This window comes from Botryllus schlosseri, chromosome 13 (genome assembly GCF_051294905.1).
Source record: "Botryllus schlosseri isolate E-star chromosome 13, Bs_hap1, whole genome shotgun sequence".
NCBI lineage: Eukaryota > Metazoa > Chordata > Ascidiacea > Stolidobranchia > Styelidae > Botryllus > Botryllus schlosseri.
This window is the reverse complement of record NC_137248.1, coordinates 7,864,095-7,925,256: the sequence shown is the minus strand read 5'-3', so window position 1 is coordinate 7,925,256 and position 61,162 is coordinate 7,864,095. Positions and strand designations below refer to the sequence as shown.

At 41.0% G+C, this 61,162-nt stretch overlaps 7 protein-coding genes and 2 long non-coding RNA genes across 10 annotated transcripts; 7 read left to right on the top strand and 2 right to left on the bottom strand.

The window, feature by feature from the left end:
• Nucleotides 1–732: 732 nt before the first annotated feature.
• On the top strand, nucleotides 733–2,755 carry LOC145454796 (uncharacterized). The gene is made up of 2 exons (XR_013920232.1): nucleotides 733–1,330; nucleotides 2,476–2,755. It is a non-coding gene; the product is annotated as an uncharacterized LOC145454796 (long non-coding RNA).
• A 3,445-nt stretch (nucleotides 2,756–6,200) lies between these two features.
• On the top strand, nucleotides 6,201–9,692 carry LOC145454268 (uncharacterized). Its single transcript, XM_080332267.1, has 3 exons — nucleotides 6,201–6,456; nucleotides 7,001–7,096; nucleotides 8,516–9,692. The coding sequence occupies exons 1-3, from the start codon at nucleotides 6,299–6,301 to the stop codon at nucleotides 9,426–9,428; spliced, it is 1,167 nt and encodes a 388-aa protein (XP_080188393.1). The 5' UTR covers nucleotides 6,201–6,298; the 3' UTR covers nucleotides 9,429–9,692.
• A 147-nt stretch (nucleotides 9,693–9,839) lies between these two features.
• LOC145454273 (uncharacterized) lies at nucleotides 9,840–10,109 on the top strand. Its single transcript, XR_013920085.1, has 2 exons — nucleotides 9,840–9,926; nucleotides 9,965–10,109. It is a non-coding gene; the product is annotated as an uncharacterized LOC145454273 (long non-coding RNA).
• A 1,187-nt stretch (nucleotides 10,110–11,296) lies between these two features.
• LOC145454266 (N-acetylglucosamine-1-phosphotransferase subunits alpha/beta-like) lies at nucleotides 11,297–25,646 on the bottom strand. Its single transcript, XM_080332265.1, has 19 exons — nucleotides 25,425–25,646; nucleotides 23,867–24,282; nucleotides 23,220–23,482; nucleotides 22,868–23,039; nucleotides 21,527–21,638; nucleotides 20,690–20,830; nucleotides 20,468–20,633; nucleotides 20,103–20,218; nucleotides 19,890–20,039; nucleotides 18,667–19,472; nucleotides 17,576–17,661; nucleotides 16,762–16,951; nucleotides 16,161–16,307; nucleotides 16,027–16,105; nucleotides 15,294–15,418; nucleotides 14,978–15,083; nucleotides 14,346–14,546; nucleotides 14,150–14,286; nucleotides 11,297–12,283 (listed from the first exon to the last, which is right to left on the bottom strand). Exons 1-19 carry the CDS (start codon nucleotides 25,551–25,553, stop codon nucleotides 11,965–11,967), a joined length of 3,861 nt encoding a protein of 1,286 aa, XP_080188391.1. The 5' UTR covers nucleotides 25,554–25,646; the 3' UTR covers nucleotides 11,297–11,964.
• A 200-nt stretch (nucleotides 25,647–25,846) lies between these two features.
• On the top strand, nucleotides 25,847–27,530 carry LOC145454271 (zinc finger HIT domain-containing protein 1-like). Its single transcript, XM_080332270.1, has 4 exons — nucleotides 25,847–26,093; nucleotides 26,980–27,069; nucleotides 27,185–27,336; nucleotides 27,395–27,530. The coding sequence occupies exons 1-4, from the start codon at nucleotides 25,953–25,955 to the stop codon at nucleotides 27,528–27,530; spliced, it is 519 nt and encodes a 172-aa protein (XP_080188396.1). The 5' UTR covers nucleotides 25,847–25,952.
• Nucleotides 27,531–27,539: 9 nt separating this feature from the next.
• Nucleotides 27,540–28,826, top strand: LOC145454267 (uncharacterized). The gene has a single exon (XM_080332266.1). The coding sequence runs from the start codon at nucleotides 27,540–27,542 to the stop codon at nucleotides 28,797–28,799; it is 1,260 nt and encodes a 419-aa protein (XP_080188392.1). The 3' UTR covers nucleotides 28,800–28,826.
• A 2,524-nt stretch (nucleotides 28,827–31,350) lies between these two features.
• LOC145454242 (riboflavin kinase-like) lies at nucleotides 31,351–31,860 on the top strand. The gene has a single exon (XM_080332241.1). It carries the CDS (start codon nucleotides 31,351–31,353, stop codon nucleotides 31,858–31,860), a length of 510 nt encoding a protein of 169 aa, XP_080188367.1.
• Nucleotides 31,861–31,880: 20 nt separating this feature from the next.
• LOC145454270 (glucosamine 6-phosphate N-acetyltransferase-like) lies at nucleotides 31,881–35,547 on the top strand. Its single transcript, XM_080332269.1, has 5 exons — nucleotides 31,881–33,026; nucleotides 33,177–33,239; nucleotides 33,910–34,049; nucleotides 34,567–34,628; nucleotides 34,691–35,547. The coding sequence occupies exons 1-5, from the start codon at nucleotides 32,744–32,746 to the stop codon at nucleotides 34,836–34,838; spliced, it is 696 nt and encodes a 231-aa protein (XP_080188395.1). The 5' UTR covers nucleotides 31,881–32,743; the 3' UTR covers nucleotides 34,839–35,547.
• LOC145454264 (uncharacterized) lies at nucleotides 34,691–55,620 on the bottom strand. Of its 2 annotated transcripts, XM_080332263.1 has the most exons (24): nucleotides 55,365–55,620; nucleotides 55,232–55,303; nucleotides 54,365–54,452; nucleotides 54,073–54,302; nucleotides 53,907–54,001; nucleotides 53,047–53,214; nucleotides 52,630–52,705; nucleotides 52,440–52,573; nucleotides 52,153–52,380; nucleotides 51,885–52,088; nucleotides 51,137–51,470; nucleotides 47,657–48,009; nucleotides 45,440–45,597; nucleotides 45,071–45,376; nucleotides 44,335–44,485; nucleotides 43,120–44,277; nucleotides 41,266–41,714; nucleotides 40,180–40,330; nucleotides 39,155–39,582; nucleotides 38,880–39,085; nucleotides 37,031–37,076; nucleotides 36,838–36,974; nucleotides 36,496–36,754; nucleotides 34,691–36,393 (listed from the first exon to the last, which is right to left on the bottom strand). In XM_080332263.1, the coding sequence occupies exons 1-24, from the start codon at nucleotides 55,573–55,575 to the stop codon at nucleotides 35,913–35,915; spliced, it is 6,123 nt and encodes a 2,040-aa protein (XP_080188389.1). In that variant the 5' UTR covers nucleotides 55,576–55,620; the 3' UTR covers nucleotides 34,691–35,912. The 2 variants fall into 2 exon arrangements, with proteins under 2 accessions (XP_080188389.1, XP_080188390.1); XM_080332264.1 differs by lacking the exons at nucleotides 54,365–54,452; nucleotides 55,232–55,303; nucleotides 55,365–55,620 and having other exon boundaries at nucleotides 53,907–54,006; nucleotides 54,073–54,211.
• Between the last annotated feature and the right edge of the window lie 5,542 nt (nucleotides 55,621–61,162).

Genomic DNA, 61,162 nt, shown 5'->3' with positions numbered 1-61,162 from the left:
TTACGTGACCTTTGACACGGACCAATCAGGTTGCAGCAGGATGTCAACAAAGATCAAGCCCGGGCAAACTTACAATGAGCTCTTATGGAGAAAGGGTGAAAAATGAAGATTTTTAGCAAAATGACATTGAATTGGGGATAGCTGGCTTTGATGAATGGTAATAACGCATAGCTAGTATGTTTTTACAGTGTTCTAACCTAGAATAAACTTGAATGGTGGCAAGCACGCATCAGCATGGTGTGTCCAAATGCATGGAGTTTTGACAATTTTTCGGATTATAAGCAACGATTGTTGTATACTATACTACAAGATTGTGGTAATGCGTATTTTGACGATTTCATAGGCTCAAGTCACGAGCAAAATTTTCAAGCTTATCTCGTGTTCAGAAATATATGGTAGAAAAATATAGCTGCTGCCACACAGCACAATTTTGGCGTATATTGATGATATGATGATGATATTGATTGAAAGCTACATGGAGAATCTATCGGATTTTTGGATTTGAGTGGAACAGTATTTTATTTTACCTCCGCGGAGAAATCTACGAAGTATTTGATGGAAGGCTACGTACACGAGGGATAAAGATTGAGGAGACAATCCTCTCTTATTGTGGAAGCAATATTCTATTGTGAACAGCCAATGTTATCACAATTTGCAGAAAAGTGAGATACCACACCCAATGGAAATATCTCAGAAAATGTAGTATTGATTCACCTTGTACTTGGTAGTCAGGGTAAGTAAGGAAACAGACATTTCCTCAGAGACTGCGATGATGCAGTAGATATTGTAACCATGATTTATTTTCAGATTATAGGTTCTGATATATTATGGTTACCATACGACATACGTCCTCTTTTAAGAGGATTTGTCCTCTTTTGACTTTTTTGAAAGTGTCCTCGGAGGACGCCCTTTTGTCCTCTTCTTTTGAGATTTTGTCCCCGTTTTTGAGAATTTTGGTCATATTCATAGCAAATTCGACTGAGATGCCATGCACCTGCTCAAGTGAAGGAAAAAACAGTATTTTGGTCGCTGGCGAGAAAATTGACATTTTTTTTGGTCAACCGCCCACAAAGTAGGAAAAATTTACCATTTTTGAGAATTCTCATCCGGTTTTGCAAGTCTGAAAAAGTGTCCTCTTTTCAGATTTCCAAAATATGGTAACCCTATGATATATGCTCTCATGTATATGCATGGATTAAGACGCTCCAACACCTGAAGCTACAAGGGCTGAAAGACATACATTGTGATTTGCATCATCATCAGCGAGCTCCATCGTGATTGCCAAGCCATCTCTCGACCGTACTCGCTACCCATCAACTCCTGCCTCAAGGTAGATTTTGGTGTATCTAGTGTCTTCGGGTTCATAACATTTCACCCACACAAATAATCCTACAACATCTGCACCTGGAAAAATGTTCATTCAACAAATTGGGCATCTAAATGAGATTCAATGCACACCACTGGAATGAATAGACATGCACTGTTGGTACACACTGACCATGGAACCGCGCAATTAGGATCTGTAGCATGCTATTAGGCATTACAATATTCGCAATGGAACTGAATTTGCACAATTGCCAAATATGTTGCGTCATTCATTTTTAATTTTTAATCTTGAATTAGAGTAAGCCAATTAGTCCATAGTTGATACACAATGTTGCATAATATGACAACGGACAAAATTTTATACTCCTTGATTCTTCCGATCAGTTGTTTAATATGAATACGATGTCTCGCCATCTTTCTTGTTGTGGAACAGTTTGGCCGTGACATTTGACGGTGTGTGGCAATCATGTGCAGGAATATTAAAATCTAGATTTAATTTCTTGATTTCAGACTCAATGGCAAATCCCTTTTCTGCCATGGTAGCATCTCTTGGTGCACCATAGCTCCATGTGAATAGTTCTCGCACAAAAGTTAGTGCATCACAATCCATCAATCCTTTTAAAGTTGTATGTAATTTTATTGTGAATGTAATCGCAATGAGCAGGGCGTTTTTTTCTTAATCAGTTCATTACAGTCAATAATCATTCTAGATTTGAGAATTCACGAATGAATGCAAATGGTGCATTTTTAAGAACCACATCGTTACATAGCCAAATCGAAATTTCATGAAGCAGTTACATACAGTTCACCCAATGGTTTAACACTATGCTTACTACAATGATAGAAATTTGACTTCAGTAGGATAATTCGGGCAATTCAGAAAGAATTTAATGTAGTCCAGTAAGTAATTTCATCAGCTTCTCCACATCTTTTGACACTATGGTGCTATGAGAGCTGAACTTCACTAGCAATAATTGTCCGTCAATTTGTAATTTTCTTGGACGAGTTTCCTGTTTTGTGCTTCTATACTTCTTCCAGAAATTTGATTTTCTTGCGTTTTATCCATCAACTTCCTCTTTCTGCAGCTTCATAGAAGATATCCATCAAGCCTGCACAAAATATATAATATGTTTATTGTTTATTTTACAGAGCAACACTGCTGTGCAGGCACCTATCAAGGCGTACTCATCCGATTCATGTCGACCTCTACCAATGTCATCAACTATCCATCTCATTATTGAATATATTGCTTTCAACAATTTCAATCCATTGCACACCATCAAGCACTGGAGTGGAATAATATGACACACACCTAGTTTCAGTTTGGACTCATTTTGAAACGCAAAATTGTGTCTAAATGTGACGATTCAATATTTTTGGTACAATAATGCATACATCATTTTATTAATAAAATGAGAATTCAGATGGCTATAGAAAGTCCACATGCCTTTATCCAGATTTTACATTCTTCCGTGCATGTTATCGGCTCTAGGAAAGGTACAAGCGCACACCAGGAACGGTCTGGGTAGCAATCTCCAAGTTACACAGGCTATTAGCACAGTGTTTATGCGGCATTTAACCTGATTGATTCAATACACGAGCTAGAGCAGAAAATGACGATTTCAGCTGGGAACGGATCATGTTCCCTAACATATATTATATTAATATGTTGATTATTGAATATGCAGATAATGCTAGATAATGATACAGACTGGACTATACCATATACCAGGGTTGTAACCAAGTCACAAGGCTCTGAGTCAGAAGTCAATCTCACTTTTATAGTTTTGACTCGAGTCATTTTCAATTCACCACCGAGTCAAGTCCAAGTCATCGAACAGAGGTTCGAGTCCGAGTCATGGTATTATGACTCGAGTCCAAGTCATTGTGCTGACTGCTCAGTTTCCAGTTAAAGTCTTGTTAAACCCACTTTTATACCTCTGTTTGGTGATATCGAATGGTTTCCATTTATAATATACTAATTTTCCTCACTTTTAACAGTTTCTGGTCGCATTTTCAAGTACTATAGTACCAATCGACCGAATCCCAATAGGTTGGTTCCTTTACTATTCTTCGAAATCGCAATGAAATGTCGGTCTTGGCCGTCTGAGTCTTGAGTCATATGACTTTGGTTCGAGTCATGCGCAATAACTCGAGTCGAGCCATTTCCGTATTTTGAGAAAATGACTCGAGTCCTCAGAATATCGTGACTCGAGACTGACTCGAGTCGAGTCATTACAACCCTGCCATATACGATTCTATAAATAGAACACATATAACACCGAGCACACATAATGAATACCCCACCTATCCTGTCTCAAGATTCCTCTAATACATGCTATTCGGTACGAAAATCTTATAGTATTGCATACGACTAAGGATAATACAGCAATAGTTGCTTCATCCTAGCGTTGTTAGAAATCCATTAATTTGGACATGCCATGCTTATGCGTGCTTGCCACCATTCATGATTATTCTGGGTTAGAACACTGTAAATACATACTAGCTATACGTTATTACCATTCATCAAAGCCAGCTATCCCAATTTCAATGTCATTTTGCCAAATATCTTCATTTTTTAACCTTTCTCCATAAGAGCTCATTGTAAGTTTGCCCGGGCTTGATCTTTGTTTACATCCTGCTGCAACCTGATTGGTCCGTGTCAAAGGTCACGTAAGTGTCTATTATCGAATAAATGCACCGCAAGATTGCGATACAATGAAAAATAGCATGGTGTTGAAGTCACTTGCGGTAGTCTTTGAAATCACCACCTGGGCCTAGGTGATGTCATAATCATCATTATTACATCAAATAATTTTGCATTTCCTTGTATTCGGCGTCAACGAAGAACAAATACCATATAATCAGGACGTAATACAGGAAAACGCATTGCTCTATCAAGTGTGTGGAACAGTATCTCGTCGGCTATTCGACAGTCGTCGAGCATGTCCGTATTCAACTAGAAATACAAGCAATTTCTTCTAAACGCGAATACTAGTCAGCCTTCAGGATAACCGGACCACGACCTAACATATCGATCTGCGACCTTCCGCCACATATGCCACTTCATTGTGTCGCTTGCCCTTTATATTCTATGCTATTTTCATTCAGTGTTTACTGTGCATGCCTCTTCTCCACTTCGCGTAGGCCAAAGTGGGTGTCTGATTTCAAAGACTATACTCCAAGTCGTTTCGACACCCTCCTATCCTTTCATTGTATCGCAGTTATGGTGTTTTGAAACGATGAAAATATTAATAAACTGATACTGATACAGGAAAGGAAAATATGTTAGTGTTCTTCAAGGATGTAGGCTACGTGTGTTGTAGTTATGCGATTTTGATTTCGAGGTGAGTATAGTCGCTGAAATTTGTGGGGCTGAGACCATCTAAGCAGCTCAGAAGTGCGCACAGAGTGAGAGTGTGAATGCTCGATCGGTTGCGCAATGCGCATGCACATTGCGCAACGATGGCCAGTACGCTTGCGGCTTGCGCTGCTTCCAGACGACATGGTTGCGTCACAATACCAAACACCGTTACAATGCAACATTCGAGGCCGATTTTAAGGGGTTCCAGCGAACCACGAGAAGAATAAAATATATATTTTCGCAATCAGTACCGCCGTAGCTTTCGATTGATACCCGTTTCATCAAATTTAATGCTCGGCAAGCCAGTCAAAACTTAACGTCAAATTGCCTTAAGTCAAATGGAAAGTGTGACTTACACCAATTTCACTGAGCCGTGAGATTTGCTTGTGTCCACGCCATATACGATAATATGGTTGAACATTTTGATCTCTCTTGGTCTGCAAGCATTATCTTGCGCGCTAAATACGCGGACAGGGTGTACGGAGGGCGCGAGATAGAAATAATATATATATATATATAGAGAGAGAGAGATGGTGTTCGAGTCTCTGAGGTTTTATCCAATGCATACACATTTCCTATTATTCATGCACTATTCAGTTATGCACTGATATCACACTTCACTATCCATATAGCTTGTCATGATTTACTGTAGTAACGGGTAAAATCAGTTACAAGTTTTGACCCAAATCACACTAGCATTTCTAGTGCTAAGGTCACGCATGAATTGTTGTTCAATGTTCATGTCCAGTGCCGAGTTTCATAAAATCAATCGTCAACGGATGAAAACCGATAATTGTACGAATGGCACACGATGCAAAAGAGTCGTGCATCCAAAATACTATGAAGGAGAAATTTCAATGATCTCACTGAACCAGTATAGCTTCTGTAATGAATCATGTAAATGAAGATATCATAAAATGGCAGGACGAGCGATGAAAATGAAGTGGCATGTGTCGATAGGCGTAATAATGTCAGATCGTAGTCCAGAAATTTCCATCACAGTCATATGCTAAAGAATCTGCTACTACATTTCGACTTGAATGCTCGACGACCGTCGGATCACAGCAATTTGCAGCGTAGCCTAGAGAAGGATTGCCGGCGAAATACCTGTGGCACTGTTGCAATTTCTCGACGAGCTCAAGGTAGCTTTATGAAGGAAATATATCTTACGAAGCATGGCGGTTAAGGCATAGTCGTCTACCGCTGTAAACGACTATGGTTTAGGTTTGGTAAGTAGGCTATGGGCCTACGCTGGACGATAGTGCGCTCAATCATTGGGCTCAACGGACGAGCTAGAGCTGTGAGAAGCGTTTTGCCGGTAACTGTGCGGAGCTACCAAGTACCAACCCTTTTCCATTCGTCGTTCTTACGTCGTCCATACCGAACGCCTACGCGCTGGGACTAAACCGCTGTGGTATCCAGATCGGGTGGACATAAGACCACTATATATCGATTTCATCCAATATCGATATCATTCAATAGAGCTCACGAGTGCCTCTAGCGGCAACGCGTTTTTCCGGTATCGCAAAGTCCGTTCCTATTGCAGAGGCAGGAAGTAAAATTGCAGTAACGATAGTAGCTTGTAGAATTGCGAACTGATATTCCAGGATGGTGAAGCTATTTGTGGGGAATCTGGCAGAAGGAATCACGGATGAGGAGTTAAAAGATCGTTTCGCGAGTCACGGGACTGTCACGGAATGTAGCGTTCTTGGTAGTTACGCATTTGTACACATGTCCACAGACGCGGAAGCTGAGGAGGCAATAAAGTGAGTAGCATTTGTAGATGCGCGTGGAAACTTCATTATCAAATGCAATCGGTGTTCAGTAAGGGAGTCCTTCAATTGAGTAAACCTTTGACCCGACTTGTAATGCGCTGCCTCTGGCTGCATGAGACTGAGAGTAACCTTACAGTCCTTGAGCAATGAGCATATGCGGTAATGACTTCGCGTTGTGATTCAAATTTACAAGGCACATTGTGCATTTCATATAGCGTGGCTTTATAAGGAAATACACATACCATAATCATACCACTGCATACTATTCAACACGCTCTGCTGCATGTGTATTGCGTAGCTGTTGACTCTGACTCGGAGCTATATGCCTGCGCAGTTGTTTCAAAATCTGGTATCAGACGGATCAGTCAAAGTCAAGCGTTTGTATATGAAGCTGTTGTATATGGATGGCAAGACGCAATGATGACGTTTGAAATCAGTTTTGAGTATGATTATTGTTGTTTTCGAACACTTGATTGATAACCGATACGAAACGCTGAAAACGGACACACCATTTATAATGAAAGTTTATTGCCAGGAATCTGGATAAGGCGAATATTCGTGGTCAAGATATCAACGTTGAAAGAAGCAAAAGTGCGGGACGAGGTGGTATGGGAGGAGGAGGAGCCGGAAGGTATAAACCGCCTTCAAGCTTATCTTTTTTGAATGCATTTTAGCTGTATAAGTGAAATGAAATTATTTCAGAGTTACCGTAACGCTTTTGAAAACTGGAGAAAGGTATTAATAATGATCCGCGAACAAAATAACTTGGAATTAAGATACTGTAACGCGATGGTTCTTGAACTTTTTTTTCCAGCGCCCCTTTTCAGATATCTTCATGGCCTGGCACCCCCCCCCCCTTATGTTTTAAGAGTTGTACTAAAGACAACCTACTGATTGAAGTCTGGTCTGTCTTGCCATGTTTGTACTATTGGAAATATTTTGCGCTTTGAGTCGAGCCCGGCAACAACTCGACTCGGTACTATTTTCGGGATCAAATCAAGTTGTAACAACCGTTGGGTATGGGCTCATACAGCGGGTTTGAGCCCAATGCACACATCCCGATTCCACGCCCTTGTTGTGTTGGTATTAGCGTTATTGCTTTGTGTGACTAGTAAATCCATTGAATATGCGGTTCTTTGGTAATAAAGCAGGAATATCGCACCCAGTTCCAGCTCTAGCTTTAGCATGCTTGTACTCAAAACAAAGCAACTGGTATTATATAACGTGCAGCTCTTGAATGCAATGATACTTGGTTGATCGTTTTGCCCATAAAGCCGCAAAGCATGTTAATTGAAGTAAGTGGAATAGAACCACGTTTCCAAATTTCGATGCGCAGTGTGCTGCAAGGGACAGTACCTAGTTCGAAAGATTTTGTCGGAAAAACCCTTATCTGGAGTGATGGCAGACATTGCACTCTTAAAGTACGCGCATGAAGCATAAAACCTTATAATATATGGTATATATTATATGAATATAGTAACCACTGCATTTGCGGGAACATTGCACACATCGATGGCGACAAGGTTATGAACCATTGCTGTAACCTGAAGGAAGCTCGTTCTTCTGGGATTATTTTCTGCAGCATGAACAGCAGGGATGTGTTACGCCAAACCTTTCTGTATTCCGTCGAGTTCCTAGTTATGTGTGTATTACCAATTGCATTCAATGTAATTTGGTGTTTTTCACCATATCTGTGACAATGCTACGGGTCCTTTGCCCTTTTACAGAAATGTCGCTTTCGCCAATGTGCTACAAGTTTTGGTTTTAAGGCTGCCACGACCAGGAGAAAGTATCGTAACTAAAATTCTTGTTGATAAAATAACCTGCACAATCGTTTCTCTCTACTAGACCTAGTCACTTACAAATTGAAATCATCGTCGATCATACGATTGGTTCTGTGCAATAAATTGCGGATCATTGCCATTTCGAATCCAGACAGGCTACTTCGATACGATACATTTGTTTTGGTACGAGTCCATTTCCGACTGGGTCTTTCAAGGGACAATGGGGTCCGATTCTGTCGCCGTAACGCTGTGTGACACTCTTACAGGAATGACATGCGCAGCGGTAACGGACTCGGCGGCGTCGGCGGTTTTAGCGATAACAGCTCGCAGGCGAAAGCGGCGCGCCGTGCAGGCTGCACTAAATTGCACGTTGCCAGCCTGCCCGAGGGCATGAAGTCTAACGACCTGCGCGTGCTCTTCGAGCGCTACGGCTACGTTGCCGAATGCGACGTGGTGGAGGACAGGCAGATTGCGTTCGTCCACATCGAGAATGCGGCGGCCGACGCTGCGATACGTGGTTTAAACGGGCGCGACTTCAGGGGCGTACCGCTCAAAGTGCAAATGTCCAAAAACCAAAACAACGAGTCGAGTAGCGTGGCGGTCGCGGGCGCGTCAATGAGGGGCGGCTTTGCCGATAGAGGCGGGAGGGGTCGCGGTGATTTTCACGGCTTGTCCGCCGGTGGTGTACAAAGAAGGTCCTTTGGTTTCGAGGGGCAGGAAAACTACGGGTATGGATATGGCGATAATTATGGTGGTGAAACCGCCTTGCCTCCACAAGCAGAAGGAAGAATGGAGCTACTCGATTTACTCAATAGGCGAAGGCGTCTCGAAGCGCTAGACCCGTACGAGCGTAGACTGATAGCCTGCCCTGACCCTTTCAATCTACCCCCGCCTCCACCCGAGTATCTACGTCTGTTACGGGAACGGGCAATGGTCAAAGCACGGTTGCCTGTCCCACCCGGGGCTGGGGCCAATGCAGGTGCTCGGGCGCAGACGGCCCAGCCCGGGGCAGCTACGTCAACGCTACAGCGGGCTTTGATAGCGAGGCGTGCTGCGGCAGTGGCCGCTAACGCGAGGGAGAAACTGAGATCTACGGCGGGCATAGCCGGTTATGGCGAAGTCGAGACTGGCCACGGTCCGAGTAGCGATTACCTGTACGGCGGGATGAGCGGATATTAAACGGGAGCAGTCGCGATGCGGACGTAGAAGTGTACTTTTTTAACGGTGTGCGACCGCGCCACCCCCGCCCGAGACTAATATCGTGAATTTGCGTGTTGCGACCGCGTGCCTGGGCGCGATTGCCGGCATTGTGAACGCACTATTCTTTTAGACCAAAATATCATTCGATTGCTGCTACTAATCGTTTTGTTGCGTTTCTAACATGGGACACGATAGGGCTTGGTTGAATATTTCGTAGTCGAGATTAAAACATGGGATAATTTTTAGAGTCTCGTCTTACGTAGGAGAATAGGCAAGTACGTTGGTTCGCATGCGGTTTACAAATGATTGTGCGACACTTGAGTGTTGATGTTAGTTAGCAGATGACAATCAGGCCGCCTACTAGTCATAACTGGTAGCATTGTTTTTTCTTCAGGGTTGTCACAATTTTTTGCTTGTAACCCCTGGCGAAATGCCAATTTCTTTTCTTGGAACGCAAATTCACCATAAGTTATGCAGGCGGTTAATTTAATAATATTTCACCATAAGTTATGCAGGCGGTTAATTTAATAATATAAGCCATTTCAGCAATTATCACACTGCCACGGGTTGGCCAACACTGGTTCAGAGTTACTTGCTGATAAGGTAGTTAGATTTTGCGGTGTTTTTTCAATGAAACGCGATCGCTTTTGTGTTATGATGCACGAGATTTTGTCGCAACGGCTGCGCGGAAGCGTTACGGGCAAATCGCAAAGAGTATCTACCTACGAAACCGTCTGCGGCAAAGCGAAGGATGTTACTGCGAAGCGTGTCGCGAAGATCGTACGACTTCGGTATTTTCGGAAGGTGAAAGTTTTCTTTCCGTTTTCCCCATTGCCAACTTGTCCCGGGTCACAGTGGTGAGCGAGACTCAACGCTGCAGCGTCTGTCATGTCAACATGCACGGTTGAATCTACATAATCCGTAATTGGTCATTCGAATGATCCGGCGCTACTACTGGCATCTTAATTTAATGCCTACTTGTGAATTAATAAACCGGGTTTCTGCGCGCACGGGCGTTAAACGCACGCATTGATACGAACGAGAAACGTACCCGCATGATTAATTTCAATCCGGCGCACTGTCAACTTGCGTAGCATCAGTTGATCTAGGTTCCGTTTTGTTACTGGTATTTATGTTTTGCCAGGTGATCATAGATGCGACAGGATGAGACAAAGTGATTCTACCCACTCCGTAAGAGATCAAGTCGGATACTTCATGGCTGTGAGTATTGCCACACTGTTTGCCGTAAATTGTATTTCATGTCCATTGTTTTCTCTAGCAGAACTGTCTAATCAAGACCTGTCTCGTCTCGAGACCAGAAATATGTCGCGGAGCAACGTAACTACTCTCGTCTGATATGGATTCCTGGACACGAAGGAGTGGGTCAAAACGAGCAGCATATCAGCTAGCCAGGAGTGCAGCATGCCCGACCCCAGATCGTGAGGTCGAACAAATCTCACTGTTCGTCAAGGAACTGAGATCGCAAATCGCCAAACTGAGGAAAGCCGGAATGATGAATTCAAGGAATCGATGATAATTCGCAGTATCGCGAGAGTTTCACTTGCAAACAATCATGCCAAGCTGCAGCATATCCTCGCGAATAATATCATCAGTTCTGATAAGATTGCAAACAGGCCACTGTAGACTCCACACGCATCTTCGCAGCATCGGATGCCACGACACGGGTTTATGCGATGTCGATGAGATGGTTGAGCACTTTTTAATTGATTGCAAACGCTATTCAACACACCGCAATCACTTGACTACAGCGGCGAATCTAGGCATCCCGTTTCAGCTCACATAACTGTAATATCTGTGTTGTATCCCATTGACAACAGAGTACAAACTGTTGGTTACCTTGTCTTTTATTGCACTGTTTTGATGAGATATAAAAAAGTAAGAATAATAGAAATCAGCAGTTTTTGGCACTTTCAATCACTCAGATGAAAAAGTGGTTGCAATAAATTGAGTTACAAGGCTTCAATCACAAAGATACGAAAACATTCATAGTCTACATCAATTAGTGGTGCTGCAGGCACAAAAAATCGGATTTGATCAGACATCACGAGCACAGGTAGCAATGAGATTTGTACCAGATCAGGAAAGTAAGTAAATATATATTATGTTCACTTGGTGTCCAGCTACACATAAATATATACTATATTCGCATGGTGTGTAGCTACTGCACAAGGGTACCGACAAAACTGTTGCTACAATACTAGATTGGGCGTGTCCACAGCCACATTTGTACAGTACAATGTCTGTCGATCACATCAGTATTGAAACAAGATGCAGTCAGGCTTGCCTTTTAGACATGAGCACCACAAAATGCATAGATTCACATACCAAGGAGGCACGAGCTTGGATGTAGATTTTAGTGGTATGCAATTGACAGTGTGGACACAGGGACTGACTGCGTGCCTACAGTGGAGGTCTGGGTTTATGCTGACATCAGATTCACACACATTACTGCCCTGTCACAATTATTATTCCAGGGTGGTCTGATGTCATTCGGCTACACAGTGGTTTCTCTTCCAGATCCCGTATCGCCAGAGCCAAACAAGGACAAAATTCTCCTTTTTAACAAGTTTCTCAACAACCTCCAATTTAGAGAATACCTCTCCCACAATGACGTTAACACAGTGAGAAGCAGCAGTACCACAAGCGCAAATCTCAGCCACCAAGTGACTCTCTCTCGGTGAGTCCTCCATTCATTGAGGGTCTTCACGTCTAGGAATCGATTGCGGTAGTCTTGTGGCAACTCGAATTGCGACTCAGTCGGGAAAAATGTCTCGTAGAAATCTCGCAATACTGCTTTCACCATTTTCACTTCCCTGTGAAAAAGGAGAAGACGTTGAAATACCAGCAATAACTCAAACTAGGCTGGTTGCACTTAGCCAGATTGAGTAAGGGGCCAGTTGATGCGATTGATTGCAGCTAATTGTGTGCTGAGCGTGTCAGTGAAATGTAATTCCATTTGCATGGATGACATAACATTTCTTCAAAGTGCTGAGTGGAGGTTGTTCGAATTCAGCAGATTTTGGAGCAAAGCAAAGGCTCAGTGTAAGGATGCGATGGCATCTTTGGTCACTATGGTACATAAGTCCTCAAGAAAAGCTTTATTTTAACCCGTTGTTCACTTCATTCAAACCCCAGCATCGTCAATGTTTCACATTTGCTTATTATAGCATACTGAAACAAATTTAGTATTTCAACTACCATATGCACCTAAAATATGTTGTTTTGACAAATGACCAGTGGTCCCCGTCGGTGAATTTGACAATGGAAATGTAATAGCTTACCTATTATGAAAATGATGCATAAATATTATATTAATGAATTGAAAGATAAATGCTTCCCTGAATACGAGCGTGAATTGTGATACGGCACTTGGGATGTATGTATTCAAGTTAGGGTAGGCGTACGTCAGGATTTAGGTTAATGTGCCAAATTCACTGGTAACATCAGAAACATCCCCCGACCACTTCAAGCTCAAGTCCCATCAGTGTTAGAGTGCTGAGTCGTGAAGGGATTAACTCAACACACACATCTGAAGCAAAACCATGAAAACATTGGCTTGAACTAGTTGATTGCAGATCCATCATCTATATTTGTAACAATGAGCAGAGCGATTGAAAATGCATGTCTTAGCCACGTCATACTATTATGACACAATTTTAGGGTTACCATATTTTCCTGGTATGAACACATCTTCTGTCAGTATGACGTCACACTAGCAACGCTTTTCCAATACATTGTCAAAAAGTTGGTCTTGGGTCAGCAAAACGTCTATGACAGGCCATTTCAACAATCCCCTTTCTGCATTCCATTCCAGAAAAACTCACACAAACTATATCTGTATCGCGAGCCAAGTACGCTATAGACTACGCCATTCTTGAAGGCGCCAAAACAGGTAACGGTGAACTACGGACTTTCGTCAATAATATTGGTAGCTGTACAATGCACATATTACCATTCGGGCTAGACAAAATCATTCGAGTCGGGTAGTAGATGATTTTTTCAACTACTGAAATTATATATTCTCTCTGTTATTGAGAATTAATTTATAAACGAGAATTATAGTTTCGTTACTGTTTTCCCAGTGGAAGGCAGTACAGTACACCTCGATAGGTCGCATCGCTACATACGAAAATTGTAGTATAAAGAGCCACACACGTTAGTGGCAATAACTTGTCTGTGAAGTAGTGATCAAAACGCAGAGCATTGTCACGAAGTACACCCAAATAGGTACGGCTGAAAAATTTATGTAATCAATCATTGGATTGAGAAATGACAACTCTTTGTTGCCGCACAATATGTAGACTACAGGTACATATCTAAACTTTTCACATCATTCGTACCATTTTGACTTCACCGGGAATGATACTCGACTGGACACGAAGACTAATACTAGATTGACAATCGAGTCACTCTGGTCCCCCATAAATATTTACACCTTTTCAGTCCATGTGATCTCCACTGATTTAGCAGAATAGCTGATGGAGAATACTTGAGAAAAAGTTGGAGAAACGGTAACTGGCAACCTCGAAAAACTCGGATTGCATTCAATTGATGAAAATTCAGGATATTCAAGCATATTGTAGCATTTTCCTCCAGAACACTAAAATTCCAGACATATGGTAACCTTATACTATGGTGAAATTCACTAATTGAGCTGAATTCGGTACAGATGCACTTACTTCTCTTGGCCGTGATCGATATTGTCGTTAAGACAAATAAATTTCTTTGGATTCTTTCTGATGTCGTCCAGCTGACCAACAACGACAGAAACGTTGCTTCTGATCATCTTAAACGTGATTTCGTCCTCCGGCATAACCTTCCGAATCAAATACGAGTCGCAACAAGGTCATTAGACTGAAAATAAAATTTACGAACCTCGTGTTTGTATTTATTTTTAGGCGTGAACGACTTGTTGATCAACTCCATGATAAACGGACAATTCACGACGAGATCTTCGGTGACAAAGGGCATTTCTTTGTCATAATATTCTTCCTCTAACGCCCACGGTTTGATGTCGTTGAGGGGTTGGTCCAGTTCTGATAAAATCCTACTACCGTTCTTAGGTGTTCCATCACTCTAAAATACAAATTTTCAGCATTTCGACCGACGTAAAATAGTAATTTCTCACACTAAAGCCCTTGCTAAAGAAATATGTTACTGTATCTTGTTAATTGCTCTCCGAAAACAAGCATCATGCACTTATCGAAAGGAAAATAATTGAAAGTTTACTATTATTGTATCACCATAGCAATAAAATTACACATTTACTCGAAGGACATAACTTTCAAACTAAACAATGGTTTTCATTGGTTTCCAGATGCTTTCCAAGTAAATACCGACTTATTAGTATCATTATCGCGAGTGCTAATTACGAGTGTAGTAATGGATATCATGGTGTGACTGGATTTAGTGAGCTTGGCGGCTGGCTATAACATAAATATATTGTGGTCTACGTATGCCTTAATAATGCTACAATCACGGATCTGCCCGTGATGGTTAGTTTGTACCTCCTTAGGGCCGTACAACTCCCATGCGCACTCTTTCAATTTGTCCTCCATTTCGGTCAATTCCTGTAGAGTGAGCGGCAACACATGAGTACGAGTAGCAAACAGCCTGAAAAAGACACAGGTGTAAAGAGATGAAAAGCCAGATGACCAGATGCAGTGAAAAAATCTCCATGCACCATTTGTACAAAAGCCTTGTATATGATTCTCACAGCACAGTTAGAGCCTACATATTGGCCGAAACGAAAGCCTTAGGATATCTACCAAACCATAATCACAGATTGCAATACTGCTACATCATTACATCAACGTGGCTAACCTTAATTCTCGATCCGACAGCACTCCGGAATCATCGGTATCCATGGTACGAAAAACGTTGATGGCATTCACCGGCTCCATGACGCTCATCATGTAATAGTCGTAGGAAAAAGCAAATTGCATGTCCTAAAAGTCAAGAGGTGGTCAGTAATGAAGTACCCAGTTGAGTTGATCTTACAATATTAACACTGATCCCCCGGCGATTAACTACAAAAAAGTTGGCGACGCTCAGTCTCAAGGTACTTCTTATAACGACTTCCTCTTGCGATTCTAGGAGGCCGAGTTGCGCAAATTTTCAAAAGTGACTCGAGTCGGGTGATTCGAAAAACGACTCCAATTTGAGTCGCATCATCCCAACATAGTCAGAAATCAATGAACATATTGATAACAGCATGCTCCGACGATCACTTTTAAGTGCAATTGAGCGGCTTGAGAAAAATCCGGGTAAAATCACGTATCACACATGAATTAGGTAGTTAACTTTGTTATTGTCAATACATCTGCAGCAGTGTTGATTGCAACTGTTTTTACCTTGGACCACACATTGGTTTGAGTATATCACTAGTTTGATCTGAATGTCGCACAAAATTGTGTAACTTACATCCAAGGTAGACTCGCGTGTCTACCCGGTCAATATCTCACACCGCATCTAACTCTTGCCAATTAAACAAACCACAACTTAATGACTAAAAAGACTCATATATAAAATCCTGCTATGTGTTGCGGCATCTTACCTGCGAATGTCGAAGCTTATGCGACGAAGTCACGTCATATTCCCTGGGATATCTCGCTTGCAGTTCGTACATGATATCTCTGAACAAAACAGCGCTGCTATTGAAGCACCGCAATGAAAGTCCTCAACGATTACCTGTCGATGAAATGGGGCATGTGAGCCGGTACTTTACGCTGTGTGTACCCAAAATCGCGGTTGTAGAGATTGCTGACAAACCGCAACGAGTCGGCGAATGTGTCTAACAGACGTCTCTGCCCGGCGTGCCGCGAATCAATTTGATACCTGTTAAATAGTAAATGAACAAGTGCATATCGGTACCAGAGATGGTCAGTAGCGAAGTACTTCTACTGTTTCAGAGCAGTGAGCACGCCGTGCATTTTAAACTATTTAAAATTTTACTTAACCATTTTTTCCGTAAACGTACTTTGGATTTTGCAAAACTTCATTGTCATGTCATAACATGTCATTATTCATTTTGCGTTAGGCACAAAGACCTTGCAAATTTAGAGAGTAGCCGCCTCAGATTCACTGATGAAAGAATGCCACCCCGCGACCAAATCTTTGAACTACTTCCTTCCGTACTTTTCACATCTTCACTTACTACTTCCACTCAAAGCTGTGTTAACAGGTCTTGAACATCGCTAGTTCTACTTGCACACGAGTAGAACTTTACACCGTCACTTCTACTTCAAACACTGGCTACTTTGACCGCCTCCAGTAATGTAGGGATTCTCACCGCATTTTGAGTTGCTCCCGCTTCTCCGTCTCTTCCACTTCTTTCACAAAAGCATCAAACCGACCAAGTTGCTCCCACGGAAGAAACCCGGCATTTCCTTCCGATTTTTTCGGTTGATTCGCCAATATCTCATCGACGCCGTCGGTCTCGTCGCTCTTGAGCCAAAGAAGCTTTCTACCGTTGTAGTTGTCTGAATGAAACAGAATAAGCCTCGCGGTAGTCCTGCGGAAATTCAGGAACGTATCGACGAGAACTCAGCAAATAACTTAGACCCACTATAATTGGACACTCAGGTGATCGAAATTGAAGGTTTGTCAGAGACATGGAGATTCGATTAAGTATCGTGACTTCACAAAAAGAATTTCGTGATGATCAAAACAGGATCAAATAAGACGTGTACACTTGAATTCAGATGCGATTCGAAACCTACATTTTAAATGACTCGTGTATTTTTTCGATTCAAAACATAATCCAGCCATTTACAGTTGTATATATAAGAGTAGGATATCTTTGTCCTTAATGTTTTTGCGGCATATACACCGACTGATGACATACATACACAAACACACGATCTGTAACGATCATACCACGAGTACATGATGTGCATATGCCGCTGGACAAGTAAGGTGCAGATATAACTTTGTAGGACTTTTTACGTCTTGCACCACCCGTTCATGCTGTCCCGGATATGCTGACCGCCAAAAGTCATGGATACCAGTTTTACTAATCGAGAAGCTGGACCCTTCATCATTACGCTATCCTGTCGGTTATATTGCCCAATGTAATTCAAGCAACGTGGAGTAACACTCCTTACCTTCTTTAATCGACTGCGACTTGTTTTGTTTTTTCTTTATAAACCGATAAAACGGATTGTCGACGTTTCCAACCTTGTCTTGTTTCCTAAAATAGACAAAAGCCTGTCAGGAACAAAGCAGGCTAGCGCTCATTCCGCCCGGCAAGTCACTCGATTAATGTGGTTATAGTAGCGAGCCGCATCAACCAGAGTGTAGTTAGTGTAGCGCAGACGTGACCAAGATACCGTTGGTACCGAGTAGAAGTAAAAACAATGATGTAAATTTCTACTTAAGCAAAAGTAGAAGTAGTGATGGCAAGTAAGTATTCTAGGTTCAGGTTTGTACAAAACACTGAACACTGTGGAAGTAGCTTAAAATCATAAACACTTTAGGAAGTAGCACAACTAGGCAAAATCTACTTGGGTACTTTAAAAAACTAGAGCAGGGTTGTAACCAAGTCACATGGCAATCTCACTTTTATAGTTTTGACCCGAGTCAAGTCGAGTCATTTTCACTTCACCATCGAGTCAAGTCCAAATCCAAGTCATCGAGCAGAGGGCCGAGTCCAAGTCATGGTATTATGACTCGAGTCCGAGTCCAAGTCATTTTGTTGACTGCTCAGTTTCCAGTTGAAGTTTTGTTAAACCCACTTTTTATAACTCTGTTTGCTGGTATCGAATGGTTCGAATTTATAATATACTAATTTTCCTCACTTTTAGCAGTTTCTGGTCGCTTTTTCAAGAACCGGTACCAATAGACGAAATCCCAAGAGTGCGGTTAATTTTCTTCTCTTCGAAATTACAATGAAATTTCGGTCTTGGCTGTCTGAGGCTCGAGTCATATGACTTGGTTGGAGTCATGCGCAATGACTCGAGAGTCCAAGCCGAGTCAATACACAGATTGACTCGTGTCGAGTCAAGTCGTTTCCGTGTTTTGAGAAAATGACTCGAGTCAAGTCAAGTCATCAGAAAATCTTGACTCGAGTCATTACAACCCTGAACTAGAGCTACTTCTTTCGTGACCAGACACACCCAGTCGTGTGTTTCGACTGAGTGTGTAACCACTGCTACTGTTCTCACTTCCAAACAAATCAATTCCATTCAAAACCCACCTTTGCAATTCATGCCGCTTATCTTCGTGTTGCGGAAGCGCTTTCTCTCCAGGGTCGCCTTTCTTGTGTTGGTGACTGTTCTCTGACAAATCGCTTGCGACATCTGCCGGCTGTTTATTGTTCAAAATCTTTTCAGTACTCGTACTTTTGGGTGTCTGTGGTGTGTTCGTGCTGAATTTTAGAGCGATAATCTTTTCATTCAATACGGTCGATTGAAGCGGCTGCGCTTTGATTATGTCAATGTAGGGCGTCAGTAGCTTTGCCCTCAATTTGCTGTAACCAGATTGGGTGATTATATCATTCTTCAATTTCATATCCAAATCGTGAAGTTCCTTTTGGACTTCCGCGGGCAAAACCGTCACATCAAACAATCTCAGAATATCGAAATCGGGCTTAACTTTGTCTGTGATCTGCCGATGAATTTTGGGACGCTTCATATCTTCCGGGAATGAAAGAATCCGGAAATAATCGTCGTCTTCTTTTTTTCGCTTCACCATGTCATTGAAAGGTTGTTTAACTTCAGATTCGGCGTTTGACTCGTTTAATTCCGTCACGTTAACGGTGGCGTTTGCGGACGGATGAGCCGTCACGTTGAACCAGATTGTGATCAATTCGTCGTCCCCAGTCTCTCCTTTTCTAAACAGCGACGACGACGAGCTAGGGTGGCCCGTAAGAGACACTTTGATGTGTGAAAAATTTCCGTTCCATTTATACACCAAGGTCGTCACGTTGTATTTATTAGACACTGCCGCTGTTCGAATAGACGAGTCTTTTTCGTATTCGGCAGCTGTGACTTTCTTGAAATGCTGTAAAATGATGTCGAAGTTCGCGGCAAGCTTTTTCTAGTAACATGTGCACTAATCAAACCGAAAATATCCAGCGACTTCAAACTAACTTGAATTGAATGATAAATTGAAATTTCGAAATTTGAAATTTGGCATTGCTTTAGTCGAAAAATGTTTATAAATCTTGCATCGACTAGACACCCACACTGCTTTTTAGTACATTCTCAGTATATTTCGTGTTGAATTTCTAATTGATAGAGCTTTGGTATGCTTCTCAAAGTATTAAGAACTCAAGTACTGCAGAATATGATTTTATAATGACCAACAGGGGTCTTCAACACAGATGATATTGCGTTCAGAAAACCAGATTTACATTTAGTCATGAAGCACAAATGCACAGCGTAACTGCATCTCACAAACCAGAATTACAACACCAACCTTTGACAGGTCAATGTACGCATTTTTTATTCCGGGAGGTATCTTATAAAGAGATCCGTTCACCATCTTGAACTGAATTTTGTAGATTTGATCAAAATTGCTTCTGCCGCAATCTCCAGCGTCGAATCCGCACTCGATTTTATTGCAGGACTGCGAAATAGGCATTGAGATATTGTGATTTACAGGAAAAACAAATTATTGACTCTACCAAACCTGATCACAAAATTTATCAGAAAGCCAAGAGTCTGCGCATCCACTGTAACAATACTGTGACGGAGTGAAGCTGTACCCGCCTCCAGCAACACCCACACCTGGACGAACGTTATCCCCTGAAAGAACATACCCGCATTAGCCCACTTAACACAGGATTACAGACTCTTTAACATTTCAATTAGACCGCACGCCACTACAACCCAATCCTTGAACGAAAGGACGCATATCGAACGCTCTTAACGCAGACTTGAGATGCACTTTTGATTGACCAGTGCAACTTTTTCACACACTCAAGTACCATCGACAGAACCAATAAAGAAATACCAGCACAATTGTATCAATAACCTTCAACTTGAAATTCTCACCGACACAATCCCCGCCATCCCAGCTGCACTGAGATACGTTACAAGCCGAATCACAAAATCCGTCTTTAATCCAACTCGGAGAGCATCCGTCTGCACAATTAGGCACCGGCCAAGTGAGATAGACCTTCTGCCCGAAACTATGAGTGTAGAAATCGTCAGGCCACACCTGTCGGATTGCAAGCAATGAAATAACACCACAAGCAGCCTTCACATGTCCCTTACCTCTCTACCAAACATCACATCGTCGTTCATGTAGATGAATTTTTGAGCCAAACCTTGTATCCTATGTATATGAGATTCGATGGCTGGCGAGCTGAATGTGGGCAGGTGACTTTTGTTCACGAATATGTCGTCGTGCGTTACCTAAAAGAGTATTATATTGCTATGTGTTCTTATTCCCTATACGCTTACCATACAAGTTTCAAGTCTCAAAAGTATTTATATTCTCCGTGGAACAGTAATATTTCAGAAATAGGGCCAGGGTTGTCACCAAGTCACAAGTCAATCTCACTTTTATAGTTTTGAATCGAGTCAAGTCGAGGCATTTTCAATTCACCACCGAGTCAAGTCCGAGTCCAAGTCAGTGAGTCCTAGTGTCGAGTCACTTGACTTGGTTCGAGTCATGCACAATGACTCGAGGACAAGTCGAGTCAATACAATAATTGACTAGAGTAGAGTCATTTTACACATTAGAAAAAATGACCCGAGTCAAGTTGAGTCACTAGAAAATCGTGACTCGAGTCGAGTCATTACAACCCTGGAGTGCAGTACTGGAGCCTCGCCTATTATATCATTGATATGACTTTGAAAGTAGAATATGTACGGGCAATGACTATTTCTTAGCACTTTGTGACCATTGTGAGGTTCGATCACCACTTGATGAATAGTGATTGTGAATAGTTCAACAGAATTGGAATACATGGCAGCTGAAGTAAGCGTGATTGAAATAGAGAGGAAGACACATATTCTGCTACCAGTATGGGAAGGAGCAATTGCTTCAACAGTCATATCCATAAAGTAGCATCAAGTAAAAGAATAGCAGTAATTGGTACATCATACCACATTGATTCTCAGATTGTCCAGATTCAGCCAGTAGGGGATCTGCCCGTTTGTGACAATGAATACTTTTCGTACCCAAGGAGCAAATTTCTCAACTGATCGTAACGAATACCTGTCGTACAAAAAATAATAAATAGAGACATTTTGAGCAATTTCCACAATTTCCACATTTGCACGCCACAAATACTAGCCTATCCTGTTAGTACAGAGTCTGGAATCAGATATGTGCTAGACCAGCGGTTCTCAACCGGGGGTCCGCGGACCCCTGGTGGTCCGCGAAGCATTTTCAGGGGGTAATAATTGATAACCTAATTTTGTTTTAAATTGAGAAGATCACGAGGCAGTTTCACTTCATTACTAGTAAAACTCCAGAGCTCATATTAACAGAATGGCCATCTGAGATGAAATATCTTACACTGTGCAGACTCATTTTAATTGCCAATAGCCTACTGATACAAACATTTTGGTGTTTAGAAATGTTATCTTGGGAATTGTGAAAAAAAGTTGGATGAGTAAGGTCAATCACGGCGACTTCCATATGTTTACAAAAATTGTTTTTCTCCTGTGATATACATAACCATTTTTCAATGATAACTTCAAGATAAGCTGCTAGAATGCTAGATAGAAAAGACCAGGCTTAATGTTATATATTCATCTGTCAATTTTGGTGCTATATTTGTTACGATTATACCCATATGCGTCGTCGGAAGCGTTATGCGCTATTATTACATTCGCCAGCACATATATTTGTGAAAATGGATTTTCAGCACTCGTTCACATCAAATAGAAGGCACCGATTTTCAAGACACGACCACGTATATTTCAAGAAATGCAGTTGCAGAAATTTGAGATAATAGAAGTCAACCCTAGTTCCACATGAATAGTATGATCTTATTTGCACGAAAAGTCATTTTGTTACTGTTTATCACTATGCCTACAGTAATCATTTACACAAGACAGAGATGACAATTGCACAATGATTGAGCTAAATTTGAAGTAAAACTTCGTGGGGGTCCGCGGGGTCTGTGACGTTCCGAAAGGGGTCCGCGAAGACAAAAAGGTTGAGAACCACTGTGCTAGACATCATAGCTTGTAGTGTAGCATGATCAACATGCCAAGTGATGATGACTTCCTGCATTTTCTATTGTGCAGTAATGAAAACCATATCTAAAATAGCTGTTGGGTCTATCTGTTAATTTTGTTGATACAAATATTGCGGAATATTTGGAGACACAGGCCTACCCAGCTTTAGAACTGCAACGACATAGGCCTAATATCACACTTCAAAATAATCGCTTGGCAACTCGGTGTAAACCTGTGCTATTAAAATTTGACACACACCTCAATTCTTCATTATCTTCAAATCGACTCCTGGCCAAATCTCCGTGATCTTCCTCTGGCAGATTCACCACAATACGAGCTGGTAACACATTCACCATATTCGATCCAATTCCAAAAAATGAAAGTGTGGTGTTGTCCTTAGGATCAAGAATCTTATCGACCAGTCCAGAATCTAAACAAATTATACATGCTGTAAATCCTGTGTTGACCCATGAACCTCATACATTCAGAATACTGCGATAATATAGTATTTACATCCTATGTGCACCAAATTTTGTGTCAATTACTTGTAAACACGACTGAATAAAAATATTTGATCTACAAATTATCTATAAATCAACTGAGTACTGACCGCTGGTCCACACGAGAGCAAGATTTTGGCCAGGAGCCACATAAATCCATTCGGTTGCAGATTTAATATTATCAGGTAGCTTCTCTTTCAAATCGTCCGAGTCTAATTTGTCAGGAATCCCTTTCAAAACGATTGCTTTCTTCAGCGCCGACGACTTTCGAACATAATTTGCTGTCGTTATGAAAGTGGGTATTAAGGTATGATTGTCTTGTCTTTGTCTCATAGACTTTATCGCTTCTGAAACCTTTTCTTTATCTTGAAACCTGGGATAGAGGAATGAATGAGTGAAAATGCAGTAGTTTGGTAGGATTCTATATGGTTATCGGAGAATCCGAAGAAGGAGAGAGAGAAATGCACCACACAAAATTCTATTAGATGTAGGCCTAAATCTAGGAGAAATATGTTAAAATTAAAGTAAAATAATAGGTGCATGGACAAGGAAAAGTCCAATAATAAACACTTACTGGCCGCAATTTAATGTCAAACATCAAGATTTGACAATTGTTTCAGGTCTGTATTTCGATGGTAACAACCTTGTTATTGTTATCAAATATATTACATTATGGTAAATTGCAGTATCAGCAATATTTACTAGTCATATCGCAGATACAATTCTGAATTAGTACTCACTATAGCCATCTACTCACCGAAACAACGTTACATTCGATCTGGTATCTCCAACAAATCCCTTGGAAACTTTTATATGTTCCAGCCATTGGGCCTCAGAAAGCTCTTCAATACTCTGTTTCGCGTTTTCAACCGTAAAACTGTACTGCATGCTCGGATGCATGGCAAAACACGGCAACGAAAAACAATCCGGGTGAGAGCAATGCGGAAATATCTCCGGAGATTTTGAGTCACTTTCCTCGCTATTGGCATTCAGTTCAAATTTCAGCTCATTCAATTGCTTCATTAAAACAGGGTCCGATCCGTTGACCCAAGTGTAGACAATGTCTATTGGAATTGGGGCGCCTATCGCCGCTTGAAACGTACGTCCCGCGATGTTGTCGTGATAGAGACTGAATACGGATTCATATTGAGTTTGACTCCATTCCAGCAGCTCCTGGGAAATATTCAAAAAATCGGTATTTTGAGGAAATGTCCTTTACTTTTTAGTCCAGTGGTTCCCAACCTGTGGTATGCGAGTAGATTCTTTTTGGACCGAAGGAAATTATTAGTTCGGGTGGGGTTGATTTTGAGTTTTTTAAGCTGTCGTCGTGGATATGGAGAAGAGATCTAGTCGTAATGCATTGGGATTCTTACCCAACCAAATTCGGTTTTAATATATTTGACCACAAGAATTCCAGATGGATCCACAACAGAAATCATATACTACGCCTTAAAATGGCCCGTTTATTTTCTGTTTCGCAGCGTTCAGCAGCTCAACACAATGGAAACATTTTTGACCGCCTTCGGCGCGTGTAGCTTGTGCAGGCGGTACGCGAGCAGTGCATAAAACCTTGAAATGGTACGTGGGTGAAAAAAGGTTGGGAACCACTGCCTTAGTCCTACTGTAATGTTACATGTAACATACAATGTAGCACCCCTACGTGGTCAGTAAAACTGATACTTTTTCCAAGTAGGCTACTTGAGTAGGTTTTGCCAACTTACTCAAGTGATTATGATTTTAGACTACTTTCGGTAGTCAAGTTGATACCTTACTTTGAAGACTTTGGATTTTGTAAAGTAGGCCTACCAAGTTTTTTAATTGTTACATCACGATATGCCTACGAGCCTACCGCTGTAACGGAATTAATTTTCGGATATCGCAGCTATTTCTAATTTCATAAATCCCATTTTGCATCTAGCAATTTCAAAAGTTGCTACGGTCGATTGACTGCTAAAATTATGTGACCCCACTGACCCCTCCACCAAATCTACTTTATGAAATTAATTACTCTAAAAATAGTAGTTTTTCGAGCTTAATTTCCATCTTCCACTAAAAGTAGTTTTGATAGGTCTGGGAAATTGCTACTTCTACTTGTGTATTTGGTACAATCAGATGCAATTAATAGACGTCGAGATTTTAAAACGCCAAAAGTACATTCTAACATAGGGCTAACATAGTTAGCCTATAGTCTTTAATTTGATATTGTCAACTCAATACTATATAATACTTACATAAATCTAGCGATGCATTCATTTAGCTCCGTAATATTGACACCGGTTCTACGAAATGCATTGTATATAATTCAAGTGACTCACCTCCCCAAACTGGAACATCGAATACAAAACAACGACTATCCCAGCAAAAGCGAAATATATTCCATATTGGTGTGACAAGCAGGTATACGTATGCCTCTGCAACAACTTGAAGAAAATGCTCTTCCTCATTTTTACACCCAGTTAGGCTAAACGCGTAATGCAATCCCCACACTAAACCTATAACGTCGTCTCGTAGTCGTTGACAGAACTTCGCTTGAATCTCCGTGTTGACGATGGACGTGAGATCTTGCATAAGTAATTGGCGCGTGACGATCGTATTTTGTAATACTACGAGTATGTGCATGGTTTTAAATCGTCTACTTTTGTCTTTCTTTGCGCAATGCCGTAGTATTAGATTTATGCAAATTTATCAGAACTGTTGTACTGATGATTACATGAGTTATGGTTCTTGTAAATAGAATATTCCCCAACCACTGACTAGGAAGAACCGCTTGAATGACGACATGTTATGCATATGGAAAGTGAGTTGGATGGGCATTGCGGCGGCAATTTTGTTTGTTGATACAGATGGCGCCTGGTGTGGAGGGAGTTACTCGCCGAGAATCGTCAAGGCTACAAGAAGGCGGATCACGTCGGATATTAGATAGTGCCACACGAATACGTCGCCTTAACAGGCAGTTAGAATCACTGGAAAAAGATAACTTCCAGGTAACTCAACTGAGAAATTCACGTTTACGAAATTACGTTTTCCTTTACGACCCCGACCAGTGCTGCTCCAAACTAGCCGTTTTACGGCTCTCATTTACCACTGAAAATCCTGCAAGAATACCGTGTATGGTCATAGACAGTTGATGTTTGTTTCTATATTATAGTTCACGTCAATTTTTCTACAAGCAAATGCCGCATCTGAAAACCGGGAATAGAGTTCCAGCTGGGCCAGCTGAGCTGGCAGCATCCCTGTATGGAATCGGTGTCCTGTGCTCACACTACGTTTCATTTTTATATTATTTCTTATTAAATTACTTCAACTTGGAGAATCATCGCTGCTCACCTGATATATCAGGCAAAACGAACCGAGATTCCAGTAGGGGCAGCATCGAGCATGCTACCGTATATGACAAATATATGTCACATGACGAATATATCTTGATTTATACTGGTCTTAGACCTTTATATAATATTTCTGTAAACTGAAGAGCACATGCCCATACAAATGAATGTATATCCCCCCCTGCAAACTTATATGTCTGAATATTTATCGCATATATACGCTCTAGTCGTTTGTTTCAATGAGTATTAGCATTTGCCAATTCGTGTCTATCAACGGTAAAATAACCGATATGGAATCTATAGAAGTTGATATGCATGCTTTTGAATTAGCCGGATGGTGAGATCCTAAGGCAGGCTGCAATGGCTACATGCTTTGAAATGTTGGTTATAAGTAGGCCTATTTTTATGTTTCAATTCAAGGTTTGGAACCACTGTTTTAGAGTAAACTCTACAGTTCCAGTGTGTGATGTACAACTACAATGGCAACGAACTTGATGCTTTCTGTGATTTCCGAGTACATAATCAGTGATACGTATTATTACAGGAAGATCCACACTCCGCATACTCCGATTCCAAAAGGAAACGACCAAAGTTTGGTATTGCCTCAGATGATGAAATAGAGGATAGCGAAACGGTACGGTATATAACAATTATTCATATAAATTATACAAATTTTGAAATCTGAAGTGATTGTGATTTCACTAATAGCACATTCTACGGTATGTAAGTATTCCTTTTTTCTCAAACAGGTAACAAAGAAAAAGAAGAAGACAAGAGGCGAATTTCAAAAACAAATATATCGAAAAAACTTCTCGGCTTTACTGGATGAAGAAAGAATTCGCTTGCAAGATAAGGATAAAACAAAACCAAATTACTTTGGTGCGGTAGCTCCCCAGTCTAAGTATGCAAGAATAGTTTAAATGTGGTGGCATCAATAAGAAAAATAAACTTTTCTTCAGATTTCCAATTCGCCGCTTCTGTGCAGTTTGCGGCCTGTTATCAAATTACACCTGCATTTCATGTGGTGCACGATACTGCAGTGTGAAGTGTCTCAACACACACAAGGAGACTAGGTGTTTAAAGTGGACTATATAGCTGTACATCATGGCTGAAACCACATTGCAAGAACTGGTGGAAAAGAATAAGTTTCTAGAGGAAGAATTGCAAACTTTGAGGGACTTATTTCAAAACTTGAACAGCGAAGCGGGTATGGAAAATCCTGATCAGAGAAGATCGTTCATGCTGAAAGCGCAAAATTATCAGTTGGAAAGACAATGCATGTTGCTATCACAAGCTCAATCAAACCGAGCCTCCGTTTTGACAGAGATTGAAAGCCAATTACAACAGATAATAACAATATTTCAGTCTTTAATCGCCGAAAAGAAGCCTGGTCCCGACGTGTCTGTCAAAAGATCACAACTCATGGCATACTTGGGTAGTCTACGAAAAATGAAAAATTCTTTGTTCAAGCAATCTCAACTGGAATCATCCGATAATCTGCGCTTACCATCTCTCATGAGCGGCACTAAATTTCTAAAATCTCATGCACCTTTAGACTGTATGGATCTCTTCAAAATGAGACCAGAAAATTTGAACACCAAGTATCTTTCCTACCTGGAACAAGAACTTTCGCAATTGCGCAAGCAATTGATATCGTTGAACCTGCTAATGCAGTCGCACGGATTCAACACTGATATAAATAATGCTGATATCAGCAAATATTTATGCAGTCCGTGGGTTAAAAAATTCGGTGAAGAATCTGAGAAATGTGTCACTGCATTGGAACATTGCTCAGACGAACTAGTTGCCTTGTCCCTTTTACAGCCATCTGCTCCTTGGTCCAAGGTGAGAATAGCAGATGATTTTGGAGCATTGAAGTTCGACAAAATCATAAAATCATTGCCATCTTCGTTGCAAAAAAACTCTGTGATCCGTTCAAAGATAACGGAGATGATTCGCGCCCATGATCATGTAACTCAATGTCAGAATGACAACATCAATCTGTTGCGGAGGCAATTGGAATACAACAAGGCTGTGCAACGGATCCAGTTACAGTTCATGCTGCAGTTTTCACACAACGTATGGACTGATTATCAAGCATGGAAAGAAAGCGCTGTTGACGGCATTTGCAATCCCATCGCGGGACTAATGCAATCTTGGAGGAATTTGAAGGAAAACCAACATGATGTTAACCTGAAGCAGTTTCTCAGCAGTTTCAAAACTTACGAATCGCATCTGGAGAAGTTGTCAAGTCCTGGTGGCCATACAGACATGTTGAATAAGTTGAATGAACATTTGGATCAATCCTTGAAGAGAGTAGCTGCCGAATATGATGAAGCGATAGATAAATTGTCCCATCCTTGAATAAAAATATTCTCATTGCAGTAATAATAGTATTATATATTACATCGTTCAGTGGGAAGAAGTGTTCCGTTTGTTTCAGTTATAAACACGAAACTGGCTTGAAATCGTGATTGAAATCAATCCCATACCGTGGTTTAGTAATCAATAGTTTGATTGGTGTTTGGAAAGATTCACGAATATATGAGTGAAACTTCAATTTGAAATGACTGTTCCCTTCTCCAAAAATCTTTAGTTTCCATGAGTCATAATCAACGGATCGTCTCTCAGCCATAAACATTAACTGCAGAAAATTGGATATTGGTTGAGAATTCGAGGTGTGACAATTTTGAGCAATGACGTGAGACGTGACGTCAAAGATCCATCCGACATTATAAACTCAAACGACTTCGTAATTCAAAAGTGCCGAATACGAAAATATAGCCAGATATTTGCATGTAGTGAGGCAGAAGCTGCCGCTGGTGAACGTGACAATGGCCAATGAACTCGGTGTGCAGCGTCCGTGGCCAAATGACGTGATTTGCTTGGTGATAGGTATTCAGCGGGTGGATCTACCCGACTGACATTTTGATAATTTCGATGGTAAAGTTCAGGTAAACGACAAAAGTAAATCCTGGTTACCACATTCTCACGAAGAGCTTCTTGGAGGTACAGAACTTCAATATACAATTAAATAGTATATTCATATTGAAATGAACCCGAATATTTTCGGCTGACACTCGTCAGGGGTAATCGTCAGCAACTAGTAGAGAATTGGAAAGAACATTGTCTATCAACAATCGTATCACAAAATATGACGTCACCAGCATGAAATTTCGAATGAGAGAGCGTTCAATGTACTATTTTTAGGTGATACACGAACTCCTTTTGTTGACAGAGTTTTGGTTGGTGTATTTTGATAAAAGTTGATTCCAAGGCACACAAATGGAATTGTGAACGGCCTCGACCTACGACTCGAAATCGGTCGTCTCGATAATTATTCGCACAAATCGGATTATCCAACAGATGTTTGCCGATGGCAGAATTAATGGCTTTTGATCGATCAGCATCAATCTTGAGTGGATGAGTTAAGGGTGAGCTTTTCACATCGCGTGACGCACGTGTTCTGATAAATCTGGGGACATGTTGGTTTATGCGGTCCTGCAGACGTCTTGACGTTCTTCCCACGTAGCCACAATCACAGTGGCACCTATATTCGTACACTACATTACTTTGTTGAAGTGCAGGAAGCACGTCTTTGCGTGTTGAAGGGAGCAGTTGTGTTGTTGTAAAAATCACATTGGTTTTGACTGTATCGTAACATTTACCGACAGCAGAAATCAATTGTTTTTCAAAACGGGTGGAAATGGGGCCAATCCAAGGTAGATGGATATAAACATCTTTTATTGTTCTCACGACTGAATCAATTTTTGTAGCTAGCAGTTCCTCATTTCCGTCTGATGAGAGTAGCATCCTCTCCCACTGGCGATGATTAATCCAATTCGTGGACTTGGTACCAGGGCTGTAACCAAGTCACAATGCTTCGAGTCACAAGCCAATCTCACTTTTATAGTTTTGACTCGAGTCATTTTCAATTCACCACTGAGTCAAGTCCAAGTCAGAGGGTCGAGTCTGAGTCATGGTGATATGGCTCGAGTTCAAGTCATTGTGTTGACTGCTCAATTTCCTGTTAGTCTTGTTAAACCGACATTTTATAACTCTGTTTGGTGATTTCGAATGTTTCGCATTTATAATATACCAATTTTCCTCACTTTTAGCAGTTTCTGGTCGGATTTTCAAGTACCAGTACCAATAGACGAAATCCCAATAGTGTGGCTACTTTACTATTCTTCGAAATTACAATGAAATGTCGGTCTTGGCCGTCTGACTCTCGAGTCATATGACTTTGTTCAAGTCATGCGCAATGACTCGAGTCATTTCCATATTTTGAAAAAAAATGACTCGAGTCAAGTCGAGTGATCAGAAAATCGTGACTCGAGTCATTGGTACACTGCAGGTACCAGGCGTCTTTGGTGTGATGTTCCGAGCTCATATTTCTATAAACGAACAAACGACGCATACATAGGAGTGCTTATCAGCAAGGTTACCTGACGTTTCGACACCGACAGTTACTTTACACCAGTGCTGAGTTGGTAGCAGCGCCAATTTTCGTTCTAGGTTTTGTAAGGAGGTACGCGCTAATGCGGGTGGTGGTAACTTTATCTCTACTTATTTGCGCCGGATTTTAGATGACCAGGCCGGCAGCCCAGATCATAGCAATTTACAACGTAGCCACGTTACGCCCAGATCGAGAGAAAATGTTTTAAAATCTGACGCGACGCATGATCGCGTATTCTAGCTGATTGCGCAACACCAGACTTACCGGTAGAATGGGTAATGATGACACGGCAAGGAGGACATTTCTAATTCACGACATCGTTCAGTTCTCGGAACCAAGAAAACGCGTGAATTGATTGGGGATTGCGGTGCCGTTATTTAATGCACGCACTCACAAGCACTTGCTCGTGTACGTACATACTATAGTGGAAAATTTTATCGAGCGCATCGTATTATGATGAATGGTACAACGAAGGTGGCATCTCTTCCATTCTTCACCAGGGGATTGGTAGTGAAAGGTTTCGGAAGAGGAAGCAAAGAGTTGGGTATTCCTACTGCGAACTACCCAGAATCAGTGGTGGAAGACCTCCCTTCTGATATATCGGCTGGAGTATACTACGGTTACGGCCAAGTCAATGGTGGATCAATCTACAAAATGGTAATGAGTATCGGGTGGAACCCTTACTACAACAACACGAAAAAATCGATGGAGACGCACTTGATTCACGAATTCGATTCAGACTTTTATGATCAAGAACTAGCAGTAGTGATTATTGGATATATTCGTCCTGAACTTAACTTCAACTCGCTAGAGGAGTTGGTGTCTGCCATTGAGGGTGATATCGAATTCGCAAAAAAGATGTTAGATCTTCCCGAGTCTAAGTCTTATTTACATCACGATTTTTTCACATCCAACCATTCCAATGCAATAAATGAGGAGGAGGATGAAACAAGATCTAATTTATAACTTCTATTGTGTAACAATCTGCCTAATAGTTGTGCTTTAATGATCGGTGTTTGTTTGTGTACTTGCGCAAGTTTTTATCGTGTAAATGTTGAATCATTATGCAGTTAATTGAATATATTTTAAATGCATTCACAACCCCATGCTTTTAAGCTTTTACTCATATTTTTTCCTGTTTAGTATGGTTGTCTCAAGATTGTTATGTTTGGGCATAAATGGCGCCTAGATGATAATTACATTGGCATGTATACAAGGTCAATCAAGAACAGGAAATTACCTCTTGTAATGGATTTATTAGCCTGAACAAACTGTGAATTATATGCTTATCGATTGGTGGAATCTCACATTGAATAGATTCATTATGAAAGTATTTGTAATCGATCATTCTTGATCAATCTGAATTCTTCGATTCACCGAGTGTCCATGTGTTGTATCACAGATATGTCGGATGTGAAAGCTTTCTTGACTGCTTTATACACATTTTGGTGCATAGCCAATTGCCACTATGAATCGAAATCCAGACCATTACAAATCATTTTGATATTTTGCTGAATCTATGCTAATGCGAACGCCTGCACCAGTGTGGCTACTGGCTACTATACGTATGTGACCACTGACCAGTGATAGCTACTAGCTTGCTAGATAGTTCAGAGCTGTACAGTGCCTGTATGACCTGTTTTTGCGATTTACCAGCCGCTCTCGGATGATATTTTAGCAAGTTAGAATATTTCAAAGTTCAAACAGTATGTAAGAATATCATTTCTGCTGAAAGTTATGTTCAATATAGTTGTGAAATTGTTCCATCCGTCAACATAAGATTTTGACAATTTCTTGTCCAGCCTACTGTACGTGAGCAGTGGACTGCAACATTATATCACATGCTGTGATGAAGCCTTGTACTGTTGTGTTGTTGTTTCTGGTACTAGTAATATATCTACTTACACATTTCTATCATTTTTATTTTGCTATCAGGTGTTATATCTCAAATTTGAAGTTTAAAATGAGTTCTAGTGATGATAGTGTTGTGAGCATGTTTGATGCCATTCTGTTAAAAGATCTGGATGTTGGTCAATATGGAATTTCCATATCAAAAGACGACTCTTCTTCCTATCTCAGGCCAGATGAAGGTTTAATTCTCCGACCACTGTCTACAAAAGACTTCCAAAAAGGTTTGCTTGTATTAAATAGTGGTGTGATTGTGATATTTGTTTTCCAATACCATTTGGTTCCACTGTGACAATGTAGACTGTAATTCATTTGTCAACCTGAGCAATTATTGCCAACCAACTGGCCATCAATCAACCATCTATTGTTTTCAGGTCTGGTTGATGTTCTGAATCAGTTAACTCGCGCAGGTGATGTCACGGAAGAATCTTACCAAGGTATGGCCCACCGATCCTTATTTTTCACCTCACCTTGATTTTTGCTGATGTCACCAATCTTCTGTTGCGAATCTAGGCCAAATGTATACTAACTTGTTAAAATTTGTGTGTAATTTACTGATGTTGGTTTAAATAGAAAATGGTAGGCTATATTTCTTTTTTAAAGACTGTAGTCTTTGCCATTTTTGGGATTCATAGTTTCAGAGGCACAATGCTTCATTTTGTAGTGTAATTGAATCTCTGCCTTGACGATTTAGAATGTGAAGTACCACCATTTTGAAATTTTATCGAATATTGTTTACTACCTTATGCCAATTGCATTATGTACATGTTCAGAGGACCGCACTATGCTGCATTTTGAAGTGTATTTGCGTTTGTATTTTCTAGAGATGAGGCTGTGAAGGTAATCTCATCTAGTGAATTTTGATTGTGCTAGTAATTGACTGAACATAGACAAAAATTGTCCTTGTTGGCCTACTATGCACTGTCACAATGCAATTGTTTTAATCCTGATATTGTGTATATTGAGTCGAGATGGTGAATTGGTGATCATTGTAAACATGCCTGCAGTTATATATGAAATACGGTTACTTCATTACTCTTCCGTTCATGCTAATTTAGGACCTGCACCATTGTTACAGTTTTGTAAGTGATGTGGATTATTTTACAGATCGTTTCGCTTGCATGAAGAAGGTGGGCGACTATTATCCTCTGGTAGTGGAAGACACTGAAGCGGACTCTGGCCGTGGTAGAATCGTTGCTACTGGTACAATGATTGTGGAGCAGAAGTTTATTCATTCTTGTGCAACGGTAAGTGAAAGTCTCAAGTCATGGTATCGAAATTTGGCATGATCTACTATGGTTACAGCAGGCCTACTCCATTCTTCTTTACTGATATCTGTCTGGTGGTTTAGGCCAGATATGGTTTCGTATGTTTGCGTTCAACGGATACATTCCTGGGCCATATTGACGCAATTATTGATTGATGCAGTGTCTGACAGCGTGATGAGATGTTTGCTTTCGGGTATATACCTTTTCCGGGGCACACCTCAATGTAAATATTGATCAATTATGAGCAGTACCCAACACATAATGTAGTCGCAGTTCAGTTCCTGTTCAATATCGTGTGCACCATAGCCTACCATATTTCATTACGAGCCATGCTATCGAAATGAATTGAAAGTTACACGGATGTGAAACCATCTTTTCGTTTCAATAAATTTGAAAGATCATGCTGATGTCTACTGTCTAGTGTTAGGAGTATATATACCAGAAGGTTAATTCCCCCTAAATAACTGTATGTGGTTAACTGGAATACTTTTTTTAGAGGGGACGCGTTGAAGAAGTTGTTGTGGATAAAGCATACCGTGGCAGAAAGCTTGGTTGTTTGTGAGTATTGCGCTCTTGGCTACACTATTCAACACGATATGATCAAGATCGTTCTGTTTCAGAATTCTCGCAGTTGTCACAGCCCTGAGTAAAAAGCTGGGTTGCTATAAGACGACGTTAGAATGCACTGTGGAAAATATCGATTTCTATCAAAAATTCGGGTACGTTGAGGATGCAGAGAAGTTTATGCAGTGTCGTTTCCGCGATTAAACTTTCACCCTTTGACAATTCCTGACGATTGAAGCTTTGAGATGATGCTACGCTTAGATGTAATGCAATCCCGTCAACACTTTTTATTGTGTCTCAGTAATATGTTCTAGTGTGCTAGTAGAATAGGTTAATTTTCGTTTATACAAGTGTAATATTACTTCGCATATGCCATTTTTCTAGTTACTGCTCACTTTGCTGTACCCGCACTAATATGGATTGCACATCAACATCGGCTACCTGGTGAGAGTGTGATGTGATTGTGATCGTTCCAAGAGCTGATTAATGTGCCACTATCTCGTAGAATTAACCAGCGATACCACCCTGACGATGTTATGAATACAAAAGTACTGGTAACCTTCCGATTGACACAGTACAGCCCCAAGACTTACTTTGGCTGATTTGAGTGCATATATGATGGAAGAAAAATTTTGCTTTATTACATTGAGAAGACTACTTCTGTACTAAGGCTATATTTATAGTCAAAATTAAAAAAAAAGCTTTCGAATAAGGTGCTCAAGTGTTTGCTGCTTTTTATAACGTGGTCACAATGCTGATCATTAACGGATCCTCATACAAATAGTATAATCCGCTCGCTGCTGATTTTGTTGATCACTGTTAGCTATAGACCAGTCGCTGCTTGTTTTTTGCTTCGCTTTCGTTGTTTTGTTACGATTGCCTATGATGAAATACAATCGAAGAGTGAAAGGAATTGTTGCTACTTGCCGTGATAATTGGTCAGTGGTCTGTCTTTTTATCGTGAGAAAGCCGATAGCTGTCGCGATGAAGCTAATGTGGTTGTGTGGTACAGATGTTAGGGAGTCCGAATTGGTGGCGCAATCATACGAAGCAATCTCAATGTAGGGCGAATGGTGCGTAACAGGTACAGGCTGCTCCTTGGGTTTCCAATTCGTCGTGCCCAGAAAAGGCCTATTTAGTCATTGGACGGATGTTATAGGTCGGACTCAGCTACCCTACACGAGTGCGCCTTGTTTGGTGTCCGGAATACACCTCAGGATCACACAGCTGCGTATTTGCAATAAAATGGACATGCGACGAAGTTTTATGCTACTCCTTTTATTCGAATACTTTGCGTAAACCAGAAAAGGAAGAGCCAACCGATGGCAAGCGAATTGACAGCGACGTTGTGTCCTGGGCGGAAGCTTCCTTTTGCTGATGCATTTCCCTTATTTCTTTATAGTGTTTCTGTGCACTCCTGATTAATTTTTTAAACGATTTGCTTTTGATCTGATAAAGGGACAATTTGGCGCGCCGTTGTTCAAACATATATTTTCTGATCCAGTGGCTTTCCCAGTAAGTACTTTTGTGCATTACGCTAGGTGGCGGTGCTGGAACACTCAGATCCACGCCATTTCTTATGACGCTTTGTTGATCTTGGGACAGGCTTTGTTTGACGCTGATGGGGTAATTCTGGATGCTTTTTGCTTCTTCTTCCTGAATCACGTGCTCTTGAGGTTGTCGTTGATTGTGATGATATCGTTTCAGTCCACTGAAATCTCTTTCCCATTGCTGAGAGGTATTGTCAGTATTGATGAATCTGGAATAACACATAAATATTAAATTACTGCTGACGAGGTAATTGAGCTGGTAACCAATCCCGAACCATCAGCCCCGTTCCATTTGGCACCTCGTATGTTACCTTGTTTTCACGCTTTGTCGATTTCCTTGCAATTTTCCGATTTCCCACAAGGGATAATTGGCAGTAATGTTGCTTCTTTTCTTCTGATTTGGGTAGTTTTTAGGTCTTTTGTCGCCGATTTTGTTGGTACATGGATGAATGAGGTCTTTCGAATGATACTGATGATTCTCGTAATCCATAGCGATCATGGGGTCGCTGACGGACTGTCTGGTTAAATGACTTGTTCCCGATGAATCAATTTGCACTATATCATTGGTATCTGCGAAGACAAGTGGGCGGTATAAAAATCAGTAGTAAAGTAGTAATAATGGTCGTCAATGAATAGCCTATAACTTGTTTTACCTGTTGTGTTACTTCCAATTTGTTTCCCTCCCCTGCATTCTTTTAGCATCTGCAACTTTGATCTCCATTCGCTTCCACTTTCTTGTGCAGCTTCGCCGAATTTTGGTCTGATTGTCATGTCACTTGCGGAATCAATCCTAAAACAACATGATGTTATACGATGTCCGGCGGTCTGAATTCTACGAAAACTTACCGTGTCGCAGAATCGGTCACCGCGGTCGATCCGAACTTCGTGTCGCCTGGGCAGCAATATTTAAAACACAGTTAGGTATGACGCGATCATTTGCGGTGCGTCAATTAGAGGTAGGTATGTCAGCAAGACGTGTGTTTGTGTTGTGGAAGAAACACCAACGGGAACAGTAGCTGCCATGCGTCGATGTACATTTAAATGTAAGAACGAATGGAATTATGTATGAATATAGGAATACAGTTAGGCATATACCCAGAAATAGTCGGTAACAAAGTACTTTTACATTTTCGGAGTACCTAATTAGGTTTTACCAACTTGCAGCAGCCTACCATCTGAAGTGATGGTATTTTCAGACTGCTTACAGATCTTAACAGCTTTGACACATAAACATTTAATATACACTTTCTTTTTTGTAAAGTAGAACGTAGTGGTTTGTCATACTGGGTGAAGATGTATCTTGCAACTGCGACAGTAACTGATTTCCAATTTACTACTGATTTCCAATTTACTACTGATTTATTGCTGAATGTATGCGACACCTCGACCTAAATCCACTTCTCAAAACTACTTGAGTACTCTTCAGACATTATATTAAATAGTTCTACTTGAAGTGTCCTACTGGAATGTGTTGGATATCGCTACTGCTACTTATTGTAACTGAGTAGAATTTTACGACATTACTTCTACTTGAGTACAGAGGCGGTCAGTAGCGACGTACTTCTACTTTTTTGAAGTACTCAAGTAGTGTTCCGCTACTAAGTAGTTTGATCCTCCAATCAGGAAGATAGCCGGAAGAGGGCTGTTTTCGCGGAGTATCATCATTTAATTTTCATGAAAGTTGAGTAACGCCGAAAATTGTCGTCGCGCTTCGCGAACAGTGGATTTGGAGTGACCTATGATTTCACGAAAGTATCGTTGAGTATAATTATATTAGCCGATGGTTTCATTAGGTACCGGGTTGCGTGGTTCCGTTCAGACCGCATTGTCGCCCATATGAAATATTTCATCTCAGTTTATGGCCCATCATAACGTTTGAAATTGATGTTACGCAATCTAGCATTTACTTATATCGTAATCTAGCAGTCCATGGCGTGTCCTAATCTGGAAGAGTGGACTCTGACTTTTTTATAGCATTAGGCCTGTTTTAGCATACCACCTTTGAAACTTTCTGGACTAAAGACATGACATAATCCTATGATTATCATCGAAAAACTCAAATAATTCCGCTTCTACGGGTTGGAATTGAGTCAAATTTGTTTTGCACCGTTTTTGAAGACAGCGCAACAATTTCATGGGGTTGACGGAAAAACGTGAAGAATTTTTTTTTTTGCAATTTATCCTTGCCTATGAGGTGTTATCTTGATGTTAGTAAAGTTGTGTCAAAATTTACTCTTCATAGAGACGATATAAAAAGGTCTATGACCAGCAGAACTCAAGATATATCCTTGTCTGATGGGTATTCAATATTCATCCATGCGTTTTTGACGCTAGTCTGCAAAACTCTCTTCCCCGGTTTTCAGAAGCCGCCTTGGACGGCCTTAGATATAAGTAATCCCATATTTTAGCATTATATACAGAAATTGATTATAGCTATTTATAGAAACAAATAGCAACTGCCGTCTATTATATTTTGTGGGATATCTAGAGGTCAATTAGAGCCGCAAGCAGGCTACCTCGGAGCCGCGGATGGGAATCACTGGTATAAGGGGTACATGTTCGTACACACCTTCCATGCGGTTATGACATCATATTGAGAGATACTCGAATACTCGATTCGACTCGAAGCCTATATACTCGGAATCGAATCACTCTTTTCCCTCCCTTACTATACGTTGACCAACTCCGTCAATACCTGATGTTCTCCATTCATGAGAAGTGGGGTCGTCGCTGTACGACTGACGATCCTGCGATCTCATCGCAATGCTTTGAAGCCTCGCGAGACGGTTGACAAACCGCACAGTGCGCATCGTTCTGATCGTTTGCTTGCTCGAGTTGGGAACAGCCCGTTTCCAGTTTATTTTCGAAAGTTTTTTAGGTGCGGGCGGAATGGATTCTTTCCTAGAACCGGATTTGTTTATCGCGTGAAGACTTGATTATTACGCAATAAGTTTACGCCTAATTGCGTACCGTTTTGGTTCGACCTGTACGTCAATGTTGTTGTCGGTGTTACTTGGTGACATTGTCTGGTTCGTGTCGTCGAACATTAGTTCTGGGCTTTCGATGATGCTTAGTCTGTTTACGCTGCTGCGGTTTGTTGTGATTTCGGTGAGAATGTCTCTCGAAGCAGTGGTTCTTCCTGACCAGTCTTCGCCGTTTTGGCTGCACTCCGAGTCCGGTTTTGGTGATGTTTCGTCCGGGTCGTTTCCGTCGTCTTCCGCTTCTTCGAATGTATTTTCTTCGCTCTTCACCGGCGAGCTATTAGGTGCGGTATGCGGGGAGTCGTCGATCTCGCTATCGGTATTATGTTGGTCGTCCTGGCCGCTAATGCGCCTCTTGGTAATTACGATTTTCAGACGTTCGGCCATTTTAGGCGCGTTGGCTAACGTGAAGGCACCCTTAAAACGAGGAAATGAACTATTAAGTATTGATTGCTATTTGTCGGATTTACTTCTATATACAACGGCTCATTTCGTGTGGAGTGGAGAAGCTGTAGCTCGCTCACAGAGCGCGTTGGCTAATGTGAAATACTTTGTTGCTCAGATTTATTGCTATATGGATGCGGCCATTCCTTTAGTGTTGAGAAACTAGGTTGGTTTGTTACACAGAGACACGCCCGTATGGCCTTTCAAATCATTTAGAAATCAGATGATATACATATACATTATACACCGGAGCCCCGCATTCACGATTTTAAAGATGTGCATTTGTTACAGTATATTTATGTGGATTTTACCAGCATGGGGATCGGGTACACTGCATTTGCATATAGGTTCGCAGGCTTATGCTTGCCTAAGTGCGTTCACTGCGATCAATACGATATGGTACCTTCGCCACCCAAACAAATGAAGCCATGGCTTCATCCCAGATTAGACGTAACCACAAAGAGGTAATATAGAACGAATATTTCCGTATTAAAATTACGTTACATAAATATAGTCATAGTGTGACGTTGCCTAAAATAATCGCCAAACGTGAGCAAGATTTAACTTCACCTGTTTTATTTTTTGCAGAGCATATCCCAGTGCGTCGCCCTCAAATTTGATGGACGACTCGACCTGTAGAACGAGCGGACGATCCAGAATAACTTCAAGACGTTCCGTAAGTTCGTCAAAGGAATTGATGTTTAATCGCTCTTTCAATAACCTGAACCATACATTCGAACAATCGATATCTATTAACGCGCACGGTGATCAAACTGCAGTGTATTCGTCACATGGATAATTTGTGAGCCTGCGATTGTATGTCGCGAAGGCTGCGTGTATTCCAGTAAAATATCGTCTCGAAACTAATGACGCTGATTACATTTAAAGGCACTGTTTATCGCGATTGTAAATTGTAGTATAGTGGGATCACTTAAACCTCGGTCAAGTCCCTAATCATCTGCGACGTCTTGCCATTGCTAGAATTGCTTAGCTACATAAATGTCATCATATTGATGCTGTCACCAACTCCGAATGCCGTTTCAAACTACCCGATTATATTTTGATATTTCTGTGACGCGAGCTACATCCACCGATCAGAACCATGACCATTGGCCATTAGGCCAATCATCCATATTACTTCGACCTAACTAAATTTCGATTCAGGATAAAATTTCATAATTTCTACGATAGGTGAAATCGTCACAATCGTTCGGCTTATACAATATACATGTTCCTGAATTACGCATATTATTAAAAGATTCAATCTGTATGGTTGTTTGTTGCTGTTTTAAGGTTCATGGCGGTCCGACTACACTGGTCATGGTCATGGTCATATTCTATCAGTCCAATATTGCTTTATTATAATTCCTGAGCTGCCGGCATGTATAGCACGGGCCACTACCGGTTCTAGGTTTTTGTAAAACGCCTCTTATGCCGATCGAAAGGCGAGGAGGAGCCTATAAAGATAGACATAGACATCCAACACTTAGGTGGTAAGTTTGTAGTGCGGAACGCACCCCTACGCTATATCTGTCTATGTGGGTCACGGCTCGAATTTCGTAAGTTGTTGCTTGCTATTGGCCGATAAAAAATCCGGTATGCGCCATCCTATATACGACTTGTAAAACCATCTCGAAGTCGAGTCGATATGCATACCTCATCGCCCTTTCGCGCAGCCCGACGTCCTCATCCGCAGCCAGCCTGATTATTCCCAACTCGATTTCCTTTGACATCCCGATACCGTTTTCGACGCACTCCAAGGCGTTATGCGCCAACTGAACCCGGTTAATATTCTTCTTGGCATCGTGCTCTGTCGCCATCGACGTCGCGCTCGATATCCCGGAAGAGCTGTATCGCGGATTGAGATAAGAAGCGATGAACACGTTGATTTGGTCTATGGTCTCCTGGTTCAGAAATTCCCCGGGGTCCGCCACGGTCTTGCCGCACGGCGGGCTGAATTCGCGCACTAGCGTCGTGAGATCGTTGCACGCTTTCTGCTGGCCCACGGTTCTGGTGGTGTTTCCGACTTCCAGCAGGGCGTTGGCGACCGTCTGGGGAGTCACGGTGCTGAGTTTCCTTCGAAACCATGGCGATGTGGATATTTTCTAAAATAAAATATTTGAGCAGACTCTCTGGTACAGAGCTTCATGATACATTTGACTAATATTTTCAATCTATGATAATCTTGAAAAACATTTAGAATAGAATTAATATATTATTTATGAGAAAGACCATATACAGTAGGGCTCTTCAGAAATTACTTTTTTTCTCAAATCGTACTGGCTACTTGATAAAATTTTACGTTACCTTATTTAAGCCCACACACAAAATTTGGTTCAATTCTAATCAGTAACCGCTTTGCTACAGAAGAAAGTTTCTAGTTATTATATAAAAATAAATAATAAAAAATTTGAAAATTTTCCGTTTACCCCATGAAAGTGTTAGGCTGTCTATAGAAACGATGCTCACCAAATTTGGTTCAATTCCAACCATTGCAAGCGGAGTTATTGCCGTCGAAAAATTTGGATTTGAATAAAATAGTATTTACGGTGAGCACGACTACAATAAATAAACAAAGAATCGGTCTCCGTAAATACTATTTTATTCAAATCCAAATTTTTCGACGGCAATAACTCCGCTTCCACTAGTTGGAATTGAACCAAAATTTGTGTGTAGGCTTAAATTAGGTAACCTAACAATTTTATCAAGTAGCCAGTACGATTTGAGAAAAAAAGTCATTTTTGAAGAGCCCTAATATACATGCATATAATAAACCGTACTCGGCGTGTATAAATAGATTATTAAAAAAAAACAGACTGAAACTGTTTACATTCCGAAGTACATGTCCTGGAAGGGTTTGTGGAAGGCGGAGCGATAGCGAGTATATTTGTTGACAGCGCTGTCAGCAATACTGATATAAAGCACAATTGACCTGAATCAACCGAGCTGAATTTTGATAAAACCACTGATGCGAATCGGGAAGGGGAGATAGTGTAGTGGTTACGATAAGCGCCCAGCGCGCAGGCGAACCGCGTTCGATTCCCGCCGGAGGTTTATCTGGGCTCCTCTTCCCCTGCCGTTGCCGTTCTTACGGCGACAAAAAAGCCCAGAAAAAGACCCGACGAAAGAAAGCACTCACAATGAATGGAAAAGAACTAGTAGAAAGGGCCGCGGCTTCAAAGAGATCAACATCGAAAAAGAACTGTGACATCGGGCACTCTAGGCCGAGGTGGATGTTAGAGTAAAGGATCGCTACTGATGCGTGTCGTTCTACATCCTCCTATCTGTTCATCACATCGCATTGTGTCTTATCGCATTGTACATTGTGTGTGACTTGTTCAGATAAAAATATAACCCAACCATGTTATGTTATGTTATGTTAAGGGCGGCCAAACTGGTTTATGTATTTTCTGTAATAGGCTATATTGCATTCAATGTCATAATATCCCTCTCTCTCTCCTATAAGAGTTGATGTTAACGGTATGCACAAAACAGCAGAAATATAGTCACCTGAAGCAGCGGATGTGCCGCGGTCTGGGGTTTAGACTGCGCCAACTTCGCGTCACTCCTCTCCTGCAGCAGTCTCGCTTTCATGTCCGACTTCGTAAGCTGCAAAGGCGGACGTTTGGGCGGCTCTTGATTAGCTTGTACCTCGGCGGCAGGCTCTCGCTCCTCAATGTTGGACTTGGAGGCAGACGGTGATAGTTCAGATGTCGCGTCAGACTGATCGACGCTGCCTTTCTCGTAATCTGACACGCCGTAGATGGCTCTTTCCACCGGACGGAATTTCAAAACTCTCTCTTTTCGGCTGCGATTCGTGACGACCGCAGGTTCGTTGCCTAGAAGCGTATTTCCGAGCTTACGGAAGGACAGCCGCTTGGCTGACAACCTATGACCCTTTTTCTGTTCCATGTACTTCTCGTACTGTTCGCGTTCCTTTTTCGTCATGGACTGGAACATTTTCAGAGCGTCCGCGTATTTACCGGGCGTTTCCTCGTCGAAGGATATGCTGTAAGCGGTGCTGCCTCGAAACCGACCGCGCTCGTGTTTTTGCTCGGCCGTAAGCAATTCGTCTTCCTGCTCCGCGTAGTATTGTTGAAGCAAAGCGTAATTGCTACTGCCCTCCGCAAAAGATCCTGTCATCATGCCGGTGTGTTCAGAGTGGCTGGATTCCGAATCGGAAGAGTACTGGTCCGGCATCCAAACTGTGTCGTCATCGAAATTATCCCACTTGAACCAGTGTTCGGTTGTTACCGGAAGCGGTTTCCACCATTTCGCCTGAACATCCGGTGGTGGTGATGGCGGTTTCGATTTCTTTCTCACTACCGAATTGGGTACGTATCCGTAAGATGGGATCACGAATCTCGCTTGCTGTGTCGCTAGTTTTATATGATCTCCACTGCTCAATATTTCCGCTGGCTTGGTGTCTTCATGTTTGCCTTGATTTGAGTCGCCCTTCTCAGTTGTATTCGCATCCGATTTGGCAGCCTTTTCGCCACCCTCAAAGTGAGGAAGATCGCTATCATGTGGCGCTTGTGTTACTTTCTCGCGGTTTATAATAGTGTTAGCCGCTTCTTCCTCATCAAAAAGCGAAGCGGTCGATTTCCTTCGAATTTTAGAGCTCATTCTCTTGTAACCCTCTCTCCTTCCTTCGCCCACTATTGCTAACTGTAACGATAACGACATTTAGATTCTTATGTCAAGATGTGGATATTTGGAACTTACCCGCGATGCTCTTTGTTCTGTAGCCATCTTTCTACTGTCGTTCATTGCCGTTTCCAATCCTCTTATATATTGATCAAGGTGTGATGATCTGGTTCTCGATAAAGCTTCCGAGCTTCTTCTGATTTCGTCCGTCTGGCGTCTTATTAACTTCCTTCAGAATAATATTAAGAGAAAGTCGTTAGGATACATCATAACGCCCCGATAAACGGCAATTGGTGACTTCTACGTAATGAATTCGACACGCGGTTATTGGTAGGGTTGAATTTGAATTTGAAACAAATGGTTGTTTAAAACATGTTGTATGAGCCTACGGACGATTAGCCCCCCCCCCCCGATGTAGGCGACGTATACGATATGGGATGTTTGGAACCCTCAAAATAGTCGTTTCAACAGCTATAGTATATACGTATATTCCACTATGCCGTAACAATTGAATATTCGTGACGCTACGGTTTAATAAAATCATGTTTTAAACAACGGCCTTGTTCTATACATGTTTGTTTCAAATTGATTTTTGTTTCAAATGCAACCCTATAGTTATTGGTATGTACGTGTTGTTGTATTCGGGCTGGGGTTAGGTTAGGTTTGGGGTAGAGAATAGGTTAGGATTGGGATAAGCGGCCGCCAAATGCCGAATTTACCTATACGCGAGTACCATCGATAACCCACATGAGAACGAGTACAATACGTGAGTACCAACGATGACTACGGGTAAAATGTGATGTTCAATCCTAACCTTGCTCGCTTTATCATCGTGTCATCGTCGACGCGAGTTCTCTGATTAGCGCACAGCGGCGCAGTCCCGAGAAGTCCGACCGTGGACACAACGGACACGTTGTCGTCGTAAGGATGCGCGTCCTCGCACGGCAGCTCGTCGAAGTACAAATCGGAAATTCCTCTGTCGACGATGATTTGTCTTGTCAAGAACGTCGAGCATTCAACCGCCATAATTCTTCCGTCCAGAGACACCAACAGATCGCGATCGTTCACGAAACAGATGGCCTTTATTGAGTTTGGCAGGAAGCTTAGTTCCCGTAAAAGTCTACATCGAAATTTGTGGAGATGCGGTTTTCCGTAGATTCGATTTAGACTGAGCATTATATACCGATTTTTTTCGTCCCATATCTTGACCAGTCCGTCGTCGCCCGAGCTCGCGAAGAAACGAAGAGTGGGGGAGCTGGTTAGCGCCATGATCAGCCCGGCGTGGCGATCTTCAGGGTTTTGCGAGAAGAAGTGACTCTGCTCCGTTTTCAGACTCGCTCTCTGCTCAATTACGGCTTTCAGTGACATTTTGAATTCTATCTCATATCGGCCATATGACAATAAACGTATAGGTGTAGCCACGATGAAAATCTGGAAGGGGCGGCTTGCAATTTTGGGATAAAAATGCTTGATAACTTTACAACACAATGCTTAAAATTAGGGAGGTACAAGGCGCCTTTCGCCCCTGGCTACGCCACCAATAACTGCACAAGTGAATACTACATATACAAAGATTTACGGCGTATCCTATGTTGAGGAATTATAAGTTATATTTACACGATTCACGGTCATTCCATCTCAGTGTTTGTTTTTTATTAATACTGCGCATTGTGCAGTACATGGCGTTAAATTACGTTGTCAAATATTGATGCAACAAGAGATTCTCTTTGGCGAAAATTCTGAATTTATTCGATTAGTTTGAGCGGGAACCTAGCTTCTATGTCCCAATAAACTTCATTGCTGGACGGACTCTATCGGGCGCAACCATATCGCGGATCGAATATCAAACCATCTGGATTTGTATTCCCAGTAATAAGGTTGCGGCATGCGCCCATATTGCTCTTGCTGCAATAACACCTTGATAATTAAAATCGTGCCATTTCACGATCAAATTCGACTGACTGATCGGGACATGCGTAGGCCGTGGGTCCCGGGCTGATATTCACCAGCACGTTGTCGGTATTAAAGCACTACGTGTGTAGCCAGTGGGCTTCTCATTTAAAACTAAAAATCTCGTCCTTTTGAAATGTCAATTCACAATTCGTATTATCGATGCTGCGTACTGCAAATTAGCGAGAATCATTTGTATGCGAAATGGGTCGTCTATATCTAATGTGAACTATCGTCGGTGATTTGATTTAGCGCGCCCGTACGCAGGCCTGATACCGTCCGCAGAAACACTTTCGCCAAGTAGTAACAATAATACTGTTTAATACTGTGTAATATTGTTTGTGTTTATGTATCTTTTAGATTAAAACTTATGCCCGCGCCGAATCAAATTGTGCTCGTTGCCATTGCCGAATCTGGGTATTTAGGTATGACTCGCGCACCCTGTAATCGTAATTATTGCGGGTTTGCGGCATGTCTGAATTTCGGTATCAGCGCAACCTTAATTGCCGGCCGATTGAACAGTCCGATAAAATTGTTCACTATTATGTATTTCACACAGCGTACTCATACTGATCTCAGCTAACTAACGATCGTTATGAGATGTAAATTGTCGACCTCATTGCTAGAAACGCGCGCCCCGAGAAACACCTATCGCGATTTGACGACCAAATATACTTTCACCTTTTACAAATTAAAGTGCGATATTGCCATCGATTAGGGCAGCAAGCCGCGTTTAAAGTATTCTGTTAACCATTTTTGTGATAAATATTCTCTGAGCGCAAAGTTGAACAGTGTTTTATTTTGTGTGCTCGGTGGTTGGAATTTATTCCAGTGCCCATAATATTAATTCAATTATGATTTGCGAACGTAAATCGGTAAATGCAGCAATGCAGTCAAAATCGATGTTTCAATCAGCAACCAATTGTCACGCGAGCTACTCAATACTAAGTAAAGCCCATTGTGTTGGCGGCAAGAGATAATTACTGATTGGACGCACGCATTTGTAATCATACTTCTTGTCTGTCTTTCGTGTTCCAAAATTGTTGCGCTAAGTTACCACTTAGTCCAGCGATGAATGCCGAGCGCTCGGCAGTCAATAACCTGATTTCACAATGATCTCAGCGGGAGATCGCGTCGCGTGCACTGACGAATCTCCCTAATTGATCGAGGCCGCGCGTAAACTGATAATACTACATGTTGAATTGTAACTGAATGTTGGCATCAGAATGGTATGATACTTCTTTTGATGGTATGATACTTCTTTTTGTGTACTTGAGTACCAAGGATGAATACTAACCACCTCTAACTATCACGAGATTGATTTTTGTACCCAGTCTGATCGACACATACTTTGCGATGTTCCAAGTGCTTATTCCACAACATGACTTTATGCCTTAGATTTGGCCTCTTAAGTTTCAAAACCTTCAATTATGTCAGGTTAAAAACTTACCTTAGCATCGTCGAGGTGCTGAAACTTCTGCATGAAGTGGTCGTCGGCAAAGCGGTAATACCGCGACTGTCGCCTGTCTTCCGCTATTACTACAGTGATATGATCATCCTCTCCTACTGCGCAAACCCGGTCGTGGAGGACCGCCACAAGCTTCGGACGAAGTGCTTGCGCCGGCAAGAATAGTTTGTTCAAGGGCTGTAGCTGAAAGAGCTTTGTCGCTATTTTTCCGTGGTGAAGCGCGTTCTTGTTATCTTCCGGTAGTTCGCTGAGATCTCCCACAACGATCTGCCACACTCTGACGCTGTGGGAACTGACGCTGAATAGCATGTCCCGGCAGCTGTAGTCGTCTTCTTCTGTACAAATATACGCATGCTGGATTTTAAATTGTTGCCTATCGGCATAATTACGTTGTTTGATACTGGGCATATATAGTTAGGACTGCATTTAAAAGAAATGGTGTTATGAAACACCTTCTTTAAAACATGTTTAAACAGTGTTTCAAAAACACCTTTAAAATGTGTTAATTATGACACAATTGTGCAAATACTTATGAAAAACATATAGTATGAGCCTGCGGGCGGACGATTCGCGCGCAATTTAGACGACATATACGATGCGGAGTGGCCGGAGCCCTAAAAATCCTCGTCGGTTCAACATTTGATTATCGCAGGGGCGGGCAACTTCCGCAGTCGGTGGCGCATATAGGAAAATTAAGGACTTGGCGGGCCGGATTGCTGAATCGATACATTATTCGCTCATTTATCCACACAAGGAATAAATCGTATTTTAACGACATCAATGTCATTTCAAATCCATTTCTCGTCGATAACGACGAAAACAATGTAGATTTCAGAACATCATTGTCACAGAATCTCCGTCATCTCTGCTTCTCTCTGATCAATTAACACACGGTGCAATCCAGGCGTTGGATGAGCCCGATACCCACAATTTACCAATATATCAATTCATTAGGGTTGAGTAGGCCTACAGCCCTACATGGTAATGCCGATAATGCAAGCCTTCTCGCTACGAAGAACTTACGCGTAAGCTCTACTCTCGCACGCTGCACAGCACACCACACACACGTATGTAATATAGGGGTGTTCACAAAAATGACTTTTTTTTTCTCAATTTGTACTGACTACTTGATAAATAATGATAGTGTGGCCTGCGGCCCCAGTCTGCCGAGATTCCCCACTATATACTTGCGCAAACGTCAAATTTTGGTGACTGCAGCTACGTTATTACATTAGGGTTGTTCAAAAATGACTTTTTTCCTAAATTGTACTGGCTACTTGATAAAATTGTTAGGTTGCGTAATTTAAGCATACACACCAAATTTAGTTCAATTCCAACCAGTAACTGCATTGCTACAGGAGAAGAAAGTTGTTTCTATTTATTATATAAAAACTAATGAAAAAAAATCCAAAATTTTCTGTTCACCCCATCAAAGTGTAAGGTTGTTTATAGAAACGATGTTCACCAAATTTAACTGAATTCCGACCATGTGGAAGCGAGTTACTGCCGTCGAAAAATTTGGAATTTAATAAAATAGCAGTTAATTTTCGGTGACCAATTCTTCAATCATTTATTGTAGTTGTGCCCGCCGTGAATACAATTTTATTCGAATCCAAATTTTTCGACTGCAATAACTCCGCTTCCACCTGTTGAAATTGGGTGAAATTTGCAGAACATCTTTTCTATAGACAACCTAACACTTTCATGGAGTGAACAGAAAATTTTGAAAATATTTTCTATTGATTTTTATATAATAAATAGAAACTTTTTCTCCTGTAGCAATGCGGCTACTGGTTGGAATTGAACCAAAATTGGTGTGTAGCCTTAAATTAGGCAACCTAGCAATTTTATCAAGTAGTCACTAAAATTTGACGTTTGCGCAAGTATATAGTGGGAAATCTCGGCAGACTGGGGCCGCAGGCCACATTATCATGAAAGACGGGAAACTGTCTGCGGGCCGGACAAAATCCCGTCACGGGCCTTATGTTGCCCGCCCCTGGATTATAGCATGAAGGTATAGATCAATGGTACGAAATGGTACGTCACAATTGAGGATTGGTGACGTAATGGTTAAAAAGCTCACACAATAAAGTCATGTTTTAAAGATGTTTGTTTCATATTTGGTTTTTGTTCGAAATTGCTAATAAACCAATGATGATGATGCAACTCTTAGGTATAGTTGAATGGGTTTGGATTTTAACTTGAGATTTATAACAATCAGATTCGGCTTAAGTCACGGGATTTTGAACATCCTTCAATATTCACGAATACGAATACGAGCCACGTATTCGTTAATTAATTTTCATCAGTTCAAATCAACACAAGATTGCTATAAAAAGAAACGACTATTCACTATTTTATAGATGAACTACGACTTTTATAGGCCTACTTGAATAGAGGGATGGTGCGAACCCTTGAAAGGTTCAGGTTCGTGTGAACGCGAACCTTTTAGAAAGGTTCTGTGCGAACGCGAACGCGAACGTGAACCTATGACGTCGCGTGACGTCATATTGCCAATTTAAACCCTACATTTCAGTGAAGTGATGTACAAGATACCTAGCGGCGTCTCAGGTCACATTATGCCACAATGCTGACATACATGCTGGTTTTTTAAACGTCACTTAATGTATCAACTGGAGCAATCAAATGTAACAATAATCCCATAAAATCAATATCTTCCGCGACTTTGCAAACAACTTCGACGAGTACTAGCAAAGGAATAGAAGCTTACGCCATAACGGTCTGGGCCAGAATGGCAATGCTTTGGGCGTCTGACTCGGTATATTGGTATTGAGTGGAGTGCGAAACGGGTTACCATACTTACTACCGATATTACCCCTTAAAAAAGTTGCACAGTAGTCAACACCCAAATCGCATGGATTACAATATGAACATTAGGGCTCTTCAAAAATGACTTTTTTCTCAAATCGTACTGGCTACTTGATAAAATTGTTAGGTTACCTAATTTAAGCCTACACACATAATTTGGTTCAATTCCAACCAGTGGAAGAGGAGGTATTGCCGTCGAATTTTTTTATTTGAATAAAATAGTATTTACGGTGAGCACAACCGTAATAAATAAACAAAGAATCGGTCACCGTAAATACTATTTTATTCAAATCCAAATTTTTCGACGGCAATAACTCCGCTTCCACTGATTGGAACTTGGAATTGAATCAAATTTGGTGCGCATCGTTTCTATAGACAGCCTAACACTTTCATGGGGTGAACAGAAAACTTTCAAATTTTTTATTAATTATTTTTATATAATAAATAGAAACTTACTTCTCCTGTAGCAAAGCGGTTACTGGCTAGAATTGAACCAAGTTTTGTGTGTAGGCTTAAATTAGATAACCTAACAATTTTATCAAGTAGCCAGTACGATTTGAGAAAAAAGTCATTTTTGAAGGGCCCTAATCTTCATGGCAAAATTGCTTTACTAAAACATATGTATTCACGCACCTTCGATTGGCATGGCATCCGAAACGACTTTCAAGAATCGAACCTCGCTTTCATGCGCTTGTGCATTGACCATCCAATAATCATTGGGTCGAACAAGCACAATTTGTCCGTTTCGCAAACCAGCAATAACCACAGTTACCGCCATATTGGCACTCGTGTTGACAACGCGAACTGCTGATATACTGCAGACGTCTTCGTCGTACGCCATCGATGGCACCAGGCATTGAAACGGCGTGGAAGGATTCGTTGTGCAATCGCTTTGTAGGATGGAACCGTCTTGTAGTCGCATGTAGCACAGCTCTGAGTATATGTCGAGCACCATGTCGTTGTATATCTAAATGGGATTTATGTCGCAGATTTTCAGACTATCACGCTGGCATGTCTTGAGGTAATCCAGCTTTGTCAGCTTGGCTACTAATTACCAAGTTCGCATCAGAACAATGTGTTTTAAATGTTAAAGTAGGGTCTGTGTCCATTCCGAGTCTCTCAGCCTTTCGCTAAAAGAAATGCTAAACAACTTTGACAGAGTTTTGACCCTCCAAAGGTAAATTCCAGTGGTCTCTTTAGTAAATTATGAAGACATATTCATGTCAGCTATACGGAACAGAACCAGGTTTAGTAACCTTCTATATCGCAATGATCTCGCCGTCAAAAGTTTTACATTGCGAGTAACTGCAGATCACTGAGACAAAGCGTATCTGCGCGGAATGCAGATGGCTTCTGTAAAACAGTTGCGATAGTAACTTACTTGAAACGTGGTCATTGGATATATCATAGTGACCATCATTCCGGTAGATGGCGATAATAACGCGACCGATCCGTCGGCCAATGCAGCCAGTATCTTTCCGTGTTTGTCGTGGCTGTAATCTCCTCTCACGGGGCATAAACTTGCGGCGGTGGAATGAGGGATCGAATATAGTGAGTAGTGGTTATGGAAATAGTACATGCCAATCTGTCATGGAATATAATATCTAAAACGCAAGAACGTTTTCTGCGTAGAATAGGATACAGCCTACTCTTTTCTTTGTATAGTAGAACAAAAATCGTCGGCTTTCACTAAGGCTGATGCTTTGAATTCGGTGAACCGTGTCTATTCGCTGGTTTTCTCTGAAAGTCTCCAAACACCAAATTCTTATGGATTTGTCGACGGAAGAAGTAATCACCATCGCGTATCTCGTGTGCGCCACAACCCCAGTAATCGCCAATCTGTGGCCGATCAATGTTGCCACTGACCGGAAATTCACCTGCGAAACACAATTTAGCGTTGAATACCCGTCTCACATGGGGCTAAATTGATTCGTACCATGTGTAGGACTTGTATCATGCCTTCAATACCACCGGTGATTAAGTACCCAAACCGCGGGAAGAAATCGCAAGCGGTTAAAGAGACGTGCCCGCGTATGATGTAATTAGGATCGGGAGGCTTTGCCTTGGGTTCTGCCGAGAAATATCAACCTGCCGATAATCCTGATTATAGCGGAACAAAATTTTACCTCCAGTCACGTCTTTGTCCATTCTTTCCATTTCGGTAACAATTGAATAAGTGCTCAAGAGTCTTGCGCTCCATAACTGAAACATCACAATCACAATCATCGTTTTGTTTAAAATTCCGGAATCGTAAATCGTGGAGTGTTACTGTCATGATGCACAGGAAAAGGTGCATTTATATTCTATGTTTAAATGATCTACTTCAGAGGAGAAATCAAGATTTTGATTGGGAAAAGTGTGATTTGAATATTTTCGGTTAGAACTGGGTCGGATACCTTTGAACAAATTTAAGACCCTTGATATCGACTTTAGTGTGGACATGATAGGAAAGGGATTTCGGATTTAGATTGAACATCGCAAGATCAGGGTTTGGATTTGAAAATATTGATGTTTTGACCTCAAATTCTTGGCGTAGGCCCTACCTGTCTGCGCTTGATGTAGTCGATGGCAACGATGACCTCGGCCGATGTAGCGACTAGGACAGTCTTGCAGCCTTCGGTTATGCTGTACTTGTTCTTCTTGTCGTTGTATACTCGAAGTTTCATAACCCATTCGTCTTTCATGATGTCACACCGATAGGGGTCACATGGCTGCATGAATGGCGAATTGATGAACTTTACGGTGCGGAAATGCACCGAATTGCATGTACGTCGCGGGCATATTTTTCTCTTGGTATGCTACTTATGGTCGGTTTCCGCATGTACAACAAGATATTTCGATTACAGACAACTTCCACTTTCTATACAACCGGTTTTTGCTACTAGGACGTTCTTAAATTTCAGATTGTCAAATAGAAAATAGCTTACGGATTTGCGCGTCGGAGGTTTGGAAGTTATCATTTGTTATTGCCAAGAGCTTTTCCCACACTCAAGTACTTCTTAAGTATACTTTCAAAACCCTCGATCGACTATTGAAGTTGCTCGGAGCCGATTTGCAAAGTACCGATTTACCTGAGCAACATCAGGAACTAGCCTAATAGTTTGACCACTCCGGCATATATGCATCTCAGCTGCCGAATGATGTGATGGAGTGTGTTATCAAATATATTTTATCATTCACTTTTTCGTCGCAAAGCCTAGGCCTCATCTAAAACGCCAAACAACGGCTGATGTGATATTTTCTATAAATAGTTATAGTATGATTATACAGTAGTTTGTGGTATAGTAGTTCAAAACATTGCGAACTATTTTATATTGCTTCTACTTAAGGTTTTGATGAGATTACATCAGCCATATTACATATTACACTGAGTAATTACTTAAGATCAGCATTATTCTTCCACCTGCAGCATTTGTCGCCCTTGACCAAAATCCCGATGCACCGTTTTTGGCATACCACCATGACTGCTGTCTGGTTTTGCTTTCTTCTTATCGGTACCTGTACTGACATATTGGAGCAGAATATAAGATATCTGCATCTGCGTTAATTGGCACGTTATGGAGATGAACCTTCTGTATCTTCGGATTGTCCGTGATCCAGATTCATATCAGTTGAAAAACGTATCCTCCAAGGCTGTATGACACCGATTCCTGCTGTTATCACTTCATCCGTTTCTTCCAAGTATGCCATGCATAAGACAGGCATTGCACAAACCGTAGGCGCGGACAATGCTCTGCATCTGTTTACCACGTCCGAGTACACTCGTAGGTTTTTGTCGTTACCTAGTCCCACGAATAGTCTTGAGAAAACATTTTTCAACCTAAGTATCATGGGTGAAAAGGATCGACATGACAAAGACACCTGTGTTTATGCAGGAAGACGATATGCTGTATCGGCGGGGTGCTCAGTTGAATAACGCTTTGTTCTGTAGCTGGTCGAACATCGTCTCCTGAAAATGACAACTTATTGTCTAGCTGTGGCCTAAACCAGTGGTTCTCAACCTTTTTCACCTATAGCGGACCGATAAAATTTCCAAAAATATTTGACGGACCCGTGGACTTGCACAATTTGAAATCAAACCACATTTCAAATTTAAAATATGCAACCGTTTTTTTGCAGGTACATGGTGCTAGAGAATGACATTTAGAGGGTTTTGATCGTAATTAATTATGTTCATGATGACATCCATGTGATTTTGCGGTAGTGAGTCTGCTGAGTCGAGGCAAATGGCCGCGCCAAAGGCGGTGGGCTTAACCGACCACGTCAACCCAAATAATGCTATTTTCTTTGACAATATCGAGAGAAGAAGCGTTTCGGAGTTGAACCAAGCAACTTGTCGTGCTACCTTGCTCATTGCCCACTGCCACCAGACGTATAGGCTACTCTGGATACTACGAATACAATGCGCCAAAAGAAATCACCCGACAACAGCTATACCGATTCCTGGCCTGCCGACTTGTAGAACAGACTACTTCTGTTTCTGGGCTTTTTGTACGCGGATCAGATGGAAAAGAGGAGTATATAGTGATAAACCTGCAACAGTATCCCTTGGAATTCAGGAGTCGGACTCGGACTCGCAACTCATGAATGTTGAATATTTAAAGTGTGACTACTCTGCTATTCTAACGAAGACCTATAACTTATTTTGGAAAAGTAGTATTTGATCCGTGTACAGCAATATTCTTACCAGGAGGTTTGCAGGGGCTCACGCGCCAATCAGTGACTTACCATCATATTTCAGCGAGTCTTTTTTGAAAGACTTGATTTCTATCACGTTCCCAGTTCCATGACCGTAGTTTACTTGAAATGCGAATAAAGCTGAATAATCTTATACAAATGACGCAAAAGTTCCTATCCTCACTTATGAATTCTTCCGTTACTGCGTTGCTGCGATATGCCGAGCACCTGATCACATCTTTGCACATATACGAGTTTTGGTAATGGAATCCATGAGTTAGGCAGAGCGAAGTGTCTCCTCTTCGCGATATATTTATGAATTCTTCATCTTCAAGTTTTTTGAACTCTTTTTGAATTGTTGCCCATTTGCGGAATTTGGGGTCCGCTGAATTCATTATACGCGAGTAGCATCACGAGTTGCTTTTTCGTAGTGAATAACTCTCAACAGAATGTAAGTTCGAGGCAGTGTGACGAAATAATGACCACTATATATCGCTCCATTTGGTTAGATGTCTTACTTTTTTTTATTTGTTGGATTTCAGTTCATTAATCCGGCATATCGATGTCGAATGTATGCGATATTCGCGAATGCATCATATATAGTGCATTAGCTCATTTCATTACGGTGGTACAAGATATCAGAGACTACCTTACCGGCTGTATAATTTGGTAGCTTACTGCCCTACATTCTTCGGTTATTTCATTGGAATTTCGATCATCAATCTGTTGTCCAAATCATTTTTGGGATTACAAGAAGGGAACTTAACCATTGCTTATGCCAAATATTGTAAAGAGAAAGTTGTATCAAGTAGCAGATGGTTATTACTGCGAAAGTTGTGTCTTAATTTGCTCTTTAAATAAATCTTGAGCGCGATACATCTCATCCATAACCCCCTTGGTATGACAAACAGACCTTAATCTTTGTTTTTGGCGGCACCAAGTAAACTTATACTATTTAGGCTTTTGGGAGTACAGAACTTCAATATTGCAGCAAACAATACGTTCATGTTGCCAAATTTATCCTACTCGGAACTTTTCGACTGGCTCTCATCAGGAGCGAACGCTAGTAAACTATTACTTTAACCCTGATAAAAAACAGGAGTTTTATGTTTTAGTTTCGTTCGTTAGAAAATTTCATTTATATGCCTATAAAGATATTCTAATGTACCGGAGACAATCGGCTTATAGTTTCGATGGATGCATTTTCGGAAATCCTCTTGGCTTGGCGTGAGTTTGCAACCCAAGCGATAATGGATAATGTGCGCAATTGGTTATAACTGCGTTAGTACGGAAGTGAAAGTAACGGCAAAAATTTTTCCTCAATAATAAGTAAAACTCACCATAGTTTCAAAAAGCAAATTTAGTCGTGGGGTCAGAATTCAAATACGTTTAGCTGATCACTGGCACTGTCAAATGACGCAGTATAGTCAGCCGTCGCAACTAAACCAACAACAACAATAACTTGTTGGACGTTCCTGTTGCGCCCGGAATGGAAAATCTCTGTGAATCGTGCAATGCAAGGTCGCAATTCAGTTCGATGTTGATGAGATTTCAAATGAGCTCACTATATTTCCATATAGTTCTGTAATCAGTGGGTTTTTATTCTTTATATCAATCGTCGCTGATAGCATCCGCGAATATAAATTTCAGAAAATGCAATTGCCCTTACACTTCACGGATTTACTATTAGGCCTAATTAACTACCGGTATTTTTAAGCGACTCATAACTGTCATTCGCAGGTTCTAAAGATTGATGGAACTGTTACGGTCAAAATAAGCAGCGACCAAGCCTAATCGCCTTCATTATAAATGCCATATACCTAACCATGCATATGATGCATGACTGCGTTGATTAATTCACTCACTAAAATAGCCTACCAGTGTGTGATTATCTCTTACTACTATTTCTCTCTCTAATAGTTTCCCTAAACGCATGAGCGATCTCGTCTTCTTGTTGTTGTGATTGTGCGACGTGTGTGCAATCTGTGCATGTATGTATTGGCACCCACGTCTTGTGAGTTGTTGGAGCAATAGGGATTAGGCTAGTCGATGCAACTGTTATTTTGTATTTCAGTTTGATCATTTATTACGATATTTAACCTATGAATAAATGCAAAGTTGCACATGATCAAACTTAATACAACCAGCGTAATCCGTTCTTGTGTCGTAACCCAGCAACAAAACTCGACGGCTGCGCGTGGAGGGGATAATACTGACGTATCATACCGCAACCCGTCATTACCCGATTCACGGCCTGCCAGTAGAATTATGCCAGGATGAATTCGTTCACGATTTTAAAATATAGCAAGAAATGACTTTTAATTTCTAGTAATGTATCTTGCATCTCTAACTAAGCGTCCGAGTGTTCAACTATATGAACTGCCATTTCTCGAAAGAGGTTATACAACCTATTATCGAACTCAATACCGCTGTCACGGCAAACGATCGACAGCATGGCGGAAGAAATGTATTTAAGGATGGACCACACTCGAAGTATCGAAAAGCAAGTATGTATCTTACACCCGAATGAAGCTATGTGCTGGGTATTCAACAGAGGTGGTCAGTATAGCGAAGTACTTCTACTTTTTCGAAGTACTGAAGTAGTTTTCCTCTACTTCTGGTACTTACTTAAGTAGATCTGATTTTCGCTACTTCTACTTTGTAATATTTTGTGATCTACTTACTTACTTTTCGCTATTTTCAGTTTGTCAAGTAGAAGTAGTTAAATCCTGCAATCAGGAAGATAGCCTGAGTCATTTCGAGGCTGTTTTCAAGGAGTATCAACATTTAATCTTGATTAAAGTTGAGTGAAGCCCAGAATGACACGAAATACATTCTCCGCTTTTAGAAGTAGTATTTATAATTCAATTTCAATTCCCAGTATCATATACTTTGAGTTCAGTTCTTTTGTCTGGATAACATACATGTTGGAGTATATAAAAGCAATTGTAGTAATGCCTCTAATTTCCGGAAATAAAGCTACACATTATGGCATTTTTACGATCCACATATTTTTTATTCACGTTTACTAATCGCGCAAAGTGTTTACATCGTATCCGATACAACTTCTCCGTACTGCTCTTCGACTAATCTATATGCCTTATAATATATGGGGGAGGGCGCCATACCATGATATTTTCTAAAACGGTCTGTTCGAGTAAACAGAGGGTTAGTATCGCATTTCCATATCAATGACATCATTTCCATCCCATGATGTGGACGAATGCTTATGCTGTCGAAAATTGAATACCTCCTGGTATGCATCAATATGAATCAAGCTCGGCACCTTTCGCGTAGCTCAATTTTCACCTTTTGACAATCCCTGCGAACGAATTACGATCGTTTTCACAACTACTTACTTGAGTAGATTTACAGTCACCCAATTCTACTTCTACTTCAATTAGCTTTAGGTTGCTCATGTAAGAAGTGCTTCTACTCGTACTTGAGTAGATTTTGACGTCGCTACTTCTACTTCTACTTGAGTAGCTTTCTTGACTACTTAGACCACCTCTGGAAACTCGTTTTACGACATTTGCGCGACTGTATTATTAAATATCTACCCTCTATATTTGTGTGCGCTAACTTTTCGCATTTGTGGATATTTTTGGCTGTATGCAATGTTCTTTCCAATTCTCTACTAGTTGCTGACGATCACCACTGAGGAGTGTCAACCAAAAATATTTAGATTCATTTCAATATGAATAAGAATATACTATCCAATTATAATAATGGTATTTGGGGAACTATTTCTCAGGGGGCGATGCACCAATTGGGCTCATATTTAAATGAAGGAGGAGGGGGGGTTGAATCTGCTCAGAAAAATGAAATTACCAACTTATTACCTGTAATTGCATTGTCTACGGTTATTTAAGGGGGTGGCATTGCGTATATATGGTATTGATATAATAATATATTGATCATCGAGTTTCCATGGAGTTTGGTCAGAAAGGTCTTCATAATCCTCATAATCTCGTACAATTTGATTCACGATATTCGATGCAACCCACGGTGTTAATTGTCACATATTTACCGGTTTTCTAATATTAATAATTAATAACTACAGTGTCAGAACATATTGTGAGTAGGATTGCATTTAAAACAAAAATCAATTTAAAATAAACATGTTTGAAACAAGGCCCTAATTTAAAACATGCTTTTTATTGTTTGTTTTTTTATGTTTTTTAAAGCCATGACGTCACGAATATTCAATTGTGACGTCATAGCAGGGTTGTAATGACTCGAGTCATGACTCGACTCGAGTCAGACTCGAGTCACGATTTTTTTGTGACTCGACTTGACTCGAGTCATTTTCTTGAAATGGGAAAATGACTCGACTCGACTCGAGTCAATATTTGGATTGACTCGACTTGTACTCGAGTCATTACGCATGACTCGACTCAAGTCATTGACTCGGCTTATTTTATATGACTTGAAGGTGAAGAAATTTGCGAATCACAATGGTTAGATCAACACATGTGACGAATTCGGTCGACATCGCTATTTGTCACCACTGCTTCCGTTGCACTCGTCGGATATCAGATATGCCGCCGGAAACAATAAAAGACAATGGTACATAGTAGCAATGCATTGTACAAAATCATCCAGTGATGAAGAGGTAATAGATCCTCCGCAATCAAAGTACTCAATACTTTTCAATTATACAAGCAAACAATCGAGGCAAAGTTCAATTAGAGTCAATGAAACGACTCAGACGGCCAAGAAGCCTACTTGGAAGAGACTGATAAGCTCATGTGTAGATTTGAAGGCCATGATTCGTTGCATTTTTGGGCGACTAGAATGGATGACTATCTAATACTCTTCACTGTGGTTCAAAAATGCTTTTCAATTCCTGCATCTAATGCACCAGTGGAACGTGTATCCAGTGGATTTGGATTTATTCTAAGGCCATGCCGCTTTAACATATATGAGAATCTCCTTTCCACTTTAGTATTTTTAAGTGTAACTCATTGATTTGATCTGCCGTCTGTGAAAACACACAATACCCTCCGTCCATTTGACGTTTTGTTAGGTATGTGCATTGTGCACATGAGTAATAATGAATGGCTAATGTTGTGTGATGTTTGAACAATAGGCCTGATCAAAAATAACTAATTTTTTTTTCTACTGGGTGGCTACTTGATAAAATTGTTATGTTGCATAAAAAGAACACTGAATCTGGCTTAATTTTAAAAAGTAGAATCAATGATATGAGAGGAGAAAATTTTGGATTTGAAAATAAATGGAGTATTTTTAGTGAGAAATGCTTTCATATGATATAATTACATACTAGTAGTAAGTCGACTATTCTTTAATATCCCAAATATTCCACTCTAATAACTTCGCTTTTTCTAGTTGGAATTGGGCCAAATTTGCTATGAATCATATTTTTACACAATCTAACAATATCATGAAGTAGCCGGTAATATTGGAAAGTCTCTATTTGTAATTAATCCAAAATATTTTCTCTTGGCATTGCTTTCTACTGGTTGGAATTGAGCCAAATTTAAGTTATTTTAGAAAATCTAACAATTTTAAGAAGTAGCCTTCTTTTTGAGATTTTGTCCTTATTTTTGAGAATTTTTGGTAAATGTAGGGCAAATTCGACGAAGAAAACAGTAAATCGGCACTAAAGTAACGCTCCGGCGACTATTCAGGGAGCTGAGCAGGAAAGTTGACCTTTTTCTAGTTAACCACCATATAATGTGAAAGCAAATCTGTACCTCTACATAAACGTTTATCTGTTGATTCTCTACCAGCTTGTGTCTAGACGTGAATTCGTTGGTTCTCTATCAGATAGTATGTAGACTAGGGCTCTTCAAAAATATACATTTTTTCTCAAATCGCACTGGCTACTTGATAAAATTGTTAGGTTACCCAATTTAAGCCTACACACCAAATTTGGTTCAATTCCATCCAGTAGCCGCATTGCTACAGGAGAAGAAAGTTTCTGTTTATTATATAAAAATAAATAACAAGAAATTT

Coding starts and splice junctions, on each gene's coding strand:
- LOC145454264 (XM_080332263.1), bottom strand. CDS start 55,575: ATGAATTCAGCGGACCCCAAATTCCGCAAATGGGCAACAATTCAAAAA. Junction 52,381..52,439: donor TGATACAAGTCCTACACATG/GTACGAATCAAT, acceptor TGTGTTTCGCAG/GTGAATTTCCGGTCAGTGGC. Junction 40,331..41,265: donor CTGCGCGAAAGGGCGATGAG/GTATGCATATCG, acceptor TGTATGGTTCAG/GTTATTGAAAGAGCGATTAA.
- LOC145454267 (XM_080332266.1), top strand. CDS start 27,540: ATGGCTGAAACCACATTGCAAGAACTGGTGGAAAAGAATAAGTTTCTA.
- LOC145454266 (XM_080332265.1), bottom strand. CDS start 25,553: ATGAGGAAGAGCATTTTCTTCAAGTTGTTGCAGAGGCATACGTATACC. Junction 24,283..25,424: donor CGATGTTCCAGTTTGGGGAG/GTGAGTCACTTG, acceptor AATATTTCCCAG/GAGCTGCTGGAATGGAGTCA. Junction 14,547..14,977: donor AGTTGTACGGCCCTAAGGAG/GTACAAACTAAC, acceptor TTTGTATTTTAG/AGTGATGGAACACCTAAGAA.
- LOC145454271 (XM_080332270.1), top strand. CDS start 25,953: ATGGCGCCTGGTGTGGAGGGAGTTACTCGCCGAGAATCGTCAAGGCTA. Junction 26,094..26,979: donor TGGAAAAAGATAACTTCCAG/GTAACTCAACTG, acceptor GTATTATTACAG/GAAGATCCACACTCCGCATA. Junction 27,337..27,394: donor GCGGTAGCTCCCCAGTCTAA/GTATGCAAGAAT, acceptor ACTTTTCTTCAG/ATTTCCAATTCGCCGCTTCT.
- LOC145454242 (XM_080332241.1), top strand. CDS start 31,351: ATGAATGGTACAACGAAGGTGGCATCTCTTCCATTCTTCACCAGGGGA.
- LOC145454268 (XM_080332267.1), top strand. CDS start 6,299: ATGGTGAAGCTATTTGTGGGGAATCTGGCAGAAGGAATCACGGATGAG. Junction 6,457..7,000: donor GAAGCTGAGGAGGCAATAAA/GTGAGTAGCATT, acceptor GTTTATTGCCAG/GAATCTGGATAAGGCGAATA. Junction 7,097..8,515: donor GGAGGAGGAGGAGCCGGAAG/GTATAAACCGCC, acceptor ACACTCTTACAG/GAATGACATGCGCAGCGGTA.
- LOC145454270 (XM_080332269.1), top strand. CDS start 32,744: ATGAAGCCTTGTACTGTTGTGTTGTTGTTTCTGGTACTAGTAATATAT. Junction 33,240..33,909: donor CACGGAAGAATCTTACCAAG/GTATGGCCCACC, acceptor ATTATTTTACAG/ATCGTTTCGCTTGCATGAAG. Junction 34,629..34,690: donor GGCAGAAAGCTTGGTTGTTT/GTGAGTATTGCG, acceptor GTTCTGTTTCAG/AATTCTCGCAGTTGTCACAG.